General features: G+C 37.1%; 1 protein-coding gene, 1 long non-coding RNA gene and 1 other non-coding gene across 5 annotated transcripts; 2 read left to right on the top strand and 1 right to left on the bottom strand.

Annotated features, from left to right (window-relative positions):
* The first annotated feature begins 19,943 nt into the window (after positions 1 to 19,943).
* On the top strand, positions 19,944 to 20,051 carry LOC112781681 (small nucleolar RNA R71). Its single transcript, XR_003192443.1, has one exon. It is a non-coding gene; the product is annotated as a small nucleolar RNA R71 (small nucleolar RNA).
* A 4,967-nt stretch (positions 20,052 to 25,018) lies between these two features.
* Positions 25,019 to 26,300, bottom strand: LOC140181925 (uncharacterized). The gene is made up of 2 exons (XR_011877583.1): positions 26,150 to 26,300; positions 25,019 to 25,747 (listed from the first exon to the last, which is right to left on the bottom strand). It is a non-coding gene; the product is annotated as an uncharacterized lncRNA (long non-coding RNA).
* Positions 26,301 to 26,606: 306 nt separating this feature from the next.
* LOC112780143 (uncharacterized) lies at positions 26,607 to 29,613 on the top strand. 3 transcript variants are annotated; one of them, XM_025824484.2, is made up of 4 exons: positions 26,607 to 26,790; positions 27,008 to 27,112; positions 27,594 to 27,893; positions 29,306 to 29,613. In XM_025824484.2, the coding sequence occupies exons 1-4, from the start codon at positions 26,703 to 26,705 to the stop codon at positions 29,473 to 29,475; spliced, it is 663 nt and encodes a 220-aa protein (XP_025680269.1). In that variant the 5' UTR covers positions 26,607 to 26,702; the 3' UTR covers positions 29,476 to 29,613. The 3 variants fall into 3 exon arrangements, with proteins under 3 accessions (XP_025680269.1, XP_025680268.1, XP_025680267.1); XM_025824483.3 differs by having other exon boundaries at positions 26,609 to 26,790; positions 27,014 to 27,112; positions 27,594 to 27,998; XM_025824482.2 differs by having other exon boundaries at positions 26,609 to 26,790; positions 27,594 to 27,998.
* Positions 29,614 to 72,089: the final 42,476 nt, after the last annotated feature.

Below are 72,089 nucleotides of genomic sequence, written 5' to 3'. Positions count from 1 at the left end.
TTTCTTGGCATCTTTTCAGAACAAGTTTCAGGTGATCAAGACAGGAGCTGAATGAGTCTCCATATACTGAGAAGTCATCCATGAAGACTTCCAGAAATTTTTCCACCATGTCAGAGAAAATAGAGAGCATGCATCTCTGGAAGGTTGCAGGCGCATTACATAGCCCAAATGGCATCCTTCTATAAGCAAACACTCCAGAAGGACATGTGAATGCTGTTTTCTCTTGATCCTGGGGATCCACTGCAATCTGGTTATAGCCTGAATAGTCATCCAAAAAGCAGTAATAATCATGACCTGCTAGTCTCTCTAGCATCTGGTCTATGAATGGTAAAGGAAAATGATCCTTTCTGGTGGCTGTATTGAGCCTTCTGTAGTCAATACACATGCGCCACCCTGTAACTGTTCTTGTAGGAACCAGTTCATTTTTTTCATTATGAATCACTGTCATGCCTCCCTTTTTTGGGACGACTTGAACAGGGCTCACCCAGGGGCTATCAGAAATGGGATAAATAATCCCAGCCTCTAGTAATTTGGTGACCTCTTTCTGCACCACTTCCTTCATGGCTGGATTTAGCCGCCTCTGTGGTTGAACCACTGGTTTGGCATTATCCTCCAATAGGATTTTGTGCATGCATCTAGCTGGGCTTATGCCCTTAAGGTCACCTATGGACCACCCAAGAGCTGTCTTGTGTGTCCTTAGCACTTGAATAAGTGCTTCCTCTTCCTGTGAATTTAAAGTAGAGCTTATGATCACTGGAAAAGTGTCACCTTCTCCCAAAAATGCGTATTTCAAGGATGGTGGTAGTGGCTTGAGCTCGGGTTTAGGAGGTTTTTCCTCTTTCAGAAGAAAGTTCAGAGGCTCTTTCATGTCCTCTGAATCCTCCAAATCAGGCTGAACATCTTTAAAGATGTCTTCCAACTCTGATTTGAGACTCTCATCCATGTTGATCTCTTCTACCAAAGAGTCAATGAGATCAACTTTCATGCAGTCTGTTGATGTGTCTGGATGCTGCATGGCTTTGACAGCGTTCAACTTAAACTCATCATCATTGACTCTCAGGGTTATTTCCCCCTGTTGGACATCAATGAGGGATCGTCCAGTTGCTAGGAAGGGTCTTCCTAGAATGAGAGTAGCACTCTTGTGCTCCTCCATTTCCAGCACAACAAAGTCAGTGGGAAAGGCGAATGGCCCAACTCTGACAATCATGTCCTCAATCACGCCTGATGGGTATTTAGTGGAACCATCAGCAAGTTGAAGACATATCCGGGTTGGTTTAACTTCTTCAGTTAAGCCAAGCTTCCTGATAGTGGATGCAGGTATCAGGTTGATGCTTGCCCCAAGATCGCATAAAGCTGTCTTGGTGCAATCACCTTCTAATATGCATGGTATCAGAAAACTCCCAGGGTCTTTAAGCTTTTCAGGAAAGCTTTTCAGAATGACTGCACTGCATTCTTCAGTGAGGAGAACTCTTTCTGTTTCTCTCCACTCCTTTTTATGACTCAAGATCTCTTTCATGAACTTTGCATAAGAAGGTATTTGCTCAAGTGCTTCTGCAAATGGAATCTTTATTTCCAGAGTCCTTAGATAATCTGCAAAGCGAGCAAATTGCTTATCCTGCTCCTCTTTCCGGAGTTTTTGAGGATAAGGTATCTTGGCTTTATATTCCTCAACCTTAGTGGTTAAAGAAGCCTTTTTAGAGGGGTTGTTATCAGCACTTGTGTGTGTCTGATCCCTCACTGGCAATTGAGTGCCAGAGTGAGAAGCTGGAGTGACGTTAGACGCCAGCTCACTGTCTGTTCCTGGCGTCTGAACGCCAGAAATGTACCCATTTTGGGCGTTCAACGCTGGATTCTGCCCCATTTGGGCGTTCAACGCCAGGTTCTTGCCCATTTCTGGCGTTGAACGCCAATCCTGCCTTGTTTCTGGCGCTGAACGCCAGTTTTGGGCATGGTCTGGGCGTTCAGCGCCAGCCTTCCACCCATTTTCTGGCGTTTTAGTGCCAGAATTATTTTTCCCTGGGCTTTTACTGTCCTCAGGTGAATCTTAGGTGGGTCGCTCATTTCTTGAATTTTTGATGCCTTGAGGTAGGGCATTTAATGTTTTCCCACTTCTTAATTGAACTGCTTGGCATTCTTCTGCTATTTGCCTTGATAGCTGCTGCTTTGTTTGCTTAAACTGTTCGTCCATATGTATATTGGCTATCCTTGTCTCCTGTAGCCTGTCCTTGAATTCAGCTAGCTGCTTTGTCAGAAAATCCAATTGCTGATTGAATTCAGTAGCTTGTTTTACAGTACTGAATTCAGCAGTTACTGTTTTAACCTCTTCATTCATGGAAGGGTTGCTGCTTAGATACAGATGCTGATTCCTGGCAACTGTATCAATGAGCTCTTGAGCCTCTTCAATTGTCTTTCTCATATGGATAGATCCACCAGCTGAGTAATCTAGAGACATCTGAGCTCTTTCTGCAAGCCCATAGTAGAAGATGTCTAACTGAACCCACTCTGAAAACATTTCAGAGGGGCATTTTCGTAGCATCTCTCTGTATCTCTCCCAGGCATCATAAAGAGATTCATTATCTCCTTGTTTAAAGCCTTGGATGTCCAGCCTTAGCTGTGTCATCCTTTTTGGAGGAAAATACTGATTCAGGAATTTTTCTGTCAGCTGTTTCCATGTTCTTATGCTGGCCTTAGGTTGGTTATTTAACCACCTCTTAGCTTGATCTTTTACAGCAAATGGAAACAGTAATAGTCTGTAGACATCCTGATCTATTTCCTTATCATGTACTGTGTCAGCAATTTGTAAAAACTGTGCCAGAAACTCTGTAGGTTCTTCCTGTGGAAGACCGGAATACTGGCAACTTTGCTGCACCATGATAATGAGCTGAGGATTCAACTCAAAGCTACTAACTCCAATGGAGGGTATGCATATGCTACTCCCATATGAAGCAGTAGAGGGGTTAGAATATGACCCCAGAGTCCTCCTGGACTGTTCATTTCCACTTATGTCCATGATGGATATATGGATATAACTTGGACTGATTTATCTTTTTATTTATTTTATTTTATAAGAAGTAAATACTTAAATAAAATAAAATAACTAAAAAGAATTTGAATTTTGAAATTAAGATTTTTTTTTTCGTAAAAGAAAAAAATAAAAATTAATTAGTAAAAAAAGAAATTTTTGAAAAAGAGGGAAGATATTTTCGAAAATTAGAGAGAGAGAGTTAGTTAGGTAGTTTTGAAAAAGTTAAGAAACAAACAAAAAGTTAGTTAGTTAGTTGAAACAAATTTTGAAAAGATAAGAAGTTAGGAAGTTAGAAGAGATATTTTGAAAAGATATTTTTGAATTTAGTGAGGAGAGAGAAAAACAATAAGATAGTACAAGATTTAAAATTTTTAGATCTAATGCTCCTTGTTTTTGAAAATTTTGGAGGGAAAACACCAAGGAACACCAAACTTAAAAATTTTAAGATCAAGACACAAGGAAAACTCAAGAACACTTTGAAGACTCACAAGAACACAAGAACATGAAGAAAGAACACCAAACTTAAAATTTTTAGAAAACCAAACCAAAATTTTCGAAAACCAAAGGGAAATCAACAAGAAAACACCAAACTTAAAGTTTGGCACAAGATTTAATAGAAAAAATATTATTTATGAAAAAGAAGGTTTTGAAAAGAATATAAAAGACTCTAACCCAATTACCAAGAACACAGATTAACGCTCTAGCCAAATGAGTTATGAAAATTTTCGAAAATTTTAAGAAAGATTATTTTTGAAAACACCAAACTTAAAGTTTGGCACAGGATTTAACAGAAAAATTATTTTTGAAAAAGGTTTTAAAAAATATGATAGCCAATTACCATGAACATGAACACCACGTTCTAATTAACTGAGCTATAAATTTAAAGTGTTTTAACAAGGGATAAATAATAAAAGACTCTAAACCAAAAAGAGAAAATTTTTCCTAATCTAAGCAACAAAATAAGCCGTTAGTTGTCCAAACACGAACAATCCCCGGCAACGGCGCCAAAAACTTGGTGCACGAATTGCGAATCACACTTTTCACAACGCGTACCACTAACCAGCAAGTGCACTGGGTCGTCCAAGTAATACCTCACGTGAGTAAGGGTCGAATCCCACGGAGATTGTTAGTTTGAAGCAATCTATGGTTATCTTGTAAATCTTAGTCAGGAAGTCAATTATGTTTATCAGTTGAATTGTGAATAACCAAGAGAACATAAATTAAAGATTACTTGTTGTGCAGTAATGGAGAATATGTTGGAGTTTTAGAGATGCTTTGTCTTCTGAATCTCTGCTTTCCTCTGTCTTCTGATTCACGCACGCACGCCCTCCTATGGCAAGCTGTGTGTTGGTGGATCACCGTTGTCAATGGCTACCTTCCGTCCTCCCAATGAAAACTACGCTCACGTGCTCTGTCACAGCACGGCTAATCACCGGTTGGTTCTCGATCCGGTTGGAATAGGATTTACTATCCTTTTGCGTCTGTCACTAACGCCCAGCCTTCAAGAGTTTGAAGCTCGTCACAGTCATTCAATCCTTGAATCCTACTCGGAATACCACAGACAAGGTTTAGACTTTCCGGATTCTCATGAATGCTGCCATCAGTTCTAGCTTATACCACGGAGATTCTGATTAAGGAATCTAAGAGATACTCATTCAATCGTATATAGAACGGAGGTGGTTGTCAGGCACACGTTCATGATTTGAGGAAGGTGATGAGTGTCACAGCTCATCACCTCCATCACAGTTAAGCGCGAATGAACATCTTAGATAGGAACAAGCGTGTTTGAATGGAAAACAGAAATACTTGCTTTAATTCATCGAGACACAGCAGAGCTCCTCACCCCCAACAATGGGGTTTAGAGACTCATGCCGTCAGAGAATACAAAGTTTTGATCTGAAATGTCATGAGATACAAAATAAGTCTCTAAGAGTCGTTTAAATACTAAACTAGTAGCCTAGGGTTACAAAATATGAGTGGACTATGATGGATGATGCAGAGATCCACTTCTGGGGCCCACTTGGTGTGTGCTGGGGCTGAGACTTAAGCAATTCACGTGCAGAGGCCATTTGTGGAGTTGAACGCCAGTTTTTGTGCCAGTTTGGGCGTTCAACTCCAGTTTTTTGATCCTTTTCTGGCGCTGGACGCCAGAATTGGGCAGAGAACTGGCGTTAAACGCCAGTTTACGTCGTCTATCCTTGTGCAAAGTATCGACTATTATATATTTCTGGAAAGCCCTGGATGTCTACTTTCCAACGCAATTGGAAGCATGCCATTTCGAGTTCTGTAGCTCCAGAAAATCCACTTTTAGTGCAGAGAGGTCAGAATCCAACAGCATCAGCAGTCCTTTTTCAGCCTGAATCAGATTTTTGCTCAGCTCCTTCAATTTCAGCCAGAAAAATACCTGAAATTACAGAAAAACACACAACTCATAGTAAATTCCAGAAATATGAATTTTTCCTAAAAACTAATGAAAATAGACTAAAAACTGACGAGAACATACTCAAAACTATATGAAATTAACCCCAAAAAGCGTATAAAATATCCGCTCATCACAACACCAAACTTAAACTGTTGCTTGTCCTCAAGCAACTAGACAAATAAAATAGAAGACTAATAGGTTGAGAAGCAATAATATCTCAGAGTTTTTGAATGAAGTTCAGATTCTAATTAGATGAGCGGGACTAGTAGCTTTTTGCTTCTGAACAGTTTTGGCATCTCACTTTATCCATTGAAGCTCAGAGTGATTGGCATCTATAGGAACTCAGAATTCAGATAGTGTTATTGATTCTCTTAGTTCAGTGTGATGATTCTTGAACACAGCTTCTTTATGAGTCTTGGTCGTGGCCCTAAGCACTTTGTTTTCCAGTATTACCACCGGATACATAAATGCCACAGACACATAACTGGGTGAACCTTTTCAGATTGTGACTCAGCTTTGCTAAAGTCCCCAATTAGAGGTGTCCAGAGTTCTTAAGCACACTCTTTTTTTTCGCTTGGACCTTGACTTTAACCGCTCAGTCTCAAGTTTTCACTTGACACCTTCACGCCACAAGCACATGGTTAGGGACAGCTTGGTTTAGCCGCTTAGACTAGGATTTTATTCCTTTAGGCCCTCCTATCCACTGATGCTCAAAGCCTTGGGATCCTTTTTATTTGCCCTTGCCTTTTGGTTTTAAGAGCTTTTGGCTTTTTCTGCTTGCTTCTCTCTCTTTTTTTTTTTTTTCTGCAAGCTTTGTTCTTTGCTGCTTTTTCTTGCCTCAAGAATCATTTTTATGATTTTCAGATTATCAATAACATGTCTCATGTTCATCATTCTTTCAAGAGCCAACATATTTAACAGTCTTAAACAACAAATTCAAAAGACATATGCACTGTTCAAGCATTCATTCAGAAGACAGAAAGCATTGCCACCACATTTAACCAATTAGAATTTCTTTTATTAAACTCGAAATTTTGTTGCTTCTTATTCAAAAGATCTACTATTTTATTCATGTTTAATGATGATGAGAAAAATAAACTACAGCTTAATTGGAGATAAAATCAAATAGATATTAATTACTATTATATGACTTCTAAGGTAAACTTTTTATAAGGACACTGTCACAGAGTTAAGGCAGAAATTAGAAATTAACAACCTTTATTCTGGGGGTATGGGGGTTCCTCTAATCCTTGGGAGGCTTGGTATTACAGAAGACTTTTGGCGCTTCAGTTCCCTTAAGTCACGTCCCTGCTCCTCTTGTTCTTTAAACATCTGGGTCAGCATTTGACTGTGTTCCTTCTGTTGTTTTATTATTTGCTCCATAGCTTCCTGTATCTTGGTGACAGATGTCTCAAGATATTCCCAATATTCCGCTTGAGGAATCTCTGGGAGGAATTCCTGTGCTCTCTTCTTGATAAGATCCTCCTGTGCTTGTTGTCTCTCCATTGATGCTTTGGTGATTGACTTTTCAATTAGGATATATTCAGTTATTCCCATCTTGACTCCAGCGTCCTTGCAGAGCAGAGAAATCACGCTTGGATAAGCCAACCTGGCCTCTTTTGAATTTTGGTTAGCAATCTTATAGAGCTCAGTTGAAATCAGCTGATGAACCTCCACTTCTTTTCCCATCATGATGCAATGAATCATCACTGCTCTTTTAACTGTGACTTCAGAACGGTTGCTAGTGGGCAACAGAGAACGCCCAATGAAGTCCAGCCATCCTCTGGCAACTGGTTTGAGATCCTCTCTCTTGAGTTGATTTGGGACGCCCCTTGTGTTGGTGGTCCACCTGGCTCCAGGGATGCATATGTCCTCTAGAATCTTATCCAGGCCAATGTCTACTCTCATCATCCTCCTGTTGAAGGAGTCTGGATCATCCTTTAGCTGAGGTAGCTTTAATATCTCTCTGATCTTGTCAGGGGTGGTATGAACAATCTTTCCCCTGACCATGGTCCGAAATTCGTAGCAGGCTGTTCCAGATAGTCTTTGCTTGTCAGTCTGCCACATATTAGCATAGAACTCCTGGACCATGTTCCTTCCTACTTTCGTTTCAGGATTAGCTAAGACTTCCCAGTTCTTGGTTCGAATTTGCTCCTGGATTTCCGAATATTCATCTTCTTTCAGATCGAATCTCACTTCCGGGATCACTGATCTCAGACCCATTACTTTAAGATAATGGTCTGAATGTTCTTTAGATAAGAACTTCCCTTGATTCCAAAGTGATTTTGGAACGCTCTCTTTCTTGCCTCTTGGAGTGGATTGTTTTCCTTTGAGAGCCATAATCTTAGTAGTGATCTCGGATAAACACACCAAACTTAGAGGTTTGCTTGTCCTCAAGCAAAAGAAAAGAAAGGAGAGAGATAGACGGAGATTGAGTAGCACTTGTTGATGAAGGAGGGGGGGCCGAACCCAATTTAAAGGGGTGGGGGGTGGGTTTTCGAAAAATTGGAAGAGATAAGATAAAAAGATTGAGTTGAAAAAGATAAGATAGAAGATAGAGTTTAATTTTGAAAAGATATGATAGATTTTTGAAAAAGATAACTCTGAATTTTGAAAAAGATAATATGGATATTTGAAAAAGATATGGATTAGTTGAAAAGATTTTTGAGTGAAAAAGATAGATTTGTTTTCAGAAAAGATTTTGAAAAGAGTTGGATTGAATTTGGAAAGATGGATTTTTAGAAATTAAGGATTTTAGAAATCAGGGTTCTTGATATGTTCATGTAAAAATCATGCATTGAAGCATAAAATTTGAAATTAAAATGGAAATACGTGTGGGATTACTGGATTTGGCTCCTCCCTGTCCTCCTGGCGTTTGAACGCCCAAACACTGCCTGTTTTGGGCGTTCAGCGCCCAAATGCTGATCTCCTGGGCGTTCAGCGCCCAGTTGCTGCCATTCCTGGCGTTCAACGCCCAGTGGGTGGCCATTTCTGGCGTTGAACGCCCAATTGCTGCCATTACTGGCGTTCAGCGCCCAGTGGATGCCCATTTTGGGCGCTGAACGCCCAAAATGCCCCTTTACTGGCGTTTTCTTGCCATTGAGCTCCCTCTCTCTGTTTTGTGTGCAAATTCCTTCTGTAACCCTGTAAACTTATACAAATGATTCTGTACCTTAGTGTCAGTGAACTTTATATAAAATAAAAATAAAAATAGGGCAGAAATGCTTAGAGGATTGATGCCCCATGGCTGGGTTGCCTCCCAGCAAGCGCTTCTTTATTGTCTTTAGCTGGACCTTGCTGAGCTTTTAATCTAGCTTCAGCCTTGAGCATTCTTGCTCAATGTTGCCTTCAAGATAATGCTTGATTCTCTGTCCATTGACAATGAACTTCTTATCAGAATCAATATCTTGAAGCTCCACATAACCATATGGTGACACACTTGTAATCACGTATGGTCCCCTCCACCGGGATTTCAGTTTCCCGGAGAATAGCCTGAGTCTAGAGTTAAACAACAGGACCTTCTGTCCTGGTTCAAAAATTCTAGATGACAGCTTTCTGTCATGCCATTTTTTTTATTTTTCTTTATAAAGCTTGGCATTTTCAAAAGCTGTGAATCTGAATTCCTCTAGCTCATTTAGCTGGAGCAATCGTTTTTCTCCTGCTAATTTGGCATCTAAGTTTAGGAATCTGGTTGCCCAGTAGGCTTTATGTTCCAGTTCCACGGGCAAGTGGCACGCCTTACCATACACGAGTTGGTATGGAGAGGTCCCTATAGGGGTCTTGAATGCTGTTCTGTAAGCCCACAGAGCATCATCCAAGCTCCTTTCCCAATCCTTTCTACGGGTATTTACTGTCCGTTCCAGGATTCTCTTTAATTCTCTGTTAGAGACTTCAGCTTGCCCATTGGTTTGTGGATGATATGGGGTGGCCACTTTGTGGCAAATTCCATACCGAACCATGGCAGAGTAAAGCTGTTTACTGCAGAAGTGAGTGCCCCCATCACTGATTAACACTCTAGGGACACCAAACCTGCTAAAGATGTGTTTCTGGAGGAACTTCAGCACTGTTTTAGTATCATTAGTGGGAGTGGCAATAGCCTCAACCCATTTTGATACATAGTCAACTGCCACCAGAATATAAGTGTTTGAGTATGATGGTGGGAAAGGTCCCATGAAGTCAATTCCCCATACATCAAACAACTCTATTTCCAAGATTCCTTGTTGAGGCATGGCGTAACCATGAGGCAGATTACCAGCTCTTTGGCAACTGTCACAATTACGTACAAACTCTCGGGAATCTTTATAGAGTGTGGGCCAATAGAAGCCACATTGGAGGACCTTGGTGGCTGTTCGCTCACCTCCGAAATGGCCTCCATATTGAGATCCGTGGCAATGCCATAGGATTCTCTGTGCTTCCTCTCTGGGGACACACCTACGGATAATTCCGTCTGCACATCTCTTAAAGAGATAGGATTCATCCCACAAGTAGTACTTTGCATCAGTGACTAATTTCTTCTTTTGTATTCTATTGTACTCCTTGGGTATGAACCGTGCAGCTTTATAGTTTGCAATATCGGCAAACCATGGTGCTTTCTGAATGGCAAATAGATGCTCATCAGGGAACGTCTCAGAGATCTCAAGAAAGGGGAGGGACGTCCCTTTCACTGGCTCTATCCGGGACAGATGATTAGCCACTTGGTTCTCTGTCCCTTTTCTGTCTCTTATTTCTATATCAAACTCTTGCAGAAGCAATACCCATCTGATGAGCCTGGGTTTTGAATCCTGCTTTGTGAGTAGATATTTAAGAGCAGCATGGTCAGTATACACAATCACTTTTGATCCTACTAAGTATGATCTGAACTTGTCAATGGCGTAAACCACTGTAAGTAGTTCTTTTTCTGTGGTTGTGTAATTTTTCTGGGCATCATTTAGAACGCGACTGGCATAATAAATGACATGCAGAAGCTTGTCATGCCTCTGTCCCAATACTGCACCAATGGCATGATCACTGGCATCACACATTAACTCAAATGGCAATGTCCAGTCTGGTGCAGAAATGACTGGTGCTGTGACCAGCTTAGCTTTCAGCGTTTCAAACGCCTGCAGGCATGCTGTGTCAAACACAAATGGTGTGTCAGCAGCTAGCAGATTGCTTAGAGGTTTTGCGATTTTTGAAAAATCCTTTATAAACCTCCTATAGAATCCTGCATGCCCCAGAAAGCTTCTGATTGCTTTAACATTGGCAGGTGGTGGTAATTTTTCAATTACCTCTATTTTTGCTTGATCCACCTCTATTCCCTTGTTTGAGATTTTATGCCCAAGAACAATTCCTTCAGTCACCATGAAGTGACACTTTTCCCAGTTTAAAACTAGGTTGGTTTCTTGGCATCTTTTCAGAACAAGTTTCAGGTGATCAAGACAGGAGCTGAATGAGTCTCCATATACTGAGAAGTCATCCATGAAGACTTCCAAAAATTTTTCCACCATGTCAGAGAAAATAGAGAGCATGCATCTCTGGAAGGTTGCAGGCGCATTACATAGCCCAAATGGCATCCTTCTATAAGCAAACACTCCAGAAGGACATGTGAATGCTGTTTTCTCTTGATCCTGGGGATCCACTGCAATCTGGTTATAGCCTGAATAGTCATCCAAAAAGCAGTAATATTCATGACCTGCTAGTCTCCCTAGCATCTGGTCTATGAATGGTAAAGGAAAATGATCCTTTCTGGTGGCTGTATTGAGCCTTCTGTAGTCAATACACATGCGCCACCCTGTAACTGTTCTTGTAGGAACCAGTTCATTTTTTTCATTATGAATCACTGTCATGCCTCCCTTTTTTGGGACGACTTGAACAGGGCTCACCCAGGGGCTATCAGAAATGGGATAAATAATCCCAGCCTCTAGTAATTTGGTGACCTCTTTCTGCACCACTTCCTTCATGGCTGGATTTAGCCGCCTCTGTGGTTGAACCACTGGTTTGGCATTATCCTCCAATAGGATTTTGTGCATGCATCTAGCTGGGCTTATGCCCTTAAGGTCACCTATGGACCACCCAAGAGTTTTCTTGTGTGTCCTTAGCACTTGAATAAGTGCTTCCTCTTCCTGTGAATTTAAAGCAGAGCTTATGATCACTGGAAAAGTGTCACCTTCTCCCAGAAATGCGTATTTCAAGGATGGTGGTAGTGGCTTGAGCTCGGGTTTAGGAGGTTTTTCCTCTTTCAGAAGAAAGTTCAGAGGCTCTTTCATGTCCTCTGAATCCTTCAAATCAGGCTGAACATCTTTAAAGATGTCTTCCAACTCTGATTCGAGACTCTCAGCCATGTTGATCTCTTCTACCAAAGAGTCAATGAGATCAACTTTCATGCAGTCTGTTGATGTGTCTGGATGCTGCATGGCTTTGACAGCGTTCAACTTAAACTCATCATCATTGACTCTCAGGGTTATTTCCCCCTGTTGGACATCAATGAGGGATCGTCCAGTTGCTAGGAAGGGTCTTCCTAGAATGAGAGTAGCACTCTTGTGTTCCTCCATTTCCAGCACAACAAAGTCAGTGGGAAAGGCGAATGGCCCAACTCTGACAATCATGTCCTCAATCACGCCTGATGGGTATTTAGTGGAACCATCAGCAAGTTGGAGACATATCCGGGTTGGTTTAACTTCTTCAGTTAAGCCAAGCTTCCTGATAGTGGATGCAGGTATCAGGTTGATGCTTGCCCCAAGATCGCATAAAGCTGTCTTGGTGCAATCACCTTCTAATATGCATGGTATCAGAAAACTCCCAGGGTCTTTAAGCTTTTCAGGAAAGCTTTTCAGAATGACTGCACTGTATTCTTCAGTGAGGAGAACTCTTTCTGTTTCTCTCCACTCCTTTTTATGACTCAAGATCTCTTTCATGAACTTGGCATAAGAAGGTATTTGCTCAAGTGCTTCTGCAAATGGAATCTTTATTTCCAGAGTCCTTAGATAATCTGCAAAGCGAGCAAATTGCTTATCCTGCTCCTTTTTCCGGAGTTTTTGAGGATAAGGTATCTTGGCTTTATATTCCTCAACCTTAGTGGTTAAAGAAGCCTTTTTAGAGGGGTTGTTATCAGCACTTGTGTGTGTCTGATCCCTCACTGGCAATTGAGTGCCAGAGTGAGAAGCTGGAGTGACGTTAGACGCCAGCTCACTGTCTGTTCCTGGCGTCTGAACGCCAGAAATGTACCCATTTTGGGCGTTCAACGCTGGATTCTGCCCCATTTGGGCGTTCAACGCCAGGTTCTTGCCCATTTCTGGCGTTGAACGCCAATCCTGCCTTGTTTCTGGCGCTGAACGCCAGTTTTGGGCATGGTCTGGGCGTTCAGCGCCAGCCTTCCACCCATTTTCTGGCGTTTTAGTGCCAGAATTATTTTTCCCTGGGCTCTTACTGTCCTCAGGTGAATCTTTGGTGGGTCGCTCATTTCTTGAATTTTTGATGCCTTGAGGTGGGGCATTTAATGTTTTCCCACTTCTTAATTGAACTGCTTGGCATTCTTCTGCTATTTGCCTTGATAGCTGCTGCTTTGTTTGCTTAAACTGTTCATCCATATGTATATTGGCTATCCTTGTCTCCTGTAGCCTGTCCTTGAATTCAGCTAGCTGCTTTGTCAGAAAATCCAATTGCTGATTGAATTCAGCAGCTTGTTTTACAGTATTGAATTCAGCAGTTACTGTTTTAACCTCTTCATTCATGGAAGGGTTGCTGCTTAGATACAGATGCTGATTCCTGGCAACTGTATCAATGAGCTCTTGAGCCTCTTCAATTGTCTTTATATTTCAGAGGGGCATTTTCGTAGCATCTCTCTGTATCTCTCCCAGGCATCATAAAGAGATTCATTATCTCCTTGTTTAAAGCCTTGGATGTCCAGCCTTAGCTGTGTCATCCTTTTTGGAGGAAAATACTGATTCAGGAATTTTTCTGTCAGCTGTTTCCATGTTCTTATGCTGGCCTTAGGTTGGTTATTTAACCACCTCTTAGCTTGATCTTTTACAGCAAATGGAAACAGTAATAGTCTGTAGACATCCTGATCTATTTCCTTATCATGTACTGTGTCAGCAATTTGTAAAAACTGTGCCAGAAACTCTGTAGGTTCTTCCTGTGGAAGACCGGAATACTGGCAACTTTGCTGCACCATGATAATGAGCTGAGGATTCAACTCAAAGCTACTAACTCCAATGGAGGGTATGCATATGCTACTCCCATATGAAGCAGTAGAGGGGTTAGAATATGACCCCAGAGTCCTCCTGGACTGTTCATTTCCACTTATGTCCATGATGGATATATGGATATAACTTGGACTGATTTATCTTTTTATTTATTTTATTTTATAAGAAGTAAATACTTAAATAAAATAAAATAACTAAAAAGAATTTGAATTTTGAAATTAAGATTTTTTTTTCGTAAAAGAAAAAAATAAAAATTAATTAGTAAAAAAAGAAATTTTTGAAAAAGAGGGAAGATATTTTCGAAAATTAGAGAGAGAGAGTTAGTTAGGTAGTTTTGAAAAAGTTAAGAAACAAACAAAAAGTTAGTTAGTTAGTTGAAACAAATTTTGAAAAGATAAGAAGTTAGGAAGTTAGAAGAGATATTTTGAAAAGATATTTTTGAATTTAGTGAGGAGAGAGAAAAACAATAAGATAGTACAAGATTTAAAATTTTTAGATCTAATGCTCCTTGTTTTTGAAAATTTTGGAGGGAAAACACCAAGGAACACCAAACTTAAAAATTTTAAGATCAAGACACAAGGAAAACTCAAGAACACTTTGAAGACTCACAAGAACACAAGAACATGAAGAAAGAACACCAAACTTAAAATTTTTAGAAAACCAAACCAAAATTTTCGAAAACCAAAGGGAAATCAACAAGAAAACACCAAACTTAAAGTTTGGCACAAGATTTAATAGAAAAAATATTATTTATGAAAAAGAAGGTTTTGAAAAGAATATAAAAGACTCTAACCCAATTACCAAGAACACAGATTAACGCTCTAGCCAAATGAGTTATGAAAATTTTCGAAAATTTTAAGAAAGATTATTTTTGAAAACACCAAACTTAAAGTTTGGCACAGGATTTAACAGAAAAATTATTTTTGAAAAAGGTTTTAAAAAATATGATAGCCAATTACCATGAACATGAACACCACGTTCTAATTAACTGAGCTATAAATTTAAAGTGTTTTAACAAGGGATAAATAATAAAAGACTCTAAACCAAAAAGAGAAAATTTTTCCTAATCTAAGCAACAAAATAAGCCGTTAGTTGTCCAAACACGAACAATCCCCGGCAACGGCGCCAAAAACTTGGTGCACGAATTGCGAATCACACTTTTCACAACGCGTACCACTAACCAGCAAGTGCACTGGGTCGTCCAAGTAATACCTCACGTGAGTAAGGGTCGAATCCCACGGAGATTGTTAGTTTGAAGCAATCTATGGTTATCTTGTAAATCTTAGTCAGGAAGTCAATTATGTTTATCAGTTGAATTGTGAATAACCAAGAGAACATAAATTAAAGATTACTTGTTGTGCCGTAATGGAGAATATGTTGGAGTTTTAGAGATGCTTTGTCTTCTGAATCTCTGCTTTCCTCTGTCTTCTGATTCACGCACGCACGCCCTCCTATGGCAAGCTGTGTGTTGGTGGATCACCGTTGTCAATGGCTACCTTCCGTCCTCCCAGTGAAAACTACGCTCACGTGCTCTGTCACAGCACGGCTAATCACCGGTTGGTTCTCGATCCGGTTGGAATAGGATTTACTATCCTTTTGCGTCTGTCACTAACGCCCAGCCTTCAAGAGTTTGAAGCTCGTCACAGTCATTCAATCCTTGAATCCTACTCGGAATACCACAGACAAGGTTTAGACTTTCCGGATTCTCATGAATGCTGCCATCAGTTCTAGCTTATACCACGGAGATTCTGATTAAGGAATATAAGAGATACTCATTCAATCGTATATAGAACGGAGGTGGTTGTCAGGCACACGTTCATGATTTGAGGAAGGTGATGAGTGTCACAGCTCATCACCTCCATCACAGTTAAGCGCGAATGAACATCTTAGATAGGAACAAGCGTGTTTGAATGGAAAACAGAAATACTTGCTTTAATTCATCGAGACACAGCAGAGCTCCTCACCCCCAACAATGGGGTTTAGAGACTCATGCCGTCAGAGAATACAAAGTTTTGATCTGAAATGTCATGAGATACAAAATAAGTCTCTAAGAGTCGTTTAAATACTAAACTAGTAGCCTAGGGTTACAAAATATGAGTGGACTATGATGGATGATGCAGAGATCCACTTCTGGGGCCCACTTGGTGTGTGCTGGGGCTGAGACTTAAGCAATTCACGTGCAGAGGCCATTTGTGGAGTTGAACGCCAGTTTTTGTGCCAGTTTGGGCGTTCAACTCCAGTTTTTTGATCCTTTTCTGGCGCTGGACGCCAGAATTGGGCAGAGAACTGGCGTTGAACGCCAGTTTACGTCGTCTATCCTTGTGCAAAGTATGGACTATTATATATTGCTGGAAAGCCCTGGCTGTCTACTTTCCAACGCAATTGGAAGCATGCCATTTCGAGTTCTGTAGCTCCAGAAAATCCACTTTGAGTGCAGGGAGGTCAGAATCCAACAGCATCAGCAGTCCTTTTTCAGCCTGAATCAGATTTTTGCTCAGCTCCTTCAATTTCAGCCAGAAAAATACCTAAAATTACAGAAAAATACACAACTCATAGTAAAGTCCAGAAATATGAATTTTTCCTAAAAACTAATGAAAATAGACTAAAAACTGACGAGAACATACTCAAAACTATATGAAATTAACCCCAAAAAGCGTATAAAATATCCGCTCATCAGAGGTATCCAGGGTTCTTAAGCACACTCTTTTTTTGCTTTGGACCTTGACTTTAACCGCTCAGTCTCAAGTTTTCACTTGACACCTTCACGCCACAAGCACATGGATAGGGATAGCTTGGTTTAGCCGCTTAGGCTAGGATTTTATTCCTTTAGGCCCTCCTATCCACTGATGCTCAAAGCCTTGGATCCTTTTTATTACCCTTGCCTTTTGGTTTTAAGGGCTATTGGCTTTTTGCTCTTGCCTTTTAGTTTAAGGAGCTTTTGGCTTTTTCTGCTTGCTTTTTCTTTTTTTTTTTCTTTCTTTTTTTTTTGCATTTTTTTCTGCAAGCTTTGTTCTTCACTGCTTTTTCTTACTTCAAGAATCATTTTTATGATTTTTCAGATTATCAGATAACATGTCTCCTTTTTCATCATTCTTCAAGAGCCAACATATTTAACATTCATAAACACCAATTTCAAAAGATATTTGCACTGTTCAAGCATTCATTCAGAAAACAAAAAGTATTGTCACCACATCAAAATAATTAAACTAGTTTCAAGGATGAATTCGAAACCCTATACTTCTTGTTCTTTTGTTTTTAGAACATTTTTCATTTAAGAGAGGTGATGGATTCATAGGACATTCATAAATTTAAGGCATAGATACTTAGACACTAATGATCATATAGTAAAGACACAAACATAAATAAACATGAAGCATAATAAACGAAAAACAGGAAAATAAGAACAAGGAGATTAAGGAACAGGTCCACCTTAGTGAGGGTGGCGTCTTCCTCTTCTTGAAGAACCAATGGTGCTCTTGAGCTCCTTTATGTCTCTTCCTTGTCTTTGTTGCTCCTCCCTCATAGCTCTTTGATCTTCTCTAATCTCATGGAGGATGATGGATTGCTCTTGGTGCTCCATTCTTAGTTGTCCCATGTTGGAGCTTAATTCTCCTAGGAAAGTGTTGATTTGCTCCTAATAGTTTTATGGAGGGAAGTGCATCCCTTGAGGCATCTCAGGGATTTCATGGTGAGGAATTTCCTCATGATCTTGTCGAGGTCCATGAGTGGGCTCTCTTGTTTGCTCTATCCTTTTCTTAGTGATGAGCTTTTGAGATGAATCTCTCCATCTCCCATGACTCAGAGGTGAAAGCTTTTGCTTTCCCTTTCCTCTTTCTATAGGTTTCTCTGGCCTTAAGTGTCATAAATGGTTATGGAAAAACAAAAAGCAATGCTTTTACCACACCAAACTTAGAAGGTTTGCTAGTCCTTGAGCAAAAGAAGAGAAGAGGGAGTAGAAGAAGAAGAAATAAGATGAGATGGGGAGGTGGGAGTAGTTCGGCCAAGGGGGGATTTAGGTGGTTATGATGTGTGAAAAGGAAGGAGTGATGGTTTGAATTTGAGTGGGTGGGTGTAGGTGGGTTGTATGATGATTTTGGAGGAGTAATGGAGGTGATTGGTGAAGGGTAATTGGGGAAGAGAGTTATGAAAAGGTGTGAAGTGGAGAGAAGATGTGGTGGGGATCCTATGGGGTCCACAGATCCAGTGGGGCCAAGGACTTAACATCCCTGCTCCAATTAGGCATGTAAAATGCCCTTGTTATGTAATCCTGGCGTTTAACGCCAGACTGCTGCTTGTTTCTGGCGTTAAACGCCCAAATGTAGTATATTTCTAGCGTTTAATGCCAGGTAGATGCTTGTTTCTAGCGTTAAACACCAGCTTGGTGCTTGTTTCTGGCGTTAAACGCCAGACAGATGCTTGTTTCTGGCATTTAAACGCCAGAATGCTCCTCCTCCATGGTGTGCTATTTTTAATGCTGTTTTTCATTCTATTTTTAATTTTTCAGTAGTTTTTGTGACTCCACATGATCATCAACCTAATAAAACACGAAATAAAAATAAAAATAAAAATAAATATAATTAAATAACATTGGGTTGCCTCCCAACAAGTGCTTCTTTAATATCAATAGCTTGACAGTGAGCTCTCATGGAGCCTCACAGGTAATCAGAGCAAGGTTGGAACCTCCCAACACCAAACTTAGAGTTTGGTTGTGGCCTCCCAACACCAAACTTAGAGTTTGACTGTGGGGGCTTTGGTTGACTCTACAGTGAGAGAAGCTTTTCATGCTTCCTCTCCATGGTTACAGAAGGAGATCCTTGAGTTTTAAACACAAGGTTGTCCTCATTCAGTTGGAGGACCAAATCTCCTCTGTCCACATCAATCATAGCTCTTGCTGTGGCTAGGAAGGGTCTTCCAAGGATGATGGAATCATCCTCATCCTTCCCAGTGTCTAGGATTATGAAATCAGCAGGGATGTAAAGGCCTTCAACCTTTACTAGCACGTCCTCTACTAGTCCATAAGCCTGTTTTCTTGAGTTGTCTGCCATCTCTAATGAGATTCTGGCAGCTTGCACCTCAAAGATCCCAAGTTTCTCCATTACAGAGAGTGGCATTAAGTTTATTCCTGACCCCAGGTCACACAGAGCCTTCTCAAAGGTCATGGTGCCTATGTTACAGGAAATTAGGAATTTACTAGGATCCTGTTTCTTTTGAGATAAATTCTGCCTATCCAATGCATTTAGTTCATTGGTGAGTAAGGGAGGTTCATCTTCCCAAGTCTCATTGCCAAATAATTTGGCATTCAGTTTCATGATTGCACCAAGGTACTTAGCAACTTGCTCTTCAGTGACATCTTCATTCTCTTCAGAAGAAGAATACTCATCAGAGCTCATGAAGGGCAGAAGGAGGTTCAATGGAATCTCTATGGTCTCTAGATGAGCCTCAGATTCCTTTGGTTCCTCAAAGGGAAACTCCTTATTGGTCACTGAATGTCCCAGGAGGTCTTCCTCACTAGGATTCACGTTCTCCTCCTCCCTTGTAGGTTCAGCCATGATGGTCAAGTCAATGGCCTTGCACCCTCTCTTTTGGATTTTCTTCTATATTGCTTGGGAGAGTACTAGGAGGAGTTTCAGTGACCCTTTTACTCAGCTGGCCCACTTGTGCCTCCAAATTTCTAATGGAGGACCTTGTTTCATTCATGAAACTCAAAGTGGCCTTAGATAGATCAGAGACCATATTTGCTAAGCTAGATGGGTTCTGCTCAGAATTCTCTGTCTGTTGCTGAGTGGATGATGGAAAAAGGTTTGCTATTGCTAAACCTGTTTCTTCCACCATTATTAAAGCCTTGTCGAGGATTTTGTTGATCCTTCCATGAGAAATTTGGATGATTTCTCCATGAGGGATTATAGGTGTTTCCATAGGGTTCACCCATGTAATTCACCTCTGCTATTGCAGAGTTCTCAGGACCATAAGCTTCTTCTTCAGAAGATGCCTCTTTAGTACTGTTGGATGATTCCTTCAATCCATTCAAACTCTGAGAGATCATATTGACTTGCTAAGTCAATATTTTATTCTGAGCCAATATGGCATTCAGAGTATCAATTTCAAGAACTCCCTTCCTCATAGGCGTCCCATTACTCACAGGATTCCTTTTAGAAGTGTACATGAACTGGTTATTTGTAACCATGTCAATGAGTTCTTGAGCTTCTGCAGGCGTTTTCTTTAGGTGAATGGATCCACCTGCAGAATGGTCCAATGACATTTTAGATACTTCAGACAGACCATCATAGAATATAACCAGGATGGTCCATTCTGAAAGCATGTCAGAAGGACACTTTTTGGTCAGTTTTTTGTATCTCTCCCAAGCTTCATAGAGAGATTCACCTTCTTTCTGTCTGAAGGTTTGAACATCCACTCTAAGCTTACTAAGCTTTTGAGGAGGAAAGAACTTGGCTAAGAAAACCTTGACCAGCTTATCCCAAGAGTCCAGGTTATCTTTAGGTTGAGAGTCCAACCATATTCTAGCTCTGTCTCTTACAGCAAACGGGAAAAGCATAAGCCTGTAGACCTCGGGATCAACCCCATTGGTCTTAACAGTATCACAGATCTGTAAGAATTCAGTTAAGAACTGAAAGGGATCTTCGGATGGAAGTCCATAAAACTTGCAATTCTGTTGCATCAGAGAAACTAGTTGAGGTTTCAGCTCAAAATTGTTTGCTCCAATGGCAGGGATTGAGATGCTTCTTCCATGTAAATTGAAATTAGGTGCAGTAAAGTCACCAAGCATCTTCCTTGCATTGTTATTATTTTCGGCCATGTCTTCTTCTTTTTCGAAAATTTCTATCAGATTTTCTCCAAAGAGTTGAGCTTTAGCTTCCCTAAGCTTCCTCTTCAGAGTCCTTTCAGGTTCAGGATCAGCTTCAACAAGAATGTTCTTATCCTTGTTCCTGCTCATATGAAAAAGAAGAAAACAGAAAAGAAAATATGGAATCCTCTATGTCACAATATAGAGATTCCTTTATGTAAGTACAAGAAGAAAAAGAATTCGAACACAGAAAGAGGGAGAGGGTTCGAATTTTTAAGATAAAGAGAAGTGTTAGTAAATAAATAAATAATTAGAAGGAGGTGAGATGGAAGAATTTTCGAAAATAATTAAAAAGAAAAGAAAATTATTTTTGTTTTTTAAATTAGAATTAAAATTAAAAATTCAAAAATTAAGAAAGGAAAAATTAAATCAAATTAAATTAAATTTAAAACAATTAGTTAATTTAAAAAGGAATTTTGAAAAAGATGAAGGTGATTTTCGAAAATTAGAGATAGAATTAGTTAGGTAGTTTTGAAAAAAGATAAGAATCAAACAAAAAGGTAGGATTAGTTTGAAAAAGATTTGAAAATCAATTTTTGAAAAGATAAGAGGTTAGAAAAGAAGTTAGAAAAGATTTTGAAATTGATTTTGAAAAGATGTGATTGAAACTTATTTTGAAAAAGATTTGAAAAAGAAATTTAAAAAGATTTGATTTTGAAATTAAAGTTGATTACTTGACTAACAAGAAACTAAAGATATGAGTCTAGAGTTTAAAGATTGATCCTTTCTTAATAGGCAAGTAACAACTTGAAAAATTTTTGAATCAAAATATTAAATGTTAACATTGAATTCGAAAAAGATAAGAAAAAGATTTTGAAAATCAATTTGAAATTTTCGAAAATATGAAAGAAAAAATGAAAAAAGATTTGATTTTTGAAAAAGAATTGAAAAAGATAGAATTTTTAAATTGAAAATTTTATTTGAATCATAAGAAACAACTAAATTTTAAAAAGTTTTGAAAAAGTCAACTCAAATTTTCGAAAATTTATGAGTGAAAAAGGGAAAGATATTTTTTTATTTTTGAATTTTAATAAGGAAAGAGAAAAACATTAAAAAGACTCAAGACATAAAAATTTTGGATCAAAACAAAGGAAACATGCAAGAACACTTTGAATGCAAAGATGAACACCAAGAACACTTTGAAGATCATGATGAACATCAAGTATGTATTTTTGAAAAATTTTCAATAAAAGAAAACATACAAGACACCAAACTTAGAAATTTTTAATATTTAGACACTAAGAAATTGAAAATTCATATGAAAAATAAGAAAAGACACAAAACAAGAAAATATGAAAATCAAACAAGAAAACTTGTCAAGAACAACTTGAAGATCATGAAGAACACATGCATGAGTTTTCGAAAAATGCAAGAAAGTTTGAAAAAATATGCAATTGACACCAAACTTATAATTTGACACAAGACTCAAACAAGAAACACAAAATTATCTTTGATTTTATGATTTTATAAAGTTTTTTTGGATTTTTCGAAGATTAATTGAAAAAAGAAAAATAAAGATTTCAAAATTTTTAATAAGAATTCCGGGAATCTGCAATGTTAGTTTAAAGCTCCAGTCCAGGAATTAGACATGGCTTACTAGCCAGCCAAGCTTTCAGTGAAAGCTCCGGTCCAAAACACTAGACATTGTCAATGGCCAGCCAAGCTTTAGCAGATATTGATACCTCCCATGTATACAACAACTATGTGTGTAACTGCCAAATGGGTGAAGATCAACAAGCTCTTGTGATGATAAGTTGAAACCCCGGTCCAAAAGATTAGACATGGCTTACAGCCAGCCAAGATTCAACAAATCATCATGAAACACTAGAATTCATTCTTAAAAATTCTGAATAAAAATATATTTTTGAAAATAGTTAAATTTTTATTTTTTTTCGAAAATAAGAATAATAAAAACAAAAGGCTTAAAATTAAAATAAAATTACCTAATCTGAGCAACAAGATGAACCGTTAGTTGTCCAAACTCGAACAATCCCCGGCAACGGCGCCAAAAACTTGGTGCACGAAATTGCGATCATCAACAATGGCGCCAAAGACTTGGTGCTCTGAAACGTGAATCACACTTTGTCACAACTCCGCACAACTAACCAGCAAGTGCACTGGGTCGTCCAAGTAATAAACCTTACGTGAGTAAGGGTCGATCCCACGGAGATTGTCGGCTTGAAGCAAGCTATGGTCACCTTGTAAATCTCAGTCAAGCAGATTCAAATGGTTATGGTGAATTGATAATTAAAATATAATTAAAAGATAATTAAAATATAAAATAAGGATAGAGATACTTATGTAATTCATTGGTGAGAATTTCAGATAAGCGTATAGAGATGCTTTTATTCCTCCTGAACCTCTGCTTTCCTGCTGTCTTCATCCAGTCATTCCTACTCCCTTCCATGGCAAGCTGTATGTAGGGCATCACCGTTGTCAATGGCTACATCCCATCCTCTCTGTGAAAATGGTCCAATGCGCTGTCACTGCATGGCTAATCATCTGTCGGTTCTCGATCATACTGGAATAGGATTTACTATCCTTTTGTGTCTGTCACTACGCCCAGCACTCGCGAGTTTGAAGCTCGTCACAGCCATCCCTTCCCAGATCCTACTCGGAATACCACAGACAAGGTTTAGAATTTCCGGATCTCGGGAATGGCCATCCATGGGTTCTAACTTATACCATGAAGACTCTAATATCTCGGACTCGGTCCCCTGTATTAGATATCTAAGAGATACTCATTCTATCTCATCTTCATGTAGAACGGAAGTGGTTGTCAGGCACGCATTCATAGGTGAGAATTGTGATGAGCGTCACATAATCATCACATTCATCATGTTCTTGGGTGCGAATGAATATCTTAGAATAGGAATAAGCTTGAATTGAATAGATAAACAATAGTACTTTGCATTAATTCATGAGGAATAGCAGAGCTCCACACCTTAATCTATGGTGTGTAGAAACTCTACCGTTGAAAATACATAAGAGCAAGGTCCAGGCATGGCTGAGAGGCCAGCCCCCATGATCTAAGAACTAAACGTCCCAAGATGTCTAATACAATAGTAAAAAGTCCTATTTATGCTAAACTAGTCACTACGGTTTACAGAGATAAGTAAATGATGCAGAAATCCACTTCTGGGGCCCACTTGGTGTGTGCTTGGGCTGAGCATTGAAGCTTTCACGTGGAGAGGTCTTTCTTGGAGTTGAACGCCAGTTTATAACCTGTTTCTGGCGTTTAACTCCACTTTGCAACCTGTTTCTGGCGTTTAACTCCAGAATGCAACATGAAACTGGCGTTGAACGCCAGTTTGCGTCATCTAAACTCAAGCAAAGTATAAACTATTATATATTGATGGAAAGCCCTGGATGTCTACTTTCCAAAGCAATTAAGAGCGCGCCATTTGGAGTTCTGTAGCTCCAGAAAATCAACTTTGAATGCAGGGAGGTCAGAATCCAACAGCATCTGCAGTCCTTCTTCAACCTCTGAATCTGATTTTTGCTCAAGTCCCTCAATTTCAGCCAGAAAATACCTAAAATCATAGAAAAATACACAAACTCATAGTAAAGTCCAGAAATGTGAATTTTATTTAAAAACTAATAAAAATATACTAAAAACTAACTAAATCATATTAAAAACTATGTAAAAACAATGCCAAAAAGCGTATAAATTATCCGCTCATCAGTGACCTTGCGAAAGTTCAGCAACGCGTATGCATGGGCGATGCGTACGCGTGACAGAGCCACGTGCTGTACGTATCAGAAAATGTGGGGGCGATTTCTGGGCTGTTTTTGGCCCAGTTTCAAGCCCGAAAACACTGTTTAGAGACTATAGAGTGAAGGAATCATGGATACAACTTTCATTCACAAAAAAATTAGGTTTTAGATGTAGTTTTCTAGAGAGAGAGGCTCTCTCCTCTCTCTAGGTTTTAGGTTCTTAATTTATTCCTTTTCAATTTCTAAATTCTATCTTTTTTAATTTAGTTTCTCTTCTACTTTTAATTGTTCTAGGATTCTAGTTTATTTATTTCCCTTATTGATTATTTTATGTTGCCACTTTAGTTTATGAATTCTCATGTTAGATTCAATTTTCCTTTTAATGTAATTTGAGGTATTTCATAATTATTGTTCCTTTCTTCGTTTGTTATTATTGATGTTTGCAATTGGTTGTTTAGATTTAATATTCCTTGCTAGTTTTCTATATTTTTTTATATTGTGCCTTCCAAGTGTTTGATAAAATGTTTGGGAGGGTTTTAAGTTAGATTTTTATATTCTTAGCTTGAATTGATTAATTGGAGACTCTTGAATCATCAAAGTCTCTTGTTGGTTGGTGATTGAAACTAGCTAGTTGGCTTGAACTTCACTAACTCTAGTCTTTAATTAGGACTTGTGAATTCAAGTTGATTTTCTCACTTGAGTTACCTTCATTTGTTAGAGGTTAACTAACTGAGTGCAATTTACAAATACCATCACAATTGACATTGATAATGAGGATAGGAATTCCGATTATCAATCCTTGCTAGGACTTTTCTTAATTGTTGGTTTATTTCCGTGTCATTCAAATTCCTTGTTCAACATTTAAAAACCTAAAAAGATACTTTCGCATAACCAATAATAACTACACTTCCCTGCAGTTCCTTGAGAGACGACCCGAGGTTTAAATACTTCGGTTATTTTTATTGGGTTTGCTTAAGTGACAAACAAATTAATTTTGATTGAAGTTTAATTGTCGATTTAGATCTATACTTACGACGTGATTATCTTTGTGAAATTCTTTACCGACGATTTTTTACTGTCAGCTTGTAACTTAATCTTGGGCCAACAAATCAAAAACTTAAAGTTGGGACTTGGTCCATGGCATGCGTTAAACGCATGGCTCTCTAAGTTGGACGCATGGATGTTGAGTGGCCACTAGAGGTGCTCCTTGCTCATGCGATAGACGCAGGGACAGGCAAGTTGAACGCATGCTCTGGCAAGTTGGACGCATGGATGGGCAAGTTGAATGCATGGAATGCACAAAGTACTCGAGGTGCAATTGAAGGCTGCGTTGAACGCATGAAAAGGCAAGTTGGACGCATGGAACCATGCGTTGAATACATGGCTTGTTAGGCAACCCTGGAGCTCTCTGTCTTGCATGCTTTGAATGCAGATGGAGTGGCGTTGAACGCATGGCTTGCTATTTGGTCCAGGAGCTCCTCTGTTTGGTCCTCTCTCCATCCTTGTTCCTAGTGTTTCTATTGCTTGCAAGTTCGCTCCTACAATTAAAGAATTCAAACCAACTCTAAGAAACATTAATTAAAGCATAAAAATTTCAATTAAGAATAAAGAAATCACTAACTTTATTTAAAAAAATAATAAAAAAAAACTAAAGATGTTCCTGTATCACCTCCACACACATCACACACAAAAATCAACTTTTATAAATTCGTCAATTTTAAAAAATATCTCATTTTTAATCATGTTTGCAAAATCTTACATCAAATTCAACCTTTACTAAACTCCTTTTGAAAATATATATTGAATGTTTGATTATTTTTATCATATTTTTATATCTTTTGAGAGTTTATTTACTGTTGTTAAATTTTGTAATTATTTTATCAAAATATAAATTTTCAAGTGCTATTTTTAGTCTACATATATACAATAATTTAATTCACCTTCTTCTCACGTTGTTTGACACATTTGTACCACATATTAAAAAATTCAAGCAAAGATTCAACTATGCAAAGAGATTTATTAAAAAATAAAAATAAAAATTTAAGTAGCTATAATTTTTTCGGTAAATGTATTTTCAACAAAGCATATACATTCCACAACACTAAAAAGTAGCAATTGGCAACTAACAGAACTTAAATATAATTTGAGTGAGTTAAAATTACAAGGACGTTACATCTTAATTGGACCAAATTTAATTTAAACAAGAATACATGTAAGATGATGTTGAAACAATAATTCTTTTATTATAATATACATGACTCTTAGCTTTTTGTATTAGTCAATTGGCTAATCATCATGGAGTAATGGTATATTCTTCCTTTTTCTTTTTGTTTTTTGTTTTATAAATCTTTTGTAATTGTTATCACTATAGATTATTATTAGCCTATATAAGTATATATACATAAGAAGAATATTGAACGGAAGCATCCCACTACATTCTCTAGTATTTGCTTCTTTTTCGTTCCTTTCTCTATTATTTTGCTAAGGAATATTATGAGTTACTCAATGTCAAGTTTTTTATTTTCTATTTTGTTTACTTTACTCCTATTTACTCGTGTCTTCACCCATGAAATATCTAAGGGTGAGTCCTCAAAACTCTCATATATATTGTGTGAATTTTCTTAATGCTTAGGGTGAATTTCTAACTTTATTTGTTCTATATAAACTATTAATTATTAATTATGTGATTAACATGATCTTTTTTTCCTATCTTATGTTAATTTAAAAAATGATCATATTAGTTGTTAATTGTTAATCGTTTTCTCGCATTGTCAATGAATTGTTTTAATTTCATGAAGTTATAGGGAATGAGCTGACTGATGAGAATGAAGGAAAAAATTTCAATTATCCAACGTCATTGCATTATGTGCACAAAGAAAAGATGTATGACTCTAAAGATGAAGGTAAGTGAATTCTGATCATTCAATAACCATAACTGTGTTTCATTTTTTATAACTTTTTGAGTTATTTAAAATATTAATTACTTGTAAAAAAACTATATACTTTACTTTATATAGTCTAAGGTGTTTGATAAATATAAATAAAATCAGCTATATCTTTAGATTATTTTATTTATGTAAAAAAATTCAAAAGAAAATATTATTTTTAACATTTTTTATAATAGTTAAAAAAAATTGACCTTAATATAAATAAATTATTTCATATCCCATATTAGTAATTCATTATACGTAAATAACTTTTCTACACATACCGATAAAAACACATAAATTAATCTTAAAATTAATTTTAATAAATGCATCTAAAGCTATATTTGAATAAAAAAATATTAATTACTTTTGTAGTTGAAAAATAAAATAGCTTACTGCAAATTTGATCCAAATTAGTGCAATTATGACATAGTTTTATTTTCTCCTTTATCTATAGGGGATAAAACTCCAACAAGAAAGATAGAAGTTCATGAGATAAAAGGTTCAACAAGTGACTCATCAGTTGGTTATCTATCCAATGACTTTCAACGAACCATTCCTTCAATGATGCCTAACACTCAAAAGGATTATGGTTATTATCCAAATAACTATCAATTGGATGGTTTAACTTTCAGGGTTAATATTCCTGGTTTTGCGAGGATATATTTGCCTAATTTACCGATTGAACTTCCATTTCCAAATGTTGAATTACCTTTCCATACCACTCGTATGATTCGTAATGGTTACTACTATCCTGGTAACTACTACCAACCTATTATTCCTTCTTCACTACTAACTCAGAGTAAACAATATCACAACATTCAATCATTTGGATACCAACCTTCAAGCTTGTCAAATATTGGTATGGTGGGCTTTTTTTTTTTTTAAATTTAGACCATGTTTAAATTTAATGTTTAAGACAAAAATATAGAAAATAAGAAATACAAACATATATTTTTATTTACACTTACGAAAAATACAAATGATTATTCAAAGTAAAAGTTTGTCATTTGAATAGAAAAAATTGTATCTTTTTTTCCTCTCTTAAAACTAAACAGGTTTATATATTGTGTTTATATTTTTATCTTTTTAGAGACAGAATCCAAACAAAACTTTGAAGTTTATCATCTATAAGCATATAATACATATAACACAAACGAGCCATATTTTTCATAAAATCCAACTTAATTGGAAAGCTCATGCGAATCTTCTTATATGTATTTAGCTAATATAAGTTAGCAACGCTGAAATAATGTTAAATAAAGCTTTTTTTCTATTTTTAATTATTTATTTTTATAAAGTACAAACACTTCATGAAGTCGTGTCCATATATCTGGTATAACATTTCTTCATGTCTTTAGTGTCAAACTGTATTTTAGTAGAAAAAAAATATTTCTTTAGACACACTTGAACACAACTTAATATAATTGTGTGTCAGCATCAAACCATATTTTTTACTTATATTCTTACAAAGACTTCAGAAATAATATATATTATTAGTTAGGGTAAAGTATACTTCTTGTTCTTTGGCAAAAGTTTTAAAAATATTCCTAAGTTTTATTTTGTTTTAATTTTGTCCCAAAAATTTTCTATTTGCGTCAAATATGCCTTCGACAGCTAAATTTTCAAAAAGTTTAAAACCAATCTAATAATAATACATAAAAGTTATGCTTGATTTGCTTGTGTTGAGGGTTGTTCTTATAAAATTATTGATGAATCGGTCTTAAATTTTTTGAAAAGTTAACTGTCATGGGTATATTTGAGACAAATCGAAAACTTCTGGAACAAAATTGAAACAAAATAAAATTTAAGAGTATTTTTAAAATTTTTATCAAACTTTAGGGACAAAAAATATACTTAGCTATTAGTTATTTATACAAAAAAGCGAAATGTCTTTTATAATTATAAAATACATTAAAAATATTTTTAAAAATTAGTCTAAATTTTAATATCAATAACATATTAAAATATTATTATAATTTATTTACAAAATTCTTTATATATATCTATATAATAAAAATTTAAAATTAGTGTATCTGTGTGTTTCTTGTCCATACTACATAGTTTGATAATCAAGATGCAGTGTAATTTATATGTGCGTATGTACGTGCTTTCTTTATTTTTATTTTTTCGGAGTATTCTCATATACAAATATAATTGTTGACTCAGACAACTTCGAAGATGGAAGTATAATAAGAAATCGAAAAATTATGAGACCTTCGTCAGAAATTGATGGGAGAATTTTCCATATGTTTCCAACAAAAACTTCTACAATGGCATATGAGGATAAAACATGGTATGGAGATGCTAGTAAGAAGACTGTGAAAGTCGATCCATAAACCATATTTAGACATCATGTATCAAAATAAAATGGTGTGCCATACAACTTATATATGCGGACCTTGAATTATGCTCCTATGCAATATTGTTGGTCTTTTCAATTATTCCATACATAAACTAAGCTCATCAGTTTGTCATTCTCCTATGTATTTTTTTTTCATGTTTGGTTTAATTGTTAACTTGCATTAATATTTGATATTATAAAATGAATCTGATTATTCTAATAAAAAATATTTACCATGTTCAAAATAATATTTTATTTTAGAGTAAATGGATAAAAGTATATATAAAAGAGTTTGAGTTGGCAAAAATACACATAAAAAATTATTTTTGATGGATAAAATTAAAATGTTATGTTGTTAGTAACAATTTGATTTCTATGAATTCTTGGTGTATATTTTTGTCCATACTAATTTTTTTTATGTGTCATTTTCTATTTATTCAGTTATTTTAACTTTAGCTTTAAGATTTTAAACTTAGTAGTTATTACGAAGGAATAAATATGAAAGCAATATAAATAAAGCAGTATAAATTGGATTTAAATTAACTCTATCCTGCATTAAATACAATAGTGCTAAACTGCTAATCATAAGTATAGTGTAAAGGCACTATCAACCAATGACATTAACTTTGCATAATGTCCAAATGGAAGTAAATAAGAGAGTTCAATGGGAAGGTTTCATGTTTGAAAATTTCAAAAGATATTGGGTGTCTTTTGCTAATGGCTTTTGAGTCTTTTTTTTTTTTACTAGATCATATGAGTCAGAAAAACTAATTAATTATGAGAAACATCTACTTAACTAAAATTAGATATTTTCTAGAATTAAAAAATAAATATAAAAACAAAAAAAGAAGCCAAACACCAAACCACTGTCTAGTGGTAGATATAATAATGTTGTCATGACTTTTTTTCATTTTCTCATTTTAAGCGTTTTCATTCAATGATACTTACTAAACCAAAAAAAATTCTCAAAACTTCAGCAATTTCTTTTTATACAACAACTCAAATTAGTTAAAGATTTATCTTTTATTGATTATTTATCAAGAAATTGAGAAAACCATGCAATGCATAATAATAATAAAAAAAAAACAACACAATAAAATCATTTCTAAAAATTAATAAAATACGTGGAGAAATCAACAAAATTACCTCCTAAAAGGAAACAACTATATATGCAAACAAAAAGACCACATTACTAGGTTGTAAATTGTAAAACAAAGATCTTTTATCACTAGGACGAATATTTAAAAAAAATTTAAATTTTTTAAAGTGAGAAAATTGATAAAATAACAAAGTAAAAGGTTTAACTCTTTTTCTAAAATTGTAAACTTATTTCATTTTAATTCTTTAATTTTTGAAAGTATTAATTTAATTCTCGAAATCATGTTTTATAGGTCAATTTAGTCTTAATTGATCAATTGTTTGCCCATATCAATATAATCATGTGGCATTGATAGATAACATGACACACTATTAGTCAACATATCTTTGGATAACTCATCATAGCTGATAAAGATGACAACATAATCCCTGTAGAAAAAAATACAAAAATACATGAATCAACCTTAACGACAAAGGAATAAATTTGATAGAAAACCATATTCATGAGGAGTATCGTATATATCAACGATATTATTTACATACATAAGCATAATACCAAGTATCATATATGTTAATAGTCTGTATAGGTAAATATAAATAATACCAAATACTTAATGCATGAATAGTACTATACAGCTAACTATTACAAAAATATTAAGTTAAGCCAGTATTTGATAGAAAATTATATAACTATAAGAAATTAACGGATAACCAAGGGTTGGGGTTCGTATCCTACTTGTGTATGTATTAATTTATTGGCCAGTAACAAACCTTTAAATGGAGCTTCAATCTGTGACGGATTAGTCATTGACCTGCCAAGTTGGGAATACTGTGGGAAACCAAAAATAAGAAATTAACAAAATAGCTTGGTCGCTAAATTAGAAAATAGCGGCCGACTTCAGTCCTAACGGTTAGCGACTGATTTTCAACCAAGACAACCAAAAAATTAGTAAAAAATGATATCGATCGCTAACAAAATTGATCGCTAAATGGTGATCCATTTTTCGATTGCCAAATCGGTTGCTGAGGAAATTAGTTGCTAAATGACAACCAACTTTTTGATTGCTAAAACAGTTGCTAACTGGTGCGCCAACTGCGATTTCGCACAGCTTAACCGGCAAGTACACCGGGTCATCCAAGTAATACCTCAGGTGAGTGAGGGTCGATCCCACGAGGATTGCTAGACTGAGCAACAATGTCTATCCAGTTGGACTTAGTTAGGCGAATCAAAAAGGAGTTTGGTGAGTCAATTATCATAAAACAGTAAATAAGCAAGTAAAAAAAGCAATAAATGGGTTTGGTGTGAAAGCAATACGAGAAAACAGGTAAGGTTTTGGAGATGTTTATCTTTCCGGATTAAAAGTTCTTACCAACTATTTTAACAATGCATGATTCATTCCATGGAAAACTCTAAATGTCTAAACACTAATTTCTTAGTGATTTAGCCTCCTCTAACCTTCATTAACCGCCACTCTCGTAGTCACTTAATTCCGATTAGAGGGTTAGGTTCAAAAATTATTTCATAGCCAGAAAAATCCTAATTACTCAAAGTTAACAGGATTATATGTCACATATCCCAATTAGTTCATGTAATTAGTGATGGTTTATCAGTGGCTAAAAGAAGGGGGGTTGAATCTTAGCCCCTTTTTGCTGAATAACACTTGCTGCCTTTTAAAATGCTTTAGGAGATATTTCTGCTTTTTGTCTCGTCACTAGTCAAGAGACATTTTCTTTTTGACTCGTAATCATTGAAAAGATATTTTTCATTTTTGTCTCCTACGAACAGAACCAGAAATTGATTAGAAGAGAGAGAGAGAATCACACCCAGAAGTATCCTGGTTCAGCTGCTAAGTGCAGTGCAGCCTACATCCAGTCTCAATCACAACAATGATGGAATTTCACTATAATCAAATAGATTACAGACACTAATTCTCCCTAGGAACTACCCTTCCTATCTGGGACAAGTCCAGAATCTATCCCCAATCCTGAACTTGACTTGGTCACCTACCAAGCTTTCAACTGCTAAGTGCTAACCCAACTTGCAAGGGAATTCCCACAAAATCATGAAACACAACACAGATGTACAAAGGACCTCTAGGACATCTATGGCTTTTTCTTTTAATTTTGTATACTCTTCCTTTTTCCGCTTTATGGCTTTTTCTTACAAACCTCACTGTTTGCCTTTTTCCATGAGACTCAAGACAGACAAAACTAAACAGAAAAATACAACATGAAACACATTGAAGAAGAAGAACTTTTGTTAGCTTGGGTAGCTATGAGAACTCTGTGCTTTACACTCCTTTCTCCTTGCCTCAAGCCTTGGCTGTTCTCCCTTATTTATAGAAGGGGAAGCCTCCAAGGTTGAAACTGTTGAACTGAGCTAATCTTCTTCTTCTTCAAACAAAAACCGGTTCGGCCAAAGAGAAAAAAGAGGAAATTGAATGCTAAAACCAACATGCAATTACCTCAGTGTCATCCCTTCTCACCAAGATCCATCAATCGGGGCCTTCCATCTTGACTTGCTCCTCATGAAGGATTCCTAGCCTTTGATGATTCCTTGATGCTTGACAGCTCCTCTTGCTCTTATCTTCTGCCTCTTCCTCCACGTAGCTACAGTAGCTACCTCCTGTGGTGGTTGAGCAAAAGTAGATACAAGCTATGCTTCCAAGGGATCTTTTTCCTCTGACTGAATTGGATCTTCTCCATTTTCAGGTATGGAGAGCTTGAGGCTTCTTCACCACTTCTTACCATAAGTGGCAAACATCTCAGCCACACCCTACTATGGATCTTCTTTTTCTTAATGCCATCATCACAATGGCTTCATGCTTGCTTCTAGCTTCTTTTTCTTTCTTCTGATAACTTGTTTTTGCTTCCATCTTCCCTGATGGATGTGATTGAAACTGAAGAGAGAGAAAAGAGAGTAGAGAGAGAAGCTTTCAAATGGAATTGAATAAGGAAATTAAAATGAATTAATTCCTACTTCCCTTTTGCTTAGTAGTGTGTGTCATTAATGATGGAAATCAAATCAATTGCAATTTCTCTCATGTTACCAATGTCTGCATTAACTCTATTTAATCAAATTTGAATTCCAATCCAAGGAGTGAATGAGGTAACCGAACTAAGCAAGCAAAGCTTCTTCTCTCTTTCTTTTCAATTCGGACCAAGCTAGTTGGTCTTGCACCAAGATTTTATTTTTGGGCTTGTTTACCAAAATTCTGGCCCAATTAACAAAATATTGTTTCAGCCATAACAATTAACCCTTTTTTTGTACCAAAGCTGAATATTAACTTCATATTGGGCTAGTCATTTTCGGCCCAAAACCAAAACTACACAACAAAATTATTAATCAATAAATGTGAATTAAAATTCAAATTAATAATTTTGTAAATAATTATTTTAATAATGTTTGATCATCATCAAATTAATTTTGGTGTTTTCCAAACTCATCAATCTCCCCCTTGATGACAAACATTATTAAAAATTGAATTGAAAAGAGTAAGGATTAAGAGTATTCTCTTTGAAGATTTGGAATCCTCCCTCTTTCCAATTGTTACATAGCTCCCCCTTAATATATGTCATTTTACCAAGGGAAGCTTTACCTGTAACTTTTGAAATCAAGCATATAGCCACAATGTATTCAACATATGGAATTTAAGTCATGTTGAACAGCTTGATTTATGAGCAGAAGTGAAGTGATAAGCAAAACTGATTTGTTATCATATAAATGATTTTCTGCTCAAACAAACATAAAATCCTGAGTACAGAGTACATTTCAACCACAACTCATGAGATAATTCCCAAAAATTTTGCTGACAAATCATTTGATCAATTAGACAAAATTTTCAGCAATCATATCAGAGCAATAATCATTCAACATAGAAAAAAAAATGTCAATCAAACAGAATTATGCAGCATTCATCCAACATATCAGAGCACAAGGGAATTATCAAAACATAACTAAGTTCCAATAATGATAATGCAGCAAACATTTCAACAAATCAGATCATAAATCATAAAGCATGACCATTGGAACATAGAACTTATGCACAGGGGTTATCATGAATCAAAATGATTTCAGCCCCTATTTTTTCAATTTTTCCACGTTCCTCCCCCTTTTGTCATCAATGGGGGAACCTGCAAAATAAGTGAAAATAACATACCAATAGCATAATATTTGTTTTTATCAAAACATAATAGTTCAGAGTATCCAAGTGCATACAAAATATCAAAATAACAAAACAGAAACAGAGTTTAAAAGGTGACAAATTGATCAATCATTAGAGAGGTTAAAATATGAGCCAGGTGATTCATTATCCTCCTCTACAGCCATTCCCTCTTCAAAACTCTTCAGCAGCAGGTTAACTCTTTCCTGGCACTTAAGCCAAGCTTTCTCATTCTCATATGCTTGCTTGCGAGCTGTTTTATAGGATTGCACCATCAGATTTGACATATTTGAGAACTCAGTGAGTACGTCCTTGATGGAGTCCGCAACCTTTGTTGGCTCATGTGGACGACTCTCAAGATCACTTTCAGATGGTTCAGATGGCATGGAGCATTTTCCTTTGTTACCTTTCATAGAACCCGAGACTCCTCCTCCCTTGATTATGGAAACTTTATTTTCTACAGCCTCATTAGTTAAATCAACATTAAAATATTCAAAAATGCATGTAAGAAAGATTCCATAAGGAAGATTAGTCTTTTTGTCACTTCTAACACACTCCCACATGTGTCTCACCATAAGAAATGCAAAAGAGATAGGAGAAGAAGTAATAATAGGAAAAAGTACTAAAGTATCACAGATAGTTACTCCATCGTATGAACCACTCTGAGGTATCACAATGTGATTGATGATTCTATGAAGAAGCACTCTTACAGGACCAAGAGCCTTGTGAGTCAGAATCGTTCCATCCAAAGCAGAGAAATTTTCGCAAGTCTGATTCAAAGTAATCTGGTATGAGATTCCAACCTGCAAATCCCATTTTCCCGTCATATAGGCAGTTGCTCTTTCATCAACATATCCCAAAGCAGCACTGATTGTTTCTCTATTTAGTGACAACTGAACCCGCTTGACATATGAGTGAATAGCGCCATCAAGAAACCTCGTGTTCGCATAAAACTCGCGAACCAGGGCTGGATACACAAGTTTTTGAATGCTGAACAAAGGGGTCCATTTCAGATTGTCAAAGAGAGTGACAAGGTTAATGCCTTTTGCAGTAAAGGATTCCAAGTTCACTATGTGGGATGCACATAAGTGACGCTTCTTTAGAACTTCATTATGAAACTCATATGAAGCACATGAGTTAAATATGGCAGGATCAAAGTGTGAGTGACCTTTGTTGTACTTATTTTTGAAATCAAGTGATTCCAAATTCGGTGGTTCCTTGGTGTTACGAAGCACGTAACTTTTTGCGCGCTGTGAACTGTGGCCAGCAGAGGGGCGAGGGGTTAATTTCCTTGGTGGTGAATGGGGTAGAGAAGACTGAGACTCCTCTTCTTCTTCTTCTACAACTGGTTCTTTATCCTTTCCAATCTTCTTTCTGGATGAAATTTTCTGAGCAATGACCTTTCTTCTCATGGTTTCGGTTTGTTTGGAGGAAGGTGAAGAAGATGAAGAAGATGTAGAGTGTATGTGAATGTGAGTATGAGTCTGTGGAGTAGAAGAAAATGGAGGATTTTTGGGTAGACGGGTTCGGCTACTTCTCTTGGGAGCCACTTTCTTTTTCATGTTATGAAAGTGAAGAATAGAGAGGGAAGATGAAGGAGTGGGTGATGAGATTGGAGAGAGGTGGGAGGTTATTAGAGCATTTAATGCTGAGTAGAGAGAGATGGTTAAGAGAGTAATGACCATTAAGTGGCGCAGTTATTAACAAGGAAGGAATTTTAAAATTAAAAATGAGAGGTTAGCTCCTAGAATCAAGGAAATAGGTGAAGGAAAAGATTATGATTTGACAAGAACACCTTCCTACAAGATATGATGTGACATCATCCCAAAAAATATCATTTTAAAAATAAAGAGGATTTCAAAACTGCCAAAGTCATAGATTGGGTCAAAGAAGATTTGGTGGGACCCATGATCATTAACATTAGATTAGTCTCCCCCTGTATCATTGATGAGCAGATAATTTATATGCTTTTTGGCATTGTTTTTACATAGTTTTTAGTAGGTTGTAGTTACTTTTTATTATATTTTTATTAGTTTTTATGCAAAAATCACATTTCTGGACTTTACTATGAGTTTGTGTATTTTTCTATAATTTCAGGTATTTTCTAGCTAAAATTGAGGGATCTGAGCAAAAGTCTGATTCAGAGACTGAGAAAGGACTGCAGATGCTGTTGGATTCTGACCCTTCTGCACCCGAAGTGGATTTTCTGGAGCTACAGAAGCCCAATTGGCGCGCTCTCAATTGCGTTGGAAATTAGACATCTCGGGCTTTCCAGAAATGTATAATAGTCTATACTTTGCCCGAGATTTGATGGCCCAAACTGGCGTTAATACGCCAGCCAGAGACCCTTTTCTGGCGTAAAACGCCGGAACTGGCACCAAAACTGGAGTTAAACGCCCAAACTGGCATCCAAGCTGGCATTTAACTCTAGAAAAGGCATATGCACGTGTAAAGCTCAATGTTCAACCCAAGCACACACCAAGTGGGCCCCGGAAGTGGATTTCTGCACTATCTGCACTTAGTTACTCAATTTCTGTAATCCTTAGTAACTAGTTTAGTATAAATACTAGTCTTTCCTATTGTATTCAGAACTTTTGGGGCTTTTATCATCTTAGGCCATTTTGCACATTTGGGAGGCTGGCTATTCGGCCATGCCTAGACCTTTTTCTTATGTATTTTCCAACGGTGGAGTTTCTACACCTCATAGATTAAGGTGCGGAGCTCTGCTGTTCTTCATGAATTAATGCAAGTACTATTGTTTCTCTTTTAATTCACGCTTACTTCTTCTCCAAGATATACTCTCGTACTTAATTCAATTAAGTCAGAATGAAGGGGTGACCCATGACAATCACCCACTATCTTCGTTACTCGCTTAGCCAAGATCCGCGTGCCTGACAACCACAAGCGGTCTACATGATGTTCAACATAGTCATTGGACGACAGCTGGAGTATAATCTCTTTGGTCTCTGATCCATGGATTTGCTTGCCTCTCCTGACAATAGAGCATTCAAATTCGTGAGATTAGAACCTTCGTGGTAGAGGCTAGAACCAATTGGCAGCATTCTTGAGATCCGGAAAGTTTAAACCTTGTCTATGGTATTCCGAGTAGGATCTGGGACGGGATGACTGTGACGAGCTTCAAACTCACGAATGTTGGGCACAATGCCAGTGTGCAAAAGGATAGAAAGATCCTATTCCGACACAAGTGAGAACCGACAGATGATTAGCCGTGCAGTAGCTGTGCCTGGTATTTTTCATCCGAGACGAGAGATCCGACAGTTGATTAGCTGTACAAAAATCGTACTTGGACCATTTTCACTAAGAGAACGGATGGTAGCCATTGACAACGGTGATCCACCAACATACAGCTTGCCAAGGAAGAGAGCACGCATGATTGGATGAAAATAATAGGAAAACAGAGGTTCAGAAGCAACAAAGCATCTCCAAACGCTTATCTGAAATTCCCACCAATGAATTACATAAGTATCTTTATTTTATTATATGTTCTTTATCTTTTAATTATCAAAACCCCATAATCATTTGAATCCACCTGACTAAGATTTACAGGATAACCATAGCTTGTTTCAAGCCAACAATCTCTGTGGGATCGATGGTGCGGTATTTGTAACCCACTAATTTACTGGCAAGTACACCGGTTCGTACCAAGTAATACCTTACGTGAGTAAGGGTCGATCCCATGAGGATTGATGGATTAAGCAACAATAGTATTTGATAGGCTTAGTTAGACAAACAGAAAAGAGTAATTTAGAGTTCAAAAGCATTAAACAATAAAAAAGAGTTTGAAGACAGGCAGGTGAATAGGTGAGGAATAAAATATTGAGAAAGCAGTTAAGGCTTCAGAGTTATCTATTTTCTGGATTGACATTTCTTATTAACTAATTTTAATCATGTAAGATTTAATTCATGGCAAACTATTTGTGACTAGACCCTAATTCCTTAGACCTTCCTAGTCTCCTCTATAATTCATCAACTGCCAATTCCTTGGTCAATTAATTCCAATTAGAGGGTGATGATCAAATTCTAGTTTATATACCACAAGAATTTTAATTATCCAAAAATAAAAGGAATATATGTCACGTATTCCATTAAATACAAACAATTAGAAATTCAGGATAATATATTTTCAAGCTATTGTTCAAGTAAAGAGCTTTTCCAAGTTATACAAGAACTCAATTAGAACATGGGTCATACTTCCGTTCCACCCAAATTCATAAAATAAAGAACAAAAACAATTATTGAAATATAAATCAAAACATGAATTAAAATAGAAAAATAATATTATCAATCCATACAATAGACAGAGCTCCTAACCTTAACAATGGAGGATTAGTTGCTCATGGAATATGGAATGTAAATTTGTATCGAATAATGTTCTGGAATGTTCTTCTGGAATCATCCTATTGGGATCCCTTTTATAACTAATCCTAATAATTTAAAAATCAAATTTCTAAAATTAAAATTAAAATAATATCTTTTCCTAAAATAAGATTTGAATTTAAATTCGAATTAATTAACAAGTCTTCAGCTGATGGGTGGGGACCACTTGATTTGTCCCTTCTACAGCTTCTAATCTGTGATTTCTGGGCTAAAAACTGGGTCAAAACAGCCCAGAAATCGCCCCCAGTGTTTTTCTGCGTTTTCTGCACGTGGCGCATGTCACGCGTACGCGTCGGTCACGCGTTCGCGTCATTTGTGCAGATTCCAGTCCACGCGTTCGCGTCAGGCACGCGATCACGTCATTGCGATTTCCTCTATTTCGCGCGGTCGCGTGAGCCATGCGTCCGCGTCGGTATTCGCTGGTCATCTCCTTGGTTTCTTCTCTTTCTCTGCAGAAACTTTATCAAATCCATCCGAATGCTACCTAAAATGAATAAAATTGCACAAAACTCAAAATAGCATCCATAGTGGGTAAAATATAATTAATTCTTAATTAAACTCTACAAGTTAGATGCAAATTCACTAGGAAAAGATAGGAAAGATGCTCACGCATCACAACACCAAACTTAAACTGTTGCTTGTCCTCAAGCAACCAAAAACTAATATAAGCTTAGGATGTGAATTTGCATGAGAATGAGATTTCGATTAAACTCATGTCTCTTCTTATAGTGGGGTTTACAACTGCAATCCTGAATAGTTTTGGCATCTCACTTTATCCTTTGAAGTTCAGAATGATTGGCATCCATAGGAACTTAGAATCCAGATAGTGTTATTGATTCTCCTAGTTCAGTATGTTGATTCTTGAACACAGCTACTTTATGAGTCTTGGTTATGACCCTAAGCATTTTGTTTTCCAGTATTACCACCGGATACATAAATGCCACAGACACATAACTGGGTGAACCTTTTCAGATTGTGACTCAGCTTTGCTGGAGTCCCCAGTTAGAGGTGCCCAGAGTTGCACACTCTTTTTGCTTTGGATCACGACTTTAACCGCTCAGTCTCAAGCTTTTCATTTGACACCTTCACGCCACAAGCACATGGTTAGGGACAGCTTGATTTAGCCGTTTAGGCCACGATTTTATTCCTTTGGGCCCTCCTATCCATTAATGCTCAAAGTCTTGGATCCTTTTTACCCTTTGCCTTTTAGTTAAAAGGGTTATTGGCTTTTTCTGCTTGCTTTTTTTTCTTTTTCTTTATTTTATTATTATTATTTTTTTTCGCAAGCTTTGTGTTTTTCACTGCTTTTTCTTGCTTCAAGAATCAATTTTATGATTTTTCAGATTATCAATAACATTTCTCTTTTTCATCATTCTTTCAAGAGCCAACAATTTTAACATTCATAAACTTCACTATAAAAAATATGCACTGTTCAAGCATTCCTTCAGAATCACAGAAAATACTACCACATCTAAGTAAGTGAGACTACTCTAAAAATTAGATTCAAATTCTCATACACTACATCTGTTCTTCTTTCTTTTTGATTTCAAGCTTAGTGGGCAATACATGAGATATCTTTCAGAATTAAAGCACTTAACAGAAAAATTAAACTATAACCTATGAATCTACTAATAAAGGATCATGCAGCAAACAAAGCAAACTAGCAGAAAATTGGAACATACATAATAAAAGCGGGAAGGAAAAAAATGAAAGGAACTCAACCACCTTAGTTATTTGAGTGGTCATTTTATTCTTCAGGTTGTGCTCCTTTGTAAAGATGATTCGCCTCCCTTTTGGTGCCATAGGAATAAACAGAAAACCCTTAAGCGAAGCGTCAACACCAAACTTAAAGGTTTGCTTGTCCTCAAGCAAAGAAGAACTGAAAATAGAAAGAGACAAATATTATTATGAAAGAAAAAGAAAAAGGATAAAAGAACAAGAGAGAATAGGGATTGGGAGAGAGAGAGAGAAAGAAAACTGGGCGGCGCAAACGACGCGTTCGCGTACAGCACGCGATCGCGTACGTCGCGCATTCTTCATAATGACGCGTTAGCGTCAGGCACGCGTCCGCGTGCCCTGAATTTTGTGCGATTCGCGTGAAGCCAGCCGCGCGCCCGCGCGACTTTCTGTTCGCATGGCTTGGGAACCAAATTTTCTTACGACGCGTTCGCGTCATGCACGCGCTCGCATGGATGGCCATATGTGCAACGAACGTGAACGCGTCAGTCACGCATCTGTGTGACCAAATTTGGGCTTTTAGCACACTTCTTGCCCCAAGCCAGCACAACTCTCTGCCCAAACGCTCTTTTACGTCGAATTTGCAGGTCACGCGTTCGCGTCGGTGACGCGCCCGCGTGAATAGCAAAAATCACAAACGACATGAACGCGTGGGACACGCGTTCACGTGCGAAAGGCATGAGTCCAGTGCCACTCCCACGCAACTCTCTGTCAATTTTCATTATTCATGCACACATGATTGACGCGTTCGCGTCAATGACGTTTGCGCGTCGTGTGCCCCCCCTTTTTTTTTCCGGCTCCTGTTCTAAAATAGCTGCATGATCAGAAAATTAGTAAGAATTTAATAAAAATCAAATAAGTAAGAAAACTACTACTACGAAAAAGTAACTAAGGATACGAAATTATCGGGTTGCCTCCCGACAAGCGCTTCTTTAACATCACTAGCTTGACGGTCAGCTCTACTAGTTCAACAGATGAGTGGTCCTCTGGCGATCAATCTCGCCTCCAAGATAGTACTTCAACCTCTGGCCATTCACTATAAATTTCCTGTCAGAATTCTCTTCCTGTATTTCCACATGACCGTACGGTGAAGCTCTGGTAACCACAAATGGTCCTGACCACCGGGATTTCAGCTTCCCGGGAAAGAATTTGAGCCTTGAATTGTATAGAAGCACTCTCTATCCTGGCTCAAAGACTCTGATAGCTATTTTCTTGTCATGCAATAGCTTAGTTCTCTCCTTATAGAGCTTGGCATTGTCATAGGCTGAGTATCTGAATTCATGAAGCTCATTCAACTGAAGCATTCGCTTAATTCCTGCAGCTTCTGAATTAAGGTTCAGGTACCTGATTGCCCAGTAAGCTTTATGCTCCAGTTCGACTGGCAAGTGACAGGCTTTGCCATAGACCAACTGATAAGGGAACATGCTAATAGGAGTCTTGTACGCTGTCCGGTATGCCCAGAGAGCATCATCAAGCTTCCTAGACCAGTCCTTTCTTGAAATACTGACGGTCTTCTCTAAAATTCTCTTAAGTTCCCTGTTAGAAACTTCAACCTGTCCACTTGTCTGAGGGTGATAGGGGGTTGCCACTTTCTGACGGACTCCATATCTATGCAGAAGAGAGTCCAGCTGTCTGTTACAGAAGTGACTTCCTCCATCACTAATGAGTGTCCTTGGGACACCAAACCGGCTGAAGATATATCTCTGAAGAAAGCTCATTACCACCTTGGCATCATTGGTGGGCAAAGCCATAGCTTCCACCCACTTGGACACATAGTCGACTGCCACTAGAATATAGTTGTTTGAATGTGAGGGTGGGAAAGGTCCCATGAAATCAATACCCCACACATCAAATAACTCAACCTCAAGAATCCCCTGCTGTGGCATTTCATGGTTGGTGGGGAGATTCATGGCTTTTTCACATCTGTCACAGTGCTTTACAAATGCTCTTGAGTCTCTGAAGAGAGTTGGCCAGTAAAACCCGCTCTGAAGGACCTTTGTAGCTGTCCTTTCACCACCAAAGTAGCCTCCATACTCAGAACCATGACAGTGCCAAAGAATCTGCTGTTTTTCTTCATCTGGGACACACCTCCGGATAATTCCATCTGAACACCTTTTAAAAAGGTATGGTTCCTCCCAAATGTAGTACTTTGCATCAGTCAATAGCTTCTTCACTTGTTGCCTACTGTACTCCCTTGGGATAAATTCATGGCCTTATAATTTGCATTGTCTGCAAACCATGGAGCCTGCTGAATGAGGAACAATTGCTCATCCGAAAATGTCTTAGTTACAGCTGTGGGTGGTTGCACTCCTGCTTCAGGCTCAATTCTGGAGAGATGGTCAGCTACTTGATTTTCTGACCATTTTCTGTCTTTTATCTCAATATCAAACTCCTGAAGGAGCAACACCCATCTGATTAATCTTGGTTTAGAATCCTGCTTGATTAGAAGGTACTTCAAAGCAGCATGGTCAGTATAAACAATAACCTTAGAACCAAGTAAATAGGACCTAAACTTATCAACCGCATATACAACAGCTAATAATTCCTTTTCTGTAGTTGTGTAATTCTTTTGAGCATCATTTAACACACGACTAGCATAATAAATGACATGTACAAGTTTACCATGCCTCTGTCCTAAAATAGCTCCTATAGCAAAATCACTAGCATAACACATTAATTCAAATGGTAAATCCCAGTCAGGGGGAGCTATAATGGGAGCAGAGGTAAGGTTTGCTTTCAGAGTTTCAAAAGCATGCAGACAATCAGAATCAAAGATAAAAGGAACATCAACAACCAACAGGTTGCTCAATGGTTTAGCAATTTTAGAAAAATCCTTTATAAATCTTCTATAAAATCTTGCATGACCCAAGAAACTCCTAATTGCCTTAACATTAGTTGGTGGTGGTAATTTTTCAATTACCTCCACCTTTGCTCTGTCAACCTCAATTCCTTTACTTGAAATCCGGTGTCCAAGAACAATGCCTTCTGTAACCATAAAATGGCATTTTTCCCAATTTAAAACAAGGTTTGATTCTTGACACCGTTTCAAGACAAGAGATAAATGTTTAAGGCAGGATTCAAAAGAATTACCAAAAATAGAAAAGTCATCCATAAATATCTCAATAAACTTTTCAAAGCATACACCTCTGAAAAGTTGCTGGAGTATTGCAAAGTCTAAATGGCATTCTCCTGTAGGAAAATACTCCATAGGGGCATGTGAATGCTGTCTTCTCTTGATCTTGAGGGTCCACTGCAATTTGATTATATCCAGAATATCCATCTAGAAAACAATAAAAAGCATGACCAGCTAACCTCTCAAGCACCTGATCAATGAAAGGGAGGGGGAAATGATCCTTCCTTGTAGCAGTGTTGAGCCTCCTGTAATCTATGCACATTCTCCATCCTGTGACTGTTCTTGTAGGAATAAGCTCATTCTTTTCATTCTTGATCATTGTCATCCCTCTTTTCTTGGGAACTACCTGCACAGGTGGTATGCAAAATTGTTACTCTGAGGTTGTAAAATTTGTTGTTCGTTCTCTCCCTGGCAATGGCACCAAGAAACTGGTGCACAATACCATGGTCCAAACATAACTTCACAACTTCGCACAACTAACCAGCAAGTGCACTGGGTCGTCCAAGTAATAAAACCTTACGTGAGTAAGGGTCGATCCCACAGAGATTGTTGGTATGAAGCAAGCTATGGTCATCTTGTTAATCTCAGTCAGGCGGACATCAAATGGTTATGGAGTTTTCGAAAATAAATAATAAATAAATAGAAAATAAAGATAGAAACACTTATGTAATTCATTGGTGGAAATTTCAGATAAGCGTATAGAGATACTTTCGTTCTTCTGAACTTCTGCTTTCCTGCTGTCTTCATCCAATCAGTCCTACTCCTTTCCATGGCAAGCTTTATGTAAGGGCATCACCGTTGTCAATGGTTACATCCCATCCCCTTGTGAAAAAGGTCCAAATGCTCTGTCACAGCACGGCTAATCATCTGAGGTTCTCGATCATACTGGAATAGGATTCACCCTCATTTTGCGTCTGTCACTACGCCCAGCACTCGTGAGTTTGAAGTTCGTCACAGTCATTTAATCCCTGAATCCTACTCGGAATACCACAGACAAGGTTTAGACTTTCCGGACTCTCATGAATGCCGCCATCAATCTAGCTTATACCACGAAGATTCTGATTAAGAGATCCAAGAGATATTCATTCAATCTAAGGTGGAACGGAAGTGGTTGTCAGGCACGCGTTCGTGGGGGAATGATGATGATTGTCACGTTCATCACATTCATGTTGGAGTACGAATGAATATCTTAAAAGTGGAATAAGTTGAATTGAATAAAAAAATAGTAGTACTTTGCATTAATTCATGAGGAACAGCAGAGCTCCACACCTTAATCTATGGAGTGTAGAAACTCTACCGTTGAAAATACATAAGTAATGAAGGTTCAGGCATGGCCGAGAGGCCAGCCTCCAAACGTGATCAATATGATTCAAAGATGAACTAAAAATCATAAGATGATTAATACAATAGTAAAAAGTCCTATATACTAAACTAGTTACTAGGGTTTATAGAAGTAAGTAATTGATGCATAAATCCACGTCCAGGGCCCACTTGGTGTGTGCTTGGGCTGAACTTGAAGTTTACACGTGCAGAGGCTTCTTCTGGAGTTGAATGCCAAGTTGTAACGTCTTTTTGGCATTCAACTCTGGTTCGTGACGTGTTTCTGGCGTTTAACTCTAGACTGCAGCGTAGAACTGGCGTTCAACGCCCTTTTGCATCCTCTAAACCCGGCCAAAGTATAGACTATTATATATTGCTGGAAAGCCCTGGATGTCTACTTTCTAACGCAATTGGAAGCGCGCCATTTTGAGTTCTGTAGCTCCAGAAAATCCACTTTGAGTGCAGGGAGGTCCGAATCCAACAGCATCAGCAGTCCTTCTTCTACCTCTGAATTTGATTTTTGCTCAAGTCCCTCAATTTCAGCCAGAAAATACCTGAAATCACAGAAAAACACACAAACTCATAGTAAAGTCTAGAAATATAAATTTAACATAAAAACTAATAAAAACATCCCTAAAAGTAACTAGATCCTGCCAAAAACATACTAAAAACAATGCCAAAAAGCGTATAAATTATCCGCTCATCACAACACCAAACTTAAATTGTTGCTTGTCCCCAAGCAACTGAAAATCAAATAGGATAAAAAAAAGAGAATATACTATAAATTCTAAAATATCAATGAAACATAGCTCCAATCAGATGAGCGGGACTTGTAGCTTTTTGCCTCTTGAATAGTTTTGGCATCTCACTTTATCCATTGAAGTTCAGAATGATTGGCATCTATAGGAACTCAGAGTTCAGATAGTGTTATTAATTCTCCTAGTTTAGTATGTTGATTCTTGAACACAACTACTTTATGAGTCTTGGCCGTGGCCCTAAGCACTTTGTTTTCCAGTATTACCACCGGATACATAAATGCCACAGACACATAATTGGGTGAACCTTTTCAGATTGTGACTCAGCTTTGCTAAAGTCCCCAATTAGAGGTGTCCAGGGTTCTTAAGCACACTCTGTTTTTGCTTTGGACCTTGACTTTAACCGCTCAGTCTCAAGTTTTCACTTGACACCTTCACGCCACAAGCACATGGTTAGGGACAGCTTGGTTTAGTCGCTTAGGCCAGGATTTTATTCCTTTAGGCCCTCCTATCCACTGATGCTCAAAGCCTTGGGATCCTTTTTATTTACCCTTGCCTTTTGGTTTTAAGGGTTATTGGCTTTTTGCTCTTGCCTTTTGGTTTTAAGAGCTTTTGACTTTTTCTGCTTGCTTTTTCTTTTTCTTTCTATTTTTTTTCGCTGTATTTTTTTTTCTGCAAGCTTTTGTATTCACTGCTTTTTCTTGCTTCAAGAATCATTTTTATGATTTTTCAGATTATCAAATAACATGTCTCCTTGTCATCATTCTTTCAAGAGCCAACATATTTAACATTCATAAACAACAACTTCAAAAGACATATGCACTGTTCAAGCATTCATTCAGAAAATAAAAAGTATTGTCACCACATCAATATAATTAAACTAAGTTCAAGGATAAATTCGAAACTCATGTACTTCTTGTTCTTTTGAATTAAAAACATTTTTCATTTAAGAGAAGTGATGGATTCATAGGATATTCATAACTTTAAGACAAAGTTACTACATACTAATGATCATGCAATAAGACACTAAGATAGATAAGCACTTAACATAAAGAAAATGAAAAACAGAAAATTTGAGAACAAGGAATGAGTCCACCTTAGTGATGGTGGCGTTTTCTTCTTGAGGTACCAATGATGTCCTTGAGCTCTTCTATGTCTCTTCCTTGTCTTTGTTTCTCCTCCCTCATTGCTCTTTGATCTTCTCTAATTTCATGAAGGATGATGGAGTGCTCTTGATGTTCCACCCTTAGTTGTCCCATGTTGGAACTTAGTTCTCCTAGGGAGGTGTTGATTTGCTCCCAAAAATTCTGTGGAGGAAAGTGCATCCCTTGAGGTATCTCAGGGATTTCTTGATGATGAGCTTCCTCACGTGTTTCTTGAGCTCCATGAGTGGGCTCTCTTGTTTGCTCCATCCTTTTCTTAGTGATGGGCTTTTCTTCCTCAATGGGAATGTCTCCTTCTATGAAAGCTCCAGCTGAGTAACATAGATGGCAAATAAGATGAGGGAAAGCTAGCCTTGCCAAGGGGGAGGGCTTTTCGGCTATTTTGTAGAGTTCAAGGGAGATGACTTCATGAACTTCTACTTCCTCTCCAATCATGATGCTATGGATCATGATGGCCCGATCCACAGTAACTTCAGATCGGTTGCTAGTGGGGATGATGGAGCGTTGGATGAACTCCAACCATCCTCTAGCTACAGGCTTAAGGTCCAGTCTTCTCAGTTGAACCGGTTTCCCTTTTGAGTCAATCTTCCATTGAGCTCCTTCCACACATATGTCCATGAGGACTTGGTCCAACCTTTGATCAAAGTTGACCCTTCTAGTGTAGGGGTGTGCATCTCCTTGCATCATAGGCAAGTTGAACGCCAACCTCACATTTTCCAAACTAAAATCTAAGTATTTCGCCCGAACCATTGTAATATAATTCTTTGGATTCAGATTCTTACTTTGATCATGGTTCTTAGTGATCCATGCATTGGCATAGAACTCTTGAACCATTAGGATGCCGACTTGTTGGATGGGGTTTGTTAGAACTTCCCAACCTCTTCTTTGGATTTCATGTCGGATCTCCGGATACTCATTTCTCTTGAGCTTGAAAGGAACCTCGGGGATCACCTTCTTCTTGGCCACAACATCATAGAAGTGGTCTTGATGGGCTTTGGAGATGAATCTTTCCATCTTCCATGACTCGGAGGCGGAAGCTTTTGTCTTTCCTTTCCTTTTTCTAGAGGATTCTCCGGTCTTAGGTGCCATCAACGATAATGGAAAAATAAAAAGCTTATGCTTTTACCACACCAAACTTAGAATATTACTCGCCCTCGAGCAAGAGAAGAAAGAAGAGGTGAAGAAGAAGAAGAAAATATGGAGGAGAGGAGGGAGAGGTGTATTCGGCCAAGAAGGGGAAGAGAGGGTTGTGTTGTGTGAAAATGAGGAAGAATGGAGGGCTTTATATAGGGAGGGGAGGGGGGTTTAGTTTCGGCCATATAGGGTGGGTTTGGGTGGGAAATTGATTTTGAATTTTGAAGGTAGGTGGAGTTTATGAGGTAGGTTTATGGGGAAGAGTGGATGGATGTGAGTGGTGAAGTAGTGATAGGGAAGAGAGATTGAGGTGATTGGTGAAGAGTTTTGGGGAAGAGTGTTTATTGGGAAGAGAGGATGAACATTGAGAAGAGGGAAGAGAGTGAGTGGAGTTAGGTGGGGATCCTGTGGGGTCCACAGATGTTGAGTTGATCCTGCGGGGTCCACAGATCCTGAGGTGTCAAGAATTTGCATCCTTGTACCCATTAGGCATGTGAAATGCCTTTGCATGCAATTCTGGCGTTTAAATGCCGAAATGATGCTTGTTCTGGGCGTTCAGCGCCCAGATGCAACATATTTCTGGCGTTGAACGCCAGTTTTATGCTTGTTTCTGGCGTTCAGCGCCAGCTTTCCTCACTGTGCATTTCTGGCGTCTGAACGCCAGGATGCTGCTTGTTTCTGGCGTTCAACGCCAGATCCATGCTCTGTTCTGGCGTTGAACGCCAGCCAGATGCTCCTTACTGGCGTTTAAACGACAGTAAGTCCTTCCTCCAGGGTGTGATTTTTCTTCTGCTGTTTTTGATTCTGTTTTTGATTTTTCTATTTATTTTGTGACTCCACATGATCATGAACCTAATAAAACATGAAATAACAATAAAAATAAATTAAAATTAGATAAATAAAAATTAGGTTGCCTCCCAACAAGCGCTTCTTTAATGTCAATAGCTTGACAGTGGGCTCTCATGGAGCCTCACAGATGTTCAGAGTATTGTTGAAACTCCCCAACACCAAACTTAGAGTTTGGATATGGGAGTTCAACACCAAACATAGAGTTTGGTTGTGGCCTCCCAACACCAAACTTAGAGTTTGACTGTGGGGGCTCTGGTTGACTCTGTTTTGAGAGAAGCTTACTGTGCCTCTTTTCCATGTTTACAGAAGGATGTCCTTGAGTTTTAAACTCAAGGGAGTCCTCATTCAATTGAAGGACTAGTTCACCTCTGTTAACATCAATCACAGCTCTTCCTGTGGCTAGGAAGGGTCTTCCAAGGATGATGGATTCATCCTCATCCTTCCCAGTATCTAGGATTATGAAATCAGCAGGGATGTAAAGGCCTTCAACCTTTACTAACACGTCCTCTACTTGTCCATAAGCCTCTTTTCTTGAGTTGTCTGCCATCTCTAATGAGATTTTAGCAGCTTGCACCTCAAAGATTTCCAGTTTCTCCATTACAGAGAGTGGCATGAGGTTTATTCCTGACCCAAGGTCACATAGAGCCTTCTCAAAGGTTATGGTGCCTATGGTACAAGGTATTAGGAACTTTCCAGGATCCTGTTTCTTCTGAGGCAATCTCAGTTGATCCAATACATTTAGTTCATTGGTGAACAGGGGAGGTTCATTTCCCCAAGTTTCATTACCAAATAAATTGGCATTCAGCTTCATGATTGCACCAAGGAACTTGGCAACTTGCTCTCCAGTAACATCTTCATTCTCTTCAGAAGAAGAATACTCTTCAGAGCTCATGAATGGCATAAGGAGGTTTAATGGAATCTCTATGGTCTCTAGATGAGCCTCAGAGTCCTTTGGTTCCTCAAAGGGATACTCCTTATTGATCATTGGACGTCCCAGGAGGTCTTCCTCCTTGGGATTCACGTCCTCCCCTTTCTCTCTAGGTTCGCCCGTGTTGACTATGTCAATGGCCTTGCACTCTCCTTTTGGATTTTCTTCTGTATTGCTTGGGAGAGCACTAGGAGGGGTTTCAGTGATTTTCTTACTCAGCTGTCCCACTTGTGCCTCCAAATTTCTAATGGAGAGACTAAGTTTGCTAAATTAGAGGTATTTTGTTCAGAGTTCTCTGTCTGTTGCTGAGTGGATGATGGAAAAGGCTTGCTATTGCTAAACCTGTTTCTTCCACCATTATTAAAGCCTTGTTGAGGCTTTTGTTGATCCTTCCATGAGAGATTTGGGTGATTTCTCCATGAGGGATTATAGGTGTTTCCATATGGTTCACCCATGTAATTCACCTCTGCTATTGCAGGGTTTTCAGGATCATAAGCTTCTTCTTCAGAATATGCCTCTTGAGTACTGTTGGATGCAGCTTGCATTTCATTCAGACTCTGAGAAATCATATTGACTTACTGAGTCAATATTTTATTTTGGGCCAATATGGCATTCAGAGTATCAATTTCAAGAACTCCCTTCTTCTGAGGCGTCCCATTACTCACAGGATTCCTCTCAGAAGTGTACATGAACTGGTTATAAGCAACCATGTCAATGAGTTCTTGAGCTTCTGCAGGCGTTTTCTTTAGGTGAATGGATCTACCTGCAGAAGTATCTAATGACATCTTAGCTAATTCAGACAGACCATCATAGAATATATCCAGGATGGTCCATTCTGAAAGCATGTCAGAAGGACACTTTTTGGTCAGTTGCTTATATCTCTCCCAAGCTTAATAGAGGGATTCTCCTTCTTTCTGTCTGAAGGTTTGAACATCAACTCTAAGCTTACTAAGCTTTTGAGAAGGAAAGAACTTGGCTAAGAAAGCCTTGACCAGCTTATCCCAAGAGTTCAGGCTATCTTTGGGTTGAGAGTCCAACCACACTCTAGCTCTGTCTCTTACAGCAAACGGGAAAAGCATGAGCCTGTAGACTTCAGGATCTACTCCATTAGTCTTAACAGTATCACAGATATGCAAGAATTCAGTTAAGAACTAAAAAGGATCTTCAGATGGAAGTCCATGAAACTTGCAGTTTTGTTGCATCAGAGAAAGTAATTGAGGTTTCATCTCAAAATTGTTTGCTCCAATGGTAGGGATGGAGATGCTTCTTCCATGTAAATTGGAATTAGGTGTAGTAAAGTCACCAAGCATCCTCCTTATATTATTATTATTTTCGGCTGCCATCTCCTCTTCCTGTTCAAAAATTTCTGTAAGGTTATCTCTGGATTGTTGTATTTTAGCTTCTCTTAGTTTCCTCTTCAGAGTCCTTTCAGGTTCAGGGTCTGCTTCAACAAGAATGTTCTTGTCCTTGCTCCTGCTCATATGAAAAAGAGGGAACAGAAAAATAATAATAATAGAGATCCTTTTTACCCAGGTATAGAGGTTCCCCTGTGTGAGTAGAAGAAGAAAAGAATGTAATGTAAAGAAGGGAAGAAGAGAAAATTCGAACACAGATGGAAGAGGGGGTTCGAATTTGGGTGAGATGAAGTGTTAGTAGATGAATAAATAAATAGAAGGAGATGAGAGAGAAAGAGGATTTTCGAAAATAAAATTTTGAAAAGGGGTTAGTGATTTTCGAAAATTAGGAATGAAATCAAATTAAAATTAAAAATTGAAATAATTATTTAATTAAAAAGAATTTTTTTGAAAAAGAGGGAAGAGATTTTCAAAAATTAGAGAGAGAGAGAGTTAGTTAGGTAGTTTTGAAAAAAGATAAGAAACAAACAAAAAGTCAATTAGTTAGTTGAAAAAGATTTGAAAATCAATTTTGAAAAGATAAGAAGTTAAGAAGTTAGAAAAGATATTTGAAAATCAAATTTTTGAAAAAGATAAGATTAAAAAAAAGATATGATAGGAAGATATGATTAGAATTAGTTTTCAAAAAGATTTGATTTTTAAAATCATAATTAATGACTTGACTCACAAGAAATCACAAGATATGATTCTAGAATTTAAAGTTTGAATCTTTCTTAACAAGTAAGTAACAAACTCGAAATTTTTGAATCAAAACATTAATTGATGATGTGATTTTCGAAAATATGATATAAAATTAAGAAAAAGATTTTTGAAAAATATTTTTAAAATTTTCGAAAATAAATAAGAAAAATGAAAAAGATTTGATTTTTGAAAAAGATTTTGAAAAAGATAAGATTTTTAAATTGAAAATTTGATTTGACTCATAAGAAACAACTAGATTTTAAAAATTTTTGAAAAAGTCAATCCAAATTTTCGAAATTTATGAGTGAAAAAGGGAAAGATATTTTTTTGATTTTTGAATTTTTAATGATGAAAGAGAAAAACATGAAAAAGACTCAATGCATGAAAATTTTGGATCAAAACAATGAATGCATGCAAGAATGCTATGAATATCATGATGAACATCAAGAACACTTTGAAGATCATGATGAACATCAAGAACATATTTTTGAAAATTTTTATATGCAAAGAAAACATGCAAGACACCAAACTTAAAAATCTTTCATGTTCAGACACTATGAATGCAAAAATGCACATGAAAAACAAGAAAAGGCACAAAACAAGAAAACATCAAGATCAAACAAGAAGATTTACCAAGAACAACTTGAAGATCATGAAGAACACCATGAATACATGATTTTTTCGAAAAATGCATAAAATTTTTAGAAAAAATGTAATTGACACCAAACTTAAAAATTGACTCAAGACTCAAACAAGAAAAACAAAATATTTTTGATTTTTATGATTTTATGATTTTTTTGGATTTTTCGAAAATTAATGTGAAAAAGAAAAATAAGGATTCCAAAATTTTTAATATGAATTCCAGGAATCTTGCACTCTTAGTCTAAAGCTCCAATCTGAGGGTTAGACATGGCTTAATAGCCAGCCAAGCTTTAGAAGATACAAATCAGGCATATAACAGCTGATACTTCATCCAACTTCATATACTTATAAGTGGAAGCCTCAGTCTAAAAGAATTAGACATGGCTTTACAGCCAGCCAGGCTTCTACATGCTTCACGAAATACTATAATTCATTCTTAAAAGTTCTGAAGAAAAATATATTTTTGAAAAGATTTATTTTTTTTTCGAATATTAATTAGGAAAAACGAAATAGAAGAAAATATTTTTGAAAATTTTTTTTTGAAAACTTTTTGAAAACAAAATAAGAAGAAAATTACCTAATCTGAGCAACAAGATGAACCGTCAGTTGTCCAAACTCAAACAATCCCCTGCAACGGTGCCAAAAACTTGTGCACAATACCATGGTCCAAACATAACTTCACAACTTCGCACAACTAACCAGCAAGTGCACTGGGTCGTCCAAGTAATAAAACCTTACGTGAGTAAGGGTCGATCCCACGGAGATTGTTGGTATGAAGCAAGCTATGGTCATCTTGTTAATCTCAGTCAGGCGGATATCAAATGGTTATGGAGTTTTCGAAAATAAATAATAAATAAATAGAAAATAAAGATAGAAACACTTATGTAATTCATTGGTGAGAATTTCAGATAAGCGTATAGAGATACTTTCGTTCTTCTGAACTTCTGCTTTCCTGCTGTCTTCATCCAATCAGTCCTACTCCTTTCCATGGCAAGCTTTATGTAAGGGCATCACCGTTGTCAATGGTTACATCCCATCCTCTTGTGAAAAAGGTCCAAATGCTCTGTCACAGCACGGCTAATCATCTGAGGTTCTCGATCATACTGGAATAGGATTCACCCTCCTTTTGCATCTGTGACTACGCCCAGCACTCGCGAGTTTGAAGTTCGTCACAGTCATTCAATCCCTGAATCCTATTCGGAATACCACAGACAAGGTTTAGACTTTTCGGACTCTCATGAATTCCGCCATCAATCTAGCTTATACCACGAAGATTCTGATTAAGAGATCCAAGAGATATTCATTCAATCTAAGGTGGAACGGAAGTGGTTGTCAGGCACGCGTTCGTGGGGGAATGATGATGATTGTCACGTTCATCACATTCATGTTGGAGTACGAATGAATATCTTAAAAGCAGAATAAGTTGAATTGAATAAAAATACAGTAGTACTTTGCATTAATTCATGAGGAACAGCAGAGCTCCACACCTTAATCTATGGAGTGTAGAAACTCTACCGTTGAAAATATATAAGTGATGAAGGTTCAGGCATGGCCGAGAGGCCAGCCCCCTAACGTGATCAATATGATTCAAAGATGAACTAAAAATCATAAGATGATTAATACAATAGTAAAAAGTCCTATTTATACTAAACTAGTTACTAGGGATTACAGAAGTAAGTAATTGATGCATAAATCCACTTCCGGGGCCCACTTGGTGTGTGCTTGGGCTGAGCTTGAAGTTTACACGTGTTTTTGGCGTTCAACTCTGGTTCGTGACGTGTTTCTGGCGTTTAACTCCAGACTGCAGCATAGAACTGGGGTTCAACGCCCTTTTGCGTCATCTAAACTCGGCCAAAATATAAACTATTATATATTGCTGGAAAGCCCTGGATGTCTACTTTCTAACGCAATTGGAAGCGCACCATTTTGAGTTCTGTAGCTCCAGAAAATCCACTTTGAGTGCAGGGAGGTCAGAATCCAACAACATCAGCAGTCCTTCTTCTACCTCTGAATCTGATTTTTGCTCAAGTCCCTCAATTTCAGCCAGAAAATACCTGAAATCATAGAAAAACACACAAACTCATAGTAAAGTCTAGAAATGTGAATTTAACATAAAAACTAATAAAAATATCCCTAAAAGTAACTAGATCCTACCAAAAACATACTAAAAATAATGCCAAAAAGCGTATAAATTATCCGCTCATCAACAGGACTTACCCAAGGACTGTCAGAAATAGGGTAAATAATACCTGCTTCCCATAATTTCATTACCTCTTTTTGGACCACCTCTTTCATAGTTGGTTTGAGTCTCTTTTGTGGTTGCACAACTGATTTAGCATCATCTTCAAGAAGGATCTTATGCATACACTTGGTTGGACTAATCCCCTTCAAGTCACTAATGGTCCACCCAAGAGCTGTTTTATGGTTCCTGAGCACTGAAATAAGTGCCTCCTCTTCTTCAGGCTTCAGAGAATAGCTAATAATCACTGGATATGAATCATTTCCACCCAAGAACACTTATTTCAGAGAAGGGGGTAAGGGTTTGAGCTCAAGCTTGGGGGCTTCCTCCTCCTTGATTGGCGTGTTCATCAGCTCTTTTTGGGGTAGTGAATCGTCAACTTCAACTAATTCACACTCAGAAATAGGATCTAGAATATCATCAAGTACCTTAGTTTCCAGTACTTCTTGAACAAGTGGTTCAATAACATTTATTTTCATACACCCCCCAGAATCATTGGGGTGCTTGAGGGCTTCAAAAACATTTAGGACCACCTGTTCTTCATTGACCCTCAGGGTTAATTCACCCTTTTGCACATCAATCAGAGCTCTACCTGTAGCTAAAAAGGGTCTACCAAGTATAATAGAGGGTTTTACCTCCTCTTCCATGTCTAATATAACAAAATCAACAGGGAAAATAAATGGTCCTACTTTAACAAGTAAATCTTCAACTACACCCACAGGTAATTTAATAGAAAGATCAGCAAGTTGAAGAGAAATACGAGTGGGTTTTGCCTCCTCAATTTGAAGCTTTTTCATCACTGAAAGTGGCATGAGGTTGATGCTAGCTCCAAGATCACATAAAGCTCTCTGAATGCCGACTTCTCCAATGGTGCAAGGAATGACAAAGCTCCCTGGGTCTGGCATCTTCTCAGGAAGGGTGTGTTGAATAATAGCACTGCATTCCTTGGTTAACACCACGGTTTCTTGCTCCTTCCAATTCCTCTTGTGGGTCAACAGCTCTTTCATAAATTTAGTGTAGAGAGGCATTTGCTCCAGAGCCTCTGCAAAAGGAATGTTGATCTGCAGCTTCTTGAAGACATCTAAAAATTTAGAGAATTGCTTTTCTTTGGACGCCTTCTGAAGCCTCTGAGGATATGGCATTTTTGGCTTGTATTCAGGGGCCTTTGGTAAGGTGGGATAAGTGTCAAGAGAGTCAGGAAACGGGTTGTCTGCACGCTTAGGAGGGGCGTGCTCTACTTCTTCCTTCTTCTCCTTTGGAGTTTCCTTTTCAACTATATCTTCATTGACCTTGGTCTCAGAACCAGCTACCTTACCACTTCTCAATTGAATGGCCTTGCAATCTTCTCTTGGGTTCACCACTGTATCACCAGGGAATGTATTTGAAGACCTTTCAGGTAATTGCTTGCTCATTTGACCCATTTGCACCTCCAAGTTTCTAATGGAGGCTCTGGTTTCTTGTATGAAACTCATCATCATCTCACATTTAGAATCTTTTTGGGATTTAGAATTTACCTGCTGAGGTGGTTGTTGTTGCTGAGACTGAAATTGGCGGTTATTATAGTTGTTCTGTTGAAAACTGCCCTGAGAACTATTGTTGAAGTTCTGAGGTCTCTGAGGTTGATCTCTCCACCCAAAATTTGGGTGATTCCTCCACCCCTGATTGAATGTCTTAGAATATGGATCATTGTTGGAATTTCTAGGACCACTCCCCATGTAGTTAACCTGTTCAGAAGAGGGTTGAGCATAATCATAATTATCATTTTGCACAAAGTTACCTGCCATGTCATAAGAGACTTCCTGTGATGTATTCTGGGTGTTGATAGTTGAGACTTGCATGCCACCCATCTGTTGAGTAAGTAGATTTATTTGCTGAGACATAAGCTTGTTTTGAGCAAGAAAAGCATTAACAGCTTCTACTTCCAACACGCCCCTCTTCTGAGGGGTCTCAGAGTTCACAGGATTCCTGTTAGATGAGTATAAATATTGGTTGCTTGCAACCAATTCAATCAGCTCAATAGTTTCCTCTGGTGTCTTCTTCTTGTGCAATAAACCGCCTGCAGAAGTGTCTAAACTCATCTTGGACATCTCACCCAAGCCTTCATAAAAGATATCCAGTTGGGTCCATTTGGAGAACATGTCTGGAGGGTATTGCCTAGTCAGTAGCTTGTATCTCTCCGAAGCTTCATAAAGAGTTTCACCTTCCTTTTGCCTGAAGGTCTGAACTTCCAACCTAAGCTTAGTCAGCTTCTTTGGTGGGAAAAATTTAGTGAGAAACTCAGTAACAACCTTTTCCCATGTATTCAAACTCTTCTTTGGTTGGGAATCTAACCACAGCTTTGCTTTATCCCTCAGAGCAAACGGGAAGAACATGAGTTTGTACAGCTCTGGATTCACTCCATTTGTCTTCACAGTATCACAAATCTGTAGAAAATCAGATATAAATTGATTTGGGTCTTCGTGAGGAAGACCATTATACTGGCAATTTGGTTGCACCAGGGTGACCAATTGTGGCTTCAACTCAAAGTTGTTTGCAGTTATAGGAGGCAACATAATGCTCTTTCCATAAAGATCTGCAGTAGGAGCAGAATAAGAGCCAAGCACTCTCCTTTGTTGATCATCCTCATTCGGATTTGCCACATTGGCATTAGCATTATTATTTGCCATAGTGGATTCTGCAGCCTTGCAAAGTCTTGCTTGTTGCAAATGTCGCCTGAAAGTTCTTTCAGGTTCAGGATCAAAGTCTAAGAGATGTTCTTTGTCTCTATTCCGGTGCATACACAGGCAGAAAACAAGAAAAAATGGGACTCTCTACGTCAGAGTGCAGAGAAGTCCCTGTGAGGTAACCTGTGTAAAATAATAAAAATAAAAATACTAAATAAATAAATTAAAAAAATCGAAAATTTAAAAGGAAAAATAAACAGGAAAAACTCAAATAAAAATAAAAATAAATAGAGGACACCAAACTTAATTTCAAAAATTAAGAGGAAAAAAATTTTGAATAAAATAAATCAAAAAATTTTTTTTTTCGAAAATAATACTAAAACAAAAATTAAATAAAATTAAAACTAAAACACCTAATCTAAGCAATCAAACAACTGATAGTTGTTAATCACAGTCAATCCCTGGCAACGGCACCAAAAACTTGGTGCGGTATTTGTAACCCACTAACTTACCGGCAAGTGCACCGGGTCGTACCAAGTAATACCTTACGTGAGTAAGGGTCGATCCCACGAGGATTGATGGATTAAGCAACAATAGTATTTGATAGGCTTAGTTAGACAAACAGAAAAGAGTAATTTAGAGTTCAAAAGCATTAAACAATAAAGAAGAGTTTGAAGACAGGCAGATGAATAGGTGAGGAATAAAATATTGAGAAAGCAGTTAAAGCTTCAGAGTTATCTATTTTCTGGATTGACTTTTCTTATTAACTAATTTTAATCATGTAAGATTTAATTCATGGCAAACTATTTGTGACTAGACCCTAATTCCTTTGACCTTCCTAGTCTCCTCTAAAATTCATCAACTGCCAATTCCTTGGTCAATTAATTCCAATTAGAGGGTGATGATCAAATTCTAGTTTATATGCCACAAGAATTCTAATTATCCAAAAATAAAGGGATTATATGTCACGTATCCCGTTAAATACAAACAATTAGAAATTCAGGATAATATGTTTTCAAGCTATTGTTCAAGTAAAGAGCTTTTTCAAGTTATACAAGAACTCAATTAGAACGTGGGTCATACTTTCGTTCCACCCAAATTCATAAAATAAAGAACGAAAACAATTATTGAAATATAAATCAAAACATGAATTAAAATAGAAAAATAATATTATCAATCCATACAATAGACAGAGCTCCTAACCTTAACAATGGAGGATTAGTTGCTCATGGAATATGGAATGTAAATTTGTATCGAATAATGTTCTGGAATGTTCTTCTGGAACCACCCTATTGTGATCCCTTTTATAATTAATCCTAATAATTTAAAAATCAAATTTCTAAAATTAAAATTAAAATAATATCTTTTCCTAAAATAAGATTTGAATTTAAATTCGAATTTATTAATAAGTCTTCAGCTGATGGGTGGGGACCACTTGATTTGTCCCTTCTGCAGCTTCTAATATGTGATTTCTGGGCTAAGAACTGGGTCAAAACAGCCCAGAAATCGCCCCCAGCATTTTTCTGCATTTTCTGCACGTGACGCATGTCACGCGTACGCGTCGTTCACGCGTTCACGTCATTTGTGCAGATTCCAGTCCACGCGTTTGCGTTAGGCACGCGATCGCGTCATTGCGATTTCCTCCATTCTGTGCGGTCGCGTGAGCCTTGCGTCCGCGTCGGTATTTGCTGGTCATCTCCTTGGTTTCTTCTCTTTCTCTGCAGAAACTTCATCAAATCCATCTGAATGCTACCTAAAATGAATAAAATTGCACAAAACTCAAAATAGCATCCATAGTGGGTAAAATATAATTAATTCTTAATTAAACTCAACAAGTTAGATGCAAATTCACTAGGAAAAGATAGGAAAGATGCTCACGCATCAATCGACCTTTACTCGCGTAAGGTTTTATTACTTGGACGACCCAGTGCACTTGCTGGTTAGTTGTACCGGAGTTGTGAAAAGTGTGATCACAATTCCGTGCACCAAGTTTTTGGCGCCGTTGCCGGGGATTGTTCGAGTTTGGACAAATGACGGTTCATCTTGTTGCTTGGATTAGGTAACCTTCTTTCTTGTTTCAACCTTTATTTTCTTTTCAAAAAGTTTCGAAAAAAAAATTTTTAAAAATAAATTCTAGAGCTTCGTGAGATATGTTGAAGCCTGGCTGGCTGTTAAACCATGTCTAATCTTTTGGACCGAGGTTTTCACTTTCCATTGTAGAAAGGACATGTCTGTATTTGTTATGCTAAAGCTTGGCTGGTCATTTGGCCATGTCTAATTCTTTTGGACCGAAGCTTTAGACTAACATTGCATGAATCTAGGAATTCTTATTAAAAATTTTGAATTTCTTTATTTTCTTTTTCCAAAATAATTTGGAAAAAAAATACAAAAAAATTTAATAAAATCATAAAAACTAAATTTTTTTTATCTTTCTTATTTGAGTCTTGTGTCAAATTTTATGTTTGGTGTCAATTGCATGTTTTTAATTTTTCTTAAATTTTCAAAAATTCATCATGTGTTCTTTCTTGATCTTCAAGTTGTTCTTGATGATTTTCTTTGTTTAATCTTGTGATTTTCTTGTTTTGTATTTTTTTTTTGTTTTTCATATGCATTTTCGAGTTCATAGTGTATAAACATTAAAAATTTCTAAGTTTGGTGTCTTGCATATCTTTCTTTTCTTAAAAATTTTCAAAAATATGTTCTTGATGTTCATCATGATCTTCAAAGTGTTCTTGGTGTTCATCATGACATTCAAAGTGTTCTTGCATGCATTATTTGTTTTGATCTTAAACTTTTAAGTTTTGTTTCATTTTATTATTTTTCTCTCTCCTCATTAAAAATTCAAAAGTCAAAAAAATATCTTTTCCTTATTCTTCTCATAATTTTCGAAATTTTGAGTTGACTTGGTCAAAAAATTTTAAAATTTAGTTGTTTATTGTTAGTCAAGTCAAAATTTCAATTTAAAAACTTTATCTTTTCAAATCTTTTTCAAAATCAATACTTTTTCATTTTTTATGATTTTCGAAAATTTTAAAACTAATTTTTCAAAATCTTTTTCTTACTTTTATTTCATATTTTCGAAAACTTTACTAACAATTAATGTTTTGATTCAAAAATTTAAAGTTTGTTACTTTCTTGTTAAGAAAGGTTCAATCTCTAAATTCTAGAATCATATCTTTTAGTTTCTTGTAAGCCAAGTCATCAACTTTAATTTTAAAAATCAAATCTCTTTAATTTCTTTTTCAATTCTTTTTCAAAATAAACTTCAATCATATCTTTTTAAAATTTTAATTTTAAAATCTGTTTCTAACTTCTTATCTTTTCAAAATTTATTTTCAAATCTTTTTCAACTAACTACTTGACTTGTTTGTTTTAATTTTAAAAAGTTTATTATTTCTTATCTTTTTCAAAACCACCTAGCTACTTTTCCACTTCTAATTTTCGAAAATCACTAACCACTTTTTCAAAATTCTTTTTAATCAACTAATTATTTTAAATTCTAATTTTATTTTATTTCTTTTAATATTTTTGAAACTAACTTAATTAATTAAATAAAAATAAAAATGTTTTTCTTTTCCCTTTTCTTAAAATTCGAATACTCTCTCTGATCTCTTTCTATTTATTTATTTAATTACTAACACTTCTCTTCTACTCATAATTCGAACCCTTCTCTCTTCTCTCTGTTTGAATTACTTATCTCCCCTCTCTTCTCATTATTTTATTCTTATACTCATATAAAGGAATCTCTATACTGTGATATAGAGGATTCCACTATTCTCTTTGTTTTCTTCTTTTTCATATGAGAAGGCACAAGGATAAGGAAATTCTTGTTGAAGCTGATCCTGAACTTGAAAGGACTCTGAAGAGGAAGCTAAGAGAAGCTAAAGCACAACACTCCGGAGAGGACCATGTAGAAAATTTCAAAACAGAAGCAGACATGGCAGCCGAACCCAACAACAATGGTGGAGATGCAAGGAAGATGCTTGGTGACTTTACTGCACCAACTTCCAACTTCTACGGAAGAAGCATCTCAATTCCTGCAATTGGAGCAAACAACTTTGAGCTTAAGCCTTAATTAGTTTCTCTAATGCAGTAGAATTGCAAGTTTCATGTATTTTCATTGGAAGATCCTTATCAATTCTTAGTTGAATTCTTGCAAATTTATGACACTGTTAAGACCAATAGGGTTAATCCCGAGGTCTACAGACTTCTGCTTTTCCCCTTTGCTGTATGAGACAGAGCTATGATATGGTTGGACTCACAACCTAAAGAAAGCCTGAACTCTTGGGAAAAGTTGGTCAATGCTTTCTTGGCCAAATTTTTTCCACCTCAAAAGATGAGCAAGCTTAGAGTGGAAGTCCAAACCTTCAGACAGAAGGAAGGTGAATCCCTCTATGAAGCTTGGAAAAGATACAAGCAATTGATCAGAAGGTGTCCTTCTAACATGCTTTCAGAATGGAGCATCTTAGGTATATGCTATGATGGTCTGTCTGAATTGTCCAAGATGTCATTGGACCACTTTGTTGGTGGATCTCTTCATCTGAAGAAAACCCCTGTAGAAGCCCAGGAACTCATTGAGATGGTTGCAAATAACCAGTTCATGTACACTTCTGAAAGAAATCCTGTGAATAATGGGATGACTTAGAAGAAAGGAGTTCTTGAGTTTGATACTCTGAATGCCATATTAGCTCAGAACAAAATATTGACTCAGTAAGTCAATATGATTTCTCAAAATCTGACTGGATTGCAAGCTGCATTCGGCAGTACTAAAGAAGCTTCCGCTGAAGGAGAAGCTTATGATCCTGAGAGTCCTAGAATGGAAAAAGTGAATTACATGGGATAATCCTATGGAAACACTTATAATCCTTCATGGAAAAATCATCCAAATTTCTCATGGAAAGATCAACAGAAGCCTCAACAAGGCTTCAATAATAATAATAATGATGGGAGAAATAGGTTTGGCAATAGCAATCCTTTTCCATCATCTTCTCAGCAACAGACAGAGAATTCTAAGCAGAGCCTCTCTGACTTAGTAACCATAGTCTCTGATCTATCTAAGACCACTCTCATTTTCATGACTGAAACAAGATCCTCCATCAGAAATTTGGAGGCACAAGTCCTAGTACTCTCCCAAGCAATACAGAAGAGAATCCAAAGAGAAAGTGCAAGGCCATCAATATATCCAAAGTGGCCAAACCTATAGAGGAGGAAGAGGCAGTGATTTCCAGTGAGGAAGACCTCAATGGATGTCCACTGACCACTAAGGAGTTCCCTAATGAGGAACCAAAGGAATCTGAAACTTATACAAAGACCATAGAGATTCCACTGAACTTACTATTGCTATTCATGAGCTCTGATGAGTATTTTTCCTTTGAAGAGGATGAAGATATTGTTGAAGAGCAAGTTGCTCGGTATCTAGGAGCAATCATGAAGCTGAATATCAAGTTATTTGGTAATGAGACTTGGGAGGATGAACCTCCATTGCTCATCAATGAACTGAATGCCTTGGTTTAACAGAAATTACCTTAGAAGAAACCGGATCCTGGAAGGTTCTTAATACCTTGTACCATAGGCACCATGACCTTTGAGAAGGCTCTGTGTGACCTTGGTTCAAGTATTAACCTCATACCACTCTCTGTAATGGAGAAACTGGGGATCTTTAAGGTACAAGCTGTAAGAATCTCACTAGAGATGGCAGACAAATTAATAAAACAGGCTTATGGACTTGTAGAGGATGTCTTAGTGAAGGTTGAAGGCCTTTACATCCCTGTTGACTTCATAATCCTAGACACTGGGAAGGATGAGGATGAATGCAACATCCTTGAAAGGCCCTTCCTAGCCACAGCAAGAGCTGTGATTGATGTGGACAGAGGAGAGTTGGTCCTGTAATTGCATGAGGACTACCTTGTGTTTAAAGCTCAAGGATATTCCCCTGTAACCATGGAGAAAAAGCATGAAAAGCTTCTCTCATTACAGAGTCAAGTAGAGCCCCCACATTCAAACTCTAAGTTTGGTGTTGGGAGGCCACTATCATGCTCTGAGTCTCTATGAAGCTCTCTAAGAGCTCACTGTCAAGCTATTGACATTAAAGAAGCGCTTATTGGGAGGAAACTCAATCTTATTTATCTATGTTAATTACTTTTTCATTTCATTTTCGATTGTTATTTTATGTTTTCATTAGGTTGATGATCATGTGGAGTCACAAAAACAGCTGCAAAATTAAAGCGGAATCAAAAACAACATAAAAAATAGCACACCCTGGAGGACAGGCTTACTGGCGTTTAAACGTCAGTAAGGATAGTAGAATGGGTGTTTAACGCCCATGCAGGCAGTATTCTGGCCGTTAAATGCCTGAATGGGCAGCATTCTAGGCATTTAACGCCAGAAATGGCAGCATCCTGGGCGTTCAGAAAAATGCCTAGTAAAGAAGGATTCCTGGTGTTTAACGCGTTAAACGCCCAAAGAGGCAGTCAAGTGGGCGTTAAACGCCAGAATGGATAGCATTCTGAATTTATATTTTGAAAAGGCCATGAGAGAGGAGCAACAATGGCAAGGAAGAGACATAGAGGAGCTCAAGAACTCCATTGGTTCTTCAAGAGGAAAAAGAAGCCACCATCACTAAGGTGGACCCGTTCTTTAATCTCCTTGCTTATTTTCTTTTCTGTTTTCGATTTTTATGCTTTATGTTTTGTCTATGTTTTTGTCTTTATTACATGATCATTAGTGTTTAGTGTCTATGTCTTAAAGCTATGAATGTTCCATGAATCTTTCACCTTTCTTAAATGAAAAATGTTTTCTGAAAAAGAAAAAGAAGTACATGAATTTTGAATTCTATCTTGAAAATAGTTTAATTATTTTGATGTGGTGGCAATAATTTTTGTTTTCTAAATGAATGCTTGAACAGTGCATATTTTTGATAGTGAAGTTTATGAATGTTAAAATTGTTGGCTCTTGAAAGAATAATGAAAAAAGAGAAATGTTATTGATAATCTGAAAAATCATAAAATTGATTCTTGAATCAAGAAAAAGCAGTGAAAAACACAAAGCTTGCGAAAAAAAAAACAAAAAAATGGCAAAAAATAAAGAAAAAGAAAGAAAAAGAAAAAGTAAGCAGAAAAAGCCAATAGCTCTTTAAACTAAAAGGCAAGGGTAAAAAGGATCCAAGGCTTTGAGCATTAATGGATAGGAGGGCCCAAAGGAATAAAATCCTAGCCTAAGCGGCTAGATCAAGCTGTCCCTAACCATGTGCTTGTGTCATGAAGGTCCAAGTGAAAAGCTTGAGACTGAGTGGTTAAAGTCGTGATCCAAAGCAAAAAGAGTGTGCTTAAGAACTCTGGTCACCTCTAACTGGGGTCTCTAGCAAAGCTGAGTCACAATCTGAAAAGGTTCACCCAATTATGTGTCTGTGGCATTTATGTATCCGGTGGTAATACTGGAAAACAAAATGCTTAGGGTCATGGCCAAGACTCACAAAGTAGCTGTGTTCAAGAATCAACATACTAAACTAAGAGAATCAATAACACTATCTGAATTCTGAGTTCCTATGGATGCCAATCATTCTGAACTTCAAAGGATAAAGTGAGATGCCAAAAACTGTTCAGAAGCAAAAAGCTACTAGTCCCGCTCATCTAATTGGAACTAAGCTTCATTGATATTTTGAAATTTATTGTATTTTATCTTCTTTTTATCTTATTTTGTTTTAAGTTGCTTGAGGACAAGCAACAATTTAAGTTTGGTATTGTGATGAGCGGATAATTTATACGCTTTTTGGCATTGTTTTTACATAGTTTTTAGTAGGTTTTAGTTACTTTTTATTATATTTTTATTAGTTTTTGTGCAAAAATCACATTTCTAGACTTTACTATGAGTTTGTGTGTTTTTCTGTAATTTGAGTTATATTCTGGCTGAAATTGAGGGATCTGAGTAAAAGTCTGATTTAGAGGCTGAGAAAGGACTGCAGATGCTGTTGGATTCTAACCCTCCTGCACTCGAAGTGGATTTTCTGGAGCTACAGAACCCCAATTGGTGCTCTCTCAATTACGTTGGAAAGTAGACATCTTGGGCTTTCCAGCAATGTTTAATAGTCCATACTTTGCCCTAGATTTCATGGCCCAAACCAGCCAGAGACCCTTTTCTGGCGTAAAATGCCGAAATTGGCACCAGAACTGGAGTTAAACGCCCAAACTGGCATCCAAGCTGGCGTTTAACTCTAGAAAAGGCCTATTCACGTGTAAAGCTCAATGCTCAGCCCAAGCACACACCAAGCGGGCTCTGAAAGTAGATTTCTGCACTATCTGCACTTAGTTACTCAATTTCTGTAATCCTTAGTTACTAGTTTAGTATAAATACTAGTCTTTCCTATTGTATTCGGAACTTTTGGGGCTTTGATCATCTTAGGCCATTTTGCACATTTGGAAGGCTGGCTATTCGGCCATGCCTAGACCTTTTTCTTATGTATTTTCCAACGGTGGAGTTTCTACACCTCATAGATTAAGGTGCGGAGCTCTGCTTTTCTTCATGAATTAATGCAAGTACTATTGTTTCTCTTTCAATTCACGCTTATTTCTTCTCCAGGATATACTCTCGTACGTAATTCAGTTAAGTCAGAATGAAGAGGTGACCCATGACAATCACCCACTATCTTCGTTACTTGCTTAGCCAAGATCCACGTGCCTGACAACCACAAGCAGTCTACATGATGTTCAACGTAGTCATTGGACGACAGCTGGAGTATAATCTCTTGGGTCTCTGATCCACGGATTTGACTTGCCTATCCTAACAACAGAGCATTTGAATCCATGAGATTAGAACCTTCGTGGTAGAGGCTAGAACCAATTGGCAGCATTCTTGAGAGTCGGAAAGTCTAAACCTTGTCTGTGATATTCCGAGTAGGATTTGAGACGGGATGACCGTGACGAGCTTCAAACTCACGAATGTTGGGCATAGTGACAGTGTGCAAAAGGATAGAAAGATCCTATTCCGACACAAGTGAGAACCGACAGATGATTAGTCGTGCGGTAGCTGTGCCTGGTATTTTTTATCCGAGATGAGAGATCCGACAGTTGATTAGCCGTACAGAAACCGTACTTGGACCATTTTCACTGAGAGGACGGATGGTAGCCTTTGACAACGGTGATCCACCAACATACAACTTGCCATGGAAGGGAGCACGCATGATTGGATGAAAACAGTAGGAAAGCAGAGGTTCATAAGCAACAAAGCATCTCCAAACGCTTATCTGAAATTCCCACCAATGAATTACATATGTATCTTTATTTTATTTTATGTTCTATTTATCTTTTAATTATCAAAACCTCATAACCATTTGAATCTGCCTAACTAAGATTTACAGGATAACCATAGCTTGCTTCAAGCCGACAATCTCTATGGGATCGACCCTTACTCGTGTAAGGTTTTATTACTTGGACGATCCAGTGCACTTGTTGGTTAGTTGTACCGGAGTTGTGAAAAGTGTGATCACAATTCCGTGCACCAATCATGCCTGCTCATCACGTCCACAAATTTGTCTCCTCCCTTCCTACGAGACAAATCCAAATAGAATCAGAAAAATCACAAATTATCAACAGAATTTAATTCTATCATTCCCAAACTGTTTCTTAGAGAGCAGAATCTGTCTTCACACAAAGGTTTATTAAAAATGTCTGCAAGTTGTTCTTCGGATTTTACAAATTGAATATCAATAGTTCTCTTTTGCACATGTTCTCTTATAAAGTGATATCTCACTTCAATGTGATTAGTTCTAGAGTGCAGAACAGGATTTTTTGAAATGTTTATTGCACTCATATTGTCACAAAATAAGGGTATGCTATTGATTTTTAATTTATAATCTTCCAACTGAGTTTTCAACTAAATTAATTGTGAACAACACGCAGAGGCAAATATATATTTAGCTTCGGCTGTGGACAGAGCAACTGTGGCTTGTTTCTTGCTTGATCACATGTTGAGTGAGCTTCCAAGGAAGCAACATATTCCGGAGGTGCTCTTTCTATCCACCCGGTCTCCCGCATAATCTGCATCACAAAACTCCACTGCACAAAAGTCATTAGTTCTAGGATACCATAAGCCATAATCACAAGTTCCCTTAATGTATCTAATGATTTTTTTACGGCTAAAAGATGGGATTCTTTTGGGTGAGATTGAAATCTTGAACATACACCCACACTTTGAACAATATCCGGTCTAGAGTATGTAAGATACATGAGTGAGCCAATCATTCCTCTATACCGTGTTTCATCCACATCTTTACCGTTTTCATCTTTCTCAAGTTTAGTATTTGGATGTATTGGAGTTCCCATAGGTTTGGAATTTTCTAGGCCAAATTTCTTGATTAATTCTTTAGCATATTTTCCTTGGTGAATAAAAATGGCGCTAGAAGTTTGTTTAATTTGGAGACCAAGAAAGAATGTTAGTTCTCCCATTAAACTCATTTCAAACTCACTAGTCATGAGTTTTCCAAACTCTTCACACAGGGATTCATTGGCCGATCCAAACACTATATCATCTAATTAAACTTAGAAGAATATCATCATTTGATACTTTTATAAATAAAGTTGTATCGGTGGTTCCCATTTGAAATTGATTTTCCAATAAGAAGGCACTAAGCCTTTCATACAAGCTCTTGGAGCTTGCCTTCGGCCATAAAGAGCCTTTGAAAGCATAAAAACATGATTTGGAAATTCCTTTCTTTCAAAACCGGGGGGTTAGGCCACATATACTTCTCTATCTATAAATCCATTAACGAAAGCACATTTGACATCCATTTGGAACATTTTAAACCCCTTGTGGGCAGCATAGGCAAGAAGCAATCTAATTGCTTCTATTCTTGCTACTGGGGCAAAAGACTCATCAAAATCTATACTCTCTTCTTGATCGTAACCTTGGGCCACTAATCTAGCCTTGTTACTGATGAGCAGATAATTTATACCCTTTTTGGCATTATTTTTACATAGTTTTTAGTATGCTTTAATTACTTTTTATTATATATTTATTAGTTTTTATTCAAAAATCACATTTCTGGACTTTACTATGAGTTTGTGTGTTTTTCTATGATTTTAGATATTTTCTGGCTGAAATTGAGGGACCTGAGCAAAAATCTGATTCAGAGGCTGAGAAAGGACTACATATGCTGTTGGATTCTGACCTCCTTGCACCCGAAGTGGCTTTTTTGGAGCTACGGAAGCCCAATTCGCGCGCACTCAATTGTGTTGGAAAGTAGACATCCTGGACTTTCCAGCAATATGTAATAGTCCATACTTTGCCCGAGATTTGACGGCCCAAACTGGTGTTCAAAGTCAGCCTACAACATCTTGGCGTAAAACGCCCAAACTGGCACCAGAATTGGATTTAAACGCACAAACTGGCACCAAAGCTGGCGTTTAACTCCAGGAATAGCCTATGCACGTGAAAGCTTCAATGCTCAGCCCAAGCACACCCCAAGTGGGCCCCGAAAATGGATTTCTGCACTATTTGCACTTAGTTACTCATTTTCTGTAACCCTAGGTTACTAGTTTAGTATAAAAACTACTTTTAGAGAGTTTCTTTTGTATCTCTGGACGTTGAGTCCTTAGACCATGGACATGGAGGCTGGCCTCATGGCCATGCTTAGACTTTTCACTTATGTATTTTCTACGGTGGAATTTCTACACCCTATAGATTAAGGTGTGGAGCTCTGCTGTTCTTCATGAATTAATACAAGTACTATTGTTTTTCTATTTAACTCACGCCTACTTCTTCTCTAAGATATTCACTCGCACTACAACCTGATGAATGTGATGACCCGTGACACTCATCATCATTCTTACTTATGAACGTGTGCCTGACAACCACTTCCGTTCTATCTGCAATAGCTTGAATGTGTATCTCTTGGCCTCCTGGTTCACGACGCATGATTGCCTCTCCTGACAACAGAGCATTCCATGCCGTGAGATCAGAGTCTTCATGGTATAGGCTAGAACCATTGACAGCATTCCTGAGATCTGAAAAGTCTAAACCTTGTCTGTGGTATTCCGAGTAGGATCTGGGAAGGGATGACTGTGACGAGCTTCAAACTTGTGAATGTTGGGCGCTGTGACAGTGTGCAAAAGGACAATGGTCCTATTCCGACGCTAGCGGGAACCGACAGATGATTAGCCGTGTGGTGACAGCGCATATGGACTTGTTTTCATCCGAGAGAATCATACAGCTTGCCATGGAAGTAGGTAACGCATGGTTTGACGAAGGCAGTAGGAAAGCAGAAGTTCAAAAGCAACAAAGCATCTCCAGACGCTTATCTGAAATTCCCACCAATGAATTACATAAGTATTTCTATTTTATTTTCTGTTTTATTTATATTTTAATTATCAAAACCTTATAACCATTTGAATCCGCCTGATTGAGATTTACAAGGATGACCATAGCTTGCTTCAAGCCGACAATCTCCGTGGGATCGACCCTTACTCACGTAAGGCTTATTACTTGGACGACCCAGTGCACTTGTTGGTCAGTTACACGGAATTGTGAAGAAGTCTTGAGATCACGTTCTCCCATACCACATTTTTGGCACTATAGCCAGGGAACGAATAATCACGATTCTGGCGTACCAAGTTTTTGGCGACGTTGCCAGGAATTGTTCGAGTTTGGACAACTGACGGTTCATCTTGTTGCTCAGATTAGGTAATTTTATTTTAATTTTAAGCTTTTTATTTTCAAAAAATTCAAAAAAAATATAATAATATATATTTTATTTTGTTCTTCAGAATTTTTAAGAATGATTTCTAGAGTTTCATCATGATCTGTTGAAGCCTAGCTGGCTGTCAAGCTATGTCTAAATTCTTTTGGACCGAGGCTTCCACTTATCATTGCAGGAGCTTTTTGATTCCCATCAATATGGTTGTGGTATGTAATGCTCTGTTGAAGCTGGCCATTGGCCATGTCTAATCTTTTGGACCGAAGCTTTCATGTAAAGCTTGGCTGGCTATTAAGCCATGTCTAAATTTTTGGACCGGAGCTTTAGACTAACATTGCATGATTCCTGGAATTCTTATTAAAAATTTTGTATCTTTTTAATTTCTCTTTCCAAATTAATTTTTGAAAATTTAAAAAAATTAATAAAACCATAAAAAACCAAAAATTTTTTGTGTTTCTTGTTTGAGTCTTGTGTTAAACTTTAAGTTTGGTGTCAATTGCATCTTTTTAATCTTTCTTCAAAAGTTTTCGAAAATCCATGCATTGAGTTTTGTTCTTCATTGATCTTCAAGTTGTTCTTGATGATTGTATTTGTTTGATCTTTAAATTTTTCTTGTTTTGTGTCTTTTCTTGTTTTTCATATGCATTCTTGAATTATTAGTGTCTAAAGTTTAAAAATTTTTAAGTTTGGTGTCTTGCATGTTTTTCTTTTCTTAAAAAATTTTCAAAAACATGTTCTTGATGTTCATCATGTTCTTCAAAGTGTTCTTGGTGTTCATCTTGACATCCAAAGTGTTCTTGCATGAATTTTTGTTTTGATCTTAAATTTTTATGTTTTGTGTCATTTTTATGTTTTTCTCTCTCCTCATTAAAAATAAAAAATAAAAAAATATCTTTCCTTATTTCACTCATAAATTTCGAAAATTTGAATTTATTTAGTCATAAAGTTTTAAAATTTAGTTGTTTCTTGTTAATCAAGTCAAAGTTTCAAATTAAAAATTCTATCTTTTTGAAATCCTTTTCAAAAATCAAATCTTTTTCAATTTTCTTCTCAATATTTTCGAAAATTTCATAATTTGATTTTCAAAATCTTTTTCTTATTTTTATTTTATATTTTCGAAATTAATGCTAACATTTAATGTTTAGATTCAAAAATTTTCAAGTTGTTACTTGCCTATTAAGAAAGGATCAATCTTTAAATTCTAAAATCATATGTTTTAGTTTCTTATTAGTCAAGTAATCAACTTCAATTTCAAAAAAAATCAAATCTTTTTAATTTCCTTTTCAAATCTTTTTCAAAATAAATTTCAATCATATATTTTTCAAAATCAATTTCAAAATCTTTTCCAACTTCTTATCTTTTCAAAATTGATTTTCAAATCTTTTTCAACTAACTACTTAACTTTTTGTTTGATTTTAAAAGTTTACTATTTCAATCATATCTTTTTCAAAACCACCTAACTTCTTTCCTCTCTCTAATTTTCGAAAATCACTAACCACTTTTTCAAAATTCTTTTTAATTAACAAATTGTTTTAAATTTTAATTTAATTTTATTCCTTTTTATAATTTTCGAATTATAACTAATAATTAAAATAAAAACAAAAAT

Source organism: Arachis hypogaea, chromosome 19 (genome assembly GCF_003086295.3).
Source record: "Arachis hypogaea cultivar Tifrunner chromosome 19, arahy.Tifrunner.gnm2.J5K5, whole genome shotgun sequence".
In the NCBI taxonomy this organism is placed as follows: domain Eukaryota; kingdom Viridiplantae; phylum Streptophyta; class Magnoliopsida; order Fabales; family Fabaceae; genus Arachis; species Arachis hypogaea.
This window is presented reverse-complemented; position numbering and strand designations above follow the sequence as displayed.

Bases quoted from the DNA above. Each gene is read 5' to 3' on its own strand.
- LOC112780143 (XM_025824482.2), top strand. From the start codon at position 26,703: ATGAGTTACTCAATGTCAAGTTTTTTATTTTCTATTTTGTTTACTTTA. The intron at 27,113-27,593 runs GTAAGTGAATTC...CTTTATCTATAG, and splicing joins GTATGACTCTAAAGATGAAG to GGGATAAAACTCCAACAAGA. The intron at 27,999-29,305 runs GTATGGTGGGCT...TTGTTGACTCAG, and splicing joins TTCAAGCTTGTCAAATATTG to ACAACTTCGAAGATGGAAGT.